This window comes from Pituophis catenifer, unplaced genomic scaffold (assembly GCF_029215685.1).
Source record: "Pituophis catenifer annectens isolate HBS135680 unplaced genomic scaffold, rPitCat1.0.hap2 SCAF_1, whole genome shotgun sequence".
NCBI lineage: Eukaryota > Metazoa > Chordata > Lepidosauria > Squamata > Colubridae > Pituophis > Pituophis catenifer.
The window spans coordinates 134,766,741-134,838,611 of NW_027256881.1; the positions used below are offsets into that span (position 1 = coordinate 134,766,741).

At 40.8% G+C, this 71,871-nt stretch overlaps 4 protein-coding genes across 4 annotated transcripts in view; 2 read left to right on the forward strand and 2 right to left on the reverse strand.

The window, feature by feature from the left end:
* The first annotated feature begins 629 nt into the window (after positions 1–629).
* KLF11 (KLF transcription factor 11) lies at positions 630–10,988 on the forward strand. The gene is made up of 4 exons (XM_070932981.1): positions 630–812; positions 4,560–4,820; positions 5,440–6,433; positions 7,744–10,988. Exons 1-4 carry the CDS (start codon positions 630–632, stop codon positions 8,034–8,036), a joined length of 1,731 nt encoding a protein of 576 aa, XP_070789082.1. The 3' UTR covers positions 8,037–10,988.
* Positions 10,989–13,256: 2,268 nt separating this feature from the next.
* On the reverse strand, positions 13,257–21,072 carry CYS1 (cystin 1). Its single transcript, XM_070955396.1, is given in 4 exon segments — positions 13,257–13,480; positions 15,228–15,274; positions 20,567–20,964; positions 20,967–21,072. Coding segments are annotated over 4 exon segments (648 nt in total). The 3' UTR covers positions 13,257–13,383.
* Positions 21,073–24,836: 3,764 nt separating this feature from the next.
* On the reverse strand, positions 24,837–40,165 carry MTO1 (mitochondrial tRNA translation optimization 1). The gene is made up of 12 exons (XM_070955409.1): positions 39,833–40,165; positions 38,142–38,341; positions 36,379–36,496; positions 34,069–34,358; positions 32,292–32,404; positions 30,874–31,064; positions 30,470–30,600; positions 28,387–28,591; positions 28,120–28,291; positions 27,103–27,221; positions 26,510–26,667; positions 24,837–25,986 (listed from the first exon to the last, which is right to left on the reverse strand). The coding sequence occupies exons 1-12, from the start codon at positions 40,053–40,055 to the stop codon at positions 25,807–25,809; spliced, it is 2,100 nt and encodes a 699-aa protein (XP_070811510.1). The 5' UTR covers positions 40,056–40,165; the 3' UTR covers positions 24,837–25,806.
* Positions 40,166–64,703: 24,538 nt separating this feature from the next.
* RRM2 (ribonucleotide reductase regulatory subunit M2) overlaps positions 64,704–71,871 on the forward strand; it is a 9,405-nt gene continuing 2,237 nt past the window's right edge. Inside the window, exons 1-6 of the mRNA XM_070955422.1 lie at positions 64,704–64,822; positions 65,547–65,624; positions 66,514–66,672; positions 67,014–67,130; positions 70,103–70,236; positions 71,803–71,871. The exon at positions 71,803–71,871 is cut by the window's right edge and continues 26 nt beyond it. Coding sequence (XP_070811523.1) covers positions 64,727–64,822; positions 65,547–65,624; positions 66,514–66,672; positions 67,014–67,130; positions 70,103–70,236; positions 71,803–71,871 — 653 coding nt within the window. The 5' untranslated portion in view covers positions 64,704–64,726. The remainder of the gene's footprint in view (positions 64,823–65,546; positions 65,625–66,513; positions 66,673–67,013; positions 67,131–70,102; positions 70,237–71,802) is intronic.

Below are 71,871 nucleotides of genomic sequence, written 5' to 3' on the forward strand. Positions count from 1 at the left end.
GTAACGGCCCCTTGTGGCTGCGACCCAGATGTGGCAAAAGCGGGGCGGGGCGGGGCGGGGAGAGAGAGAGAGAGAGAGAGAGAGAGAGAAACCCGGGAAGACAGCGCCTCGCGCGCCGCACGAGCTCAAAGAAGCATTACTCACGCTGGGCGGGGCTTCGAAGGGAGCCCGCGTTGCTGCTGGAGCGCGGCGGGAAAGGCGATGTCAACCCACCCCCAAGCCGCGTCTCTACGCGCGGACACGCCCCCTCCCTAGCGCTCCCCTCTCCTTCCCCCCCGCCCTCCCGGGCATTCCCTGGCTGGCCGCCGCTCGCTGACAGACGGCCGCCCCGCCCTTCCCCGCCGCTGCCGGCCCCGCCTTCCCTCTCTCTCTCTCTTTCTCTCTCTCCTCGCGCCGACCTTTCCCCTAGTTTCCAGAGGGTGGCTCGTCTTGGCCGCCGCCGCCGCCAAACGTGCCCACGAGGGTCCTTTCCTGCTATCAGCATAGCTGCACGAGGCTATCACGCCGCCCGAGGAAATCCATTGGCTGGCCAAGAGGCAGCTCGTGTCGCGATTGGCGGAGCCCTTCTTCCCGTCCCCTTTCGTTCTTTTCCTCCTCCCTCCTCCGCCCCTTCCCAGCTGCTTCGCTGGATGGAGTGTTTTGGTGTGCTTCCCTCTGTTTTGGCTGCTCGCCTCCCCTGGAAGGAGGGGCGGGAGGGAGGGAGGTGGTTCTGGCCGATTGCTTCGGCTGGCTTTGTCATACAGCCGCTGCTTGCGGGAGCCCTCGCCATGCACACATCTCCTCGCAGCGAGGAGATGGGAGATGCCCCTTCGGTGAGTACCACTTGTTGCTGCACGGGGCGGGACGGGGACGCGGCAGGCAGAGCAGGATCTCCCTTGCTCAATACCTTCCAGGGCTGAAGAGGCTCGGCGTGTGACGTGCCCTCTCTCTCTCCCCCCACCCCCACCCCCCTTGGGATTCTGATCTGAGCGGCGTGGCTTTCCAAAGGAGCGGCGAGGTATACCCGGAGGAGCAGAGGCCAAGGTGCTGATGATGCATCTCGGGTGGGAGCTGGGAGCAAACGGGCTCCCCACGCTTTCTTTGCAAAATGCAATTCGGGGGCGATCGAGACCCCGAGGTGAGTGAGGGGCTGGAGAGACACCTAAGCGCGCTCTCCTTCAGCCCCGGAGCTCAGGCAGCCTTGCCCTCTTCCTCCACCCGCGGATGGGACCTCTAACCTGATCCTGGGGGCGACCCTTCTGATTCCACCCTTTCCTGGCGCTCGCTCTCTAGGAATTCGAGGGGGGGGGGTTCCTTCAACTTATCTGGACCGAGTGACGTGTATGAACTGGGGAGGTAGGTTGGGGTGGGGGGGCGGGCGGGCGGGATGCCGAACGCCGCTTCCTTCAAGTAAACCCCGCTTGGAAGACTATCGATTTAAGCGAATGTTGGGGGGGGAGATATGCGGCGGATGCTTCTCTTTCTCGCGGCCGATTCCTTAGGCATGCTTGCTTTAGAAGTAAGTCTGAGAGTGGATCGAGGGCTGCAGTTTTTATTGGCCCTGGGGTGGGGTGGGGTGGGGGGTTTTGAGGCTTCGCTCTGGGCATAGACCTGGCTAGATGGCTGATCTGGGCAGAATAAAGTGCTTCAGCATGAGTAATCTAAGCCGACTGTGATCCACAGTTGCTTGCTAATGGCATGACTTCATGCCCTGGAGATTACAGTAAGTGCTCTTCTTTCAGCTGGTAGGTTGGGAGGGGCATCCTTATCTTCCTTCCTTTTCTCTTTCCCTCCCTCTCTCCCCCTTCCTCTTTCTCTCTCTCTCCCCCTATTCCTCTCTCCCCCCTCTTTCCCTTTCTCTCCCCTCCCTCTCTCTTTTTCTCACTCTCTCTCATCTTCCTCTCTTCCCCTTCCTCTTTCTCTCTCTCCCCCCTCTCTCTCCCCCTATTCCTCTCTCCCCCCTCTTTCCCTTTCTCTCCCCTCCCTCTCTCTTTCTCTCACTCTCTCTCACCTTCCTCTCTCCCCTTCCTCTTTTTCTCTCTCTCCCTTCCCTCTCCCCCTTTCCCTCTCTCTCTCCCTTCCTCTCTCCCTCTCTTTCTCTCCCCTCCCTCCGTTTTTCTTTCTCTCACTCTCTCCCATTCCTCTTTCCCCCTTCCTCTTCCTCTCTCTCCCCCTTCCCCCCTCTCTCTCCCCCATTCCTCTTTCCTCCCTCTTTCCCTTTCTCTCCCCTCCCTCTTTCTCTTTCTTCCTCTCACTCTCTCTCCCGTTCCTCTCTTCCTCTTTCTCTCTCTCCCCTTTCTCTTTCTCTCCCCCTTCCTCTCTCCCTCCCCCCCTTTCCCTTTTTCTCCCCTCCCTCTCTTTTTTCTCTCACTCTTTCTCACTCACTCTCCCCCACCCTCCGTCCCTCTCCCCCCCTCTCTTTCCCTCACTCTTTCCCTCTCCCTCTCCCCCCCCCCCCATCGAGCTTTGTTGTGAATGCCTCCCAAGATAAAGTGTCTTGGCTCTTGTCAGGATTCTCTGCCCTGTCTGATTTGAGGGCAGAGCTACTGTGCCTTAAGAGGGCTTCCCAGGACTGGCTCAGTCAGGGACCACCACCCATTTTGCTCACATGGCTATTTTGATGCATGACGTCTCCCCACTCCTTCCTTTCCACCCCCACCCCCAAACCTTGAACTATATTTGATTACTCTGGATCCTATGGAGGTGGGAAGTAATCCTCCCACCTCCGTTAGGAGGAAGTGCTTCACCTCTTTCTGGCCTTGCAGTTTTGACTAATCTTCATGTCAGTCGCCCTCTTCATTCTCCTTTTTCCTTAAAGCAGAGTAAAGAAGTGGGCATATAAATAACATGGGAAAAGGGGAATAAATATAAAAAAATACATCATAACAGTTACGTAAGAATGCTTGCTTGCTGCTGAGTACAGTGAAGCAGAATTTCCGATATTTGTGCGGCTGTAATTTGCAGCGGCTTCTTGCATTGTGTGTCTTGTTTGCCACTGCAGTGTCTGGGTGAAAGGAGGTGATCTGAGGACGCACTAAGAGGCTGTTGCAGTTCCGCTCTTGCATTTCTGTATGGAAATGAGGCCCCAGCTTGCTTTTTCCTTTTTTTTTCTCTCTTCCTTCCTTTCTCTCTCTCAAGTTATGAATCTATTTTACAATTCAAAATGTTCAAGAGGATATAAAAAGCCTTCTTCTCAGTGTTTGTTTTCTCCAGTAGTATCATCTTGGGAAATATTTTGATAACTAAAAATAAGGTCCCCTTAATGTTTATTATTTATATTGCTTAATATTATGGTAACTTCTACTTCATGTTAAATCTGTTAATAGTTAGATGATGTATAGATTCATTTTGGATCATTGTCATGAATTTAACATTAAATAATAGCATCAAACTGTAATTGAGTATCAAGTTTACTTCTAATCTTCTTTCATTCCCAAATTTTAACTTCATTTATAGACTTGGAGATTACAATTTAAGTTAATTGCAAATTCCATATAGATTTCACTGAGTAAAAGATATTTTTGGCTTCACATATTATGAATCAAGAATCTACTACTCTATTTGGTGCCCACATGTACCTATTTGTGTGAACTTAAGTACTGTGATTGGCAACTTTTTCACTGTATATATATCGAAGCCTATTTGGTTACACCTGGATTTACTTACATACAGCTGACTATTAAGAGATAGTCTGTATACTTCAGTATTTACTCAGGTGTCTGTATGATACCTGTAGATAGTTTAATGGGGCATTAAAAGATTATCTGTTCTAGGTATTCTTATGAGGCTTATTACCAACTGGATGATTAATTTTTTTAAAACTAAGATTCAGCCTAGGGGGTATCTTCAGTGCAGTTAATAACTATAGTCTTTTTAGCTACAAAGGTAGCATTTAGCTAATCACATTTGATCATAGCCTATTAAAGGAAAATGTTTCTATACAACCAGGTTGCCTAATATGTTTTGGACCAAGGGCTAGGTATTATATTCTTAAATTAAAAAAGGATAGGGATTCAGACAAAAAAGTGATTTAATTAAGTGCATTTAATATTATTGTTCCCTCTATTATAGAAATTTTCTCTTTTATTCAACATCACAGTGTGGCTACAGGTTTTGGTGGATTCTGAGGGATGTTTTGAAGGCTTTGGGGCCCTGGGACTAGAGGTTGTAGATATTTTAGTACAGATAAAAATCAAGTGCTAAAAAGCATACTGGTTTAGGCTTACTCTGTATTTTGTGATCCTGTGATAAAAATGACAGGGACTTAATGTGCAGGTTTTTAGACTAAAGGTTCTCTAGGAAATGAGTATTTAGAAATAGCAATAATAAAAATGCAGGAAAGCCGCTAAGGGTTGACACAAGCCTGTTTTATTTGTGAGAGATTGTTGCATTATACAGAGTTAATTAATTAGCCCTTGTAGCCTAATGGGTAGGAGGTCTTAAGAACCAGTATTGGCACCCAGATTTCCAAAGAGATTGGTCAGGATGTTGAATCATGGGTTGAATGTTTAAGCAAACAGTGAAAATGTATTCGCTTTTCTTCTGAATGATTAAAATATGGCGATTCATCTCATCTCAAGGTTGATATTGTGGACATCTACGAATCCATCCGTGAACGGAGGCGTCACGACAGTGAAAGATCTACTTGTAGCACCTTGGAACGGAATGACATAGAAGCAGTTGAGACCCTTGTTTGTATGAGCTCCTGGGGTCAAAGATCACAGAAAGGCGACCTATTAAAAATAAGACCTTTAACGCCTGTCTCAGATTCTGGGGATTTTGTAGTGCAGCATGAACCTACATCTGAGATGTCCAAGGATTATAACTTTTTATCCACACTGGTAAGGAAAAAGAAGAAAACTGTGTGAAAGAAATTGAATATGCATGAATTAGCTTTCCCCAATTAATCTCCTTAGTGCTTTATTGAACTTGAGGGGTGATGATTTCTTTTTAATAATGGGTATCAGATTTTTTTTTACATATTATATATACCATTTTTGCAAATGCAGTTGAAACAATCTGGTGCTAATTGTTTTGGTTTATTACATCCCATGTTTTTCTATGATTCCCTGTTAATTTAAGAGCTCCAATTTACAGCTATGACATGGGGAAATCTGAATCAAGTAGTAGTTGCATGGTTTTCTGAAGGAGATGGATGGGATTGTTCCACTGAACCCCAGCAAGACACAGGAGTTATCTGAGGAAATTGCTTTCTAAGCACCATAAGATTGTGATTTTGGAAGGACGAATGTTGGAACATATAATTATAGGACAGTGTAGAATGAAATGAAAATACAAAATTGGGGTAAACATCCTTTTATATTATAGTTTGAATAAAAGAAACAGTATCTTGAGGTCTGAGGGAGTATGAATTATAAACATAACTAGTTATGGCCATAACTATGGTTAATCATGTTGATCTGTGTGTGCTGATTTCCTTCTTTTTCCTTTTTAATGTAGTGCATGACCCCACCATACAGTCCTGATTTTGTTGAGCCTTCTACAGCATCACTGCCCTCCTCCCAAACTACTTACTCAAAACCTAGGGCAATCAAGGCAAACGTACCTGCCAGCGTAGTCACTCCCCCAGGTTGTACTCTTACTGCCACCCAGCCATCTGTTTTGAACATGGAGAAGCAATCCAGCCAGATGCCAGCAAGGACTGAGCAACCTGTTCCTCCGCTTTGCAGAGCCATGGCAACTAGTGTGATCCGTCACACAGGCAACAGTTCTGGTTACTCCCGCATTCCGGGTGTGCAAGTGAAACCAGAAGTTTCATCGGGCTACAGTGGGCCTGCAGACTGGCAGGAAGCCCAAGGCCAGCAACATTCCAGAGCTTCCCGGGATTGCAGTATTGCAGAGAACTTGACTTGTGACACTTTACTTGCACACAAATCTTCCTTGCACATCTCAGGTTGCTCTAGAACTGCCAATAAAGGATGTGAAATTCCAAGTCTTGCTTTGCAGCAGTCTCTTTACCCAAAGAATTGTGAGCATGATATGCAGCAAAAGACCAGCTCCCTTCTACCCTCCCCTCTCTCAAATCCACAGGTGATCTGTCAAATGATCCCCTTGGATGGACCAAGAGGTATGGTTCCTGCTCTATTAAAACCTTCTGCTCAGACTGCAGGAACCGTCAAATCCATCTTACCCCACACGGCTCCAGTTTCTCAGCCTGTCCTGATGGGACCTTCTATGCCTCAGGGGACTGTTATGTTGGTTCTTCCACAGGCAGCTGTTGCCCAGGCACCCCCGTGCCAACAAACTGTGATGTCTGTGGGGAACACCAAGTTATTGCCTCTGGCCCCTGCTCCAGTTTTTATTGCCTCTGGCCAAAGCAGTACGCCTTTGATAGACTTTTCTCGGAGGAGGAATTATGTTTGCAACTTTCCTGGCTGCAGGAAAACGTATTTCAAAAGCTCTCACCTCAAAGCCCATCTGCGTACTCATACTGGTATGTATAGAACTGAAGGAATGTGATGTACTTTATAATCTCACTGATGATGCTTGTCAAGCATCAAAAATGAACATTGAGATTATAGTGGTGTGGGACTCAGTAGAGCAAGGGTGTCAAACTGGCGGCCCGCGGGCCGGATGCATCAGTACAGGCCACGCCCACCCCAGCTGCCCAAATGGGAAAACTGTCATGAAATGTCATACCATCATGTGACATATCATGACAGTTTTCCCATTTGGGCAGCTGGGGTGGGCGTGGCCTGTACTGATGCATCCGGCCCGCGGGCCGCCAATTTGACACCCTTGCTCTAGTGAGGTAAGGTGTCTGTGATTTAGAGGCAAAGAAAAATGTTTAGGCATGCAAAAAAGTGCAGTTGAATCTTTACATGATATATAGAAGGAAAGGGAGGGGGTATTTACAGATTCCATTCCTTCACTTAACTACAGTAGGAGAAGTAAATGGAAAAAAAACACATTGACATTCCAAAAAATTGAAAACCTTTTCATGGTGGAATATTCTAAAATCGATTGACTTCAGAATGATCCATTTCAAGATTAAACCACTTTGAGAATGTTTGGAGTGGCCTTTGGAGTTGTGTAGAACATTTTGTAACAAAATGCTTAGCGTATCTCTAATCTTTACAATAAGAGCACAAAATAAACTCTTATTACTTACCATTGATACTAATGATACGTTAATATTACAAGTAGTCCTTGATGTACGACCACAGTTGAGCTCCAACATTTTTGTTGCTAAGCGAGACAGTTTTAAGTGAATTTTGCCCCACTTTATGACCTTCCTTGCCACAGGTGCAATGTATCACTGCAGTTATTAAGTCAGCATCATGGTTGTCAGAAGGTCACAAAAAGTGAGCACATGACTCTGGGACACTGCAACCATCATAAATACATACCAGTTGCCAAGCGTCTGAATTTTGATCACTTGACCATGGGGATGCTGCAATGGTCGTAAGTGTGAAAAACGGTCATAAATCACTTTTTTTCAGTGCTGTTACAAATCTCACTGGTCACTAAATGAATGGCTGTAAGTCAAGGACTACCTGTATACTAAGAGAATTGAACTTCTTATATCTTATCAGTATTTGTAAAATACACTCCTAGAAAAGGTTTTCTTTCCCCAGTAAGAGCTGCAGCAAAATTGTGATCGATTTTACAGTATGGGCAAAAGCGTCCAGTTACTTCTGTTTGTTCTTTTGTTTACTTGATAGAACATACTTAATAACTTCATTGGAGAATCCAACGAATTTATTTTTGAATTGTCTTTCCTTCTCCATTCCACTATTCCAGGAGAAAAACCTTTCACTTGTAGCTGGGAAGGTTGCGATAAAAAATTTGCCCGTTCTGATGAGCTTTCTCGGCACCGCAGAACCCACACAGGGGAGAAGAAGTTTGCCTGCCCAGTCTGCGACCGCCGTTTTATGCGTAGCGATCACCTGACAAAACATGCACGTCGTCACATGACCAAGAAGGTGCCCAGCTGGCAAACAGAAGTTGGCAAACTAAATCGGATTGCAGCTCTAGAGAAGCCAAGGAATGAGAATGCTCTGAGCATGCTCCTCCCAATGTTATCGCCAGGGTAGTGGGCCAGCTGGCCAAAACACACATTTTCTGATGAACTTTATTGTTCCCAAAATTACTGCTTTTACTGATTTTTAACTTAATTTCTACAAGTTATGCTTTCCTGTTGGGGAGGGTGGGAAAGTATTTTTCTCTTCCTCTTTTTCTACCTTCTTTCCCTGCTTCAGTGTTTGTCCTACTTAATGTTACATTATCTTTTTTCCCTTTTCATTCTTCCAAGATTTTGGGAGAATCACCAGCACTTCAGAAAAAGAAAATATATTTAAGGGTGAGGTGGGATAGAATATTAGCAAGGACTATTCTTTGAAAATTTATCTTTACTTGAGTAAGAATAATTAATAGAAAGTGAAGCAGGCTGACTTGGTTGTTTTCAGTTTTACACTAGTTTTCTGTCTACTTTGTACAAATGTAGCTGCTATAGCCTGATTCTGCATTTATCCTCTGAAGCAGTGGTATGGGAGATCGAAACTACCTCTCAGAAACTGTTCTCCTTGGTGTGAATACAATCCAAACTGATTATCAACTTGGGTCTGAACTTCGATTTCATACGTGAGGCAATCTGCTTTAGGATTGCCTGCCATATCAGTTACCATTTGGAGCACTCTATCTGGAGATTGATGCCTAGAGGTTGTATTTAAAGTTGGCTTATTCAGCTAGCTCAGGATTCACTTTGTTGTGACACCAACCATGTGCATCAAAGCTGAAAAGACCTGGCTTTCAGTGGCACTGAGTTAATTTCCCCCGTTCATTATTCTATACTGCCCAAGGTTTGCTGTTCCATGTATGTGTTAGCAAAACTTGTTGGCATGCGAACAGAACTGTGGCCATGGATATCAGCTGTTTAAATATGGGTTTAATATGTGAATCAACTCACAGCAAAAGCAGATACTTAATACAACATTTCAGGACACCTGCTACATCACAATGGATGTCTCGAATAGCATAAACACAATGATAGTGGCTATTAAAAGTTTGGACATACTATGAAGGAAACAGTGACTTGTGATAATACCTACTTTTTCATTATAATTGTTAATACTTTAATTATTGTAATTGAGAAGTAGCCTTTCTTTTAGTATGGCTAACTTAACAGAATTGTGGGCTGCATCTCATCAACAATATAATTCAGTCAGAAACTTGCATTTCCATAAAAGGAGTTAAGTGCATCCTTAAATCTACCTTTTTAAATTTAATAAGTACTAGCCACATAACTTAGTTTGGATTATGCCCTTGGTGTAGCCGTACATAAAAGCAGGAAGGCCAAAGTTAAAAATGTACTCCTGCTTGCACTAGTTTTTTTAATCATTTAAACCAGGAATTGGGAATGACGGCCCTTTTATGACTTGTGGACTCCCAGAATTCCTGAGCCAGCGGGTTGAAGTCCACAAATCATGGGCCATAGTTCCCCACCTCTGATCTAAACAAACAACTAAAACTTCTCACCACCTCACTGTTGATTGATCAGGAATTTTCACCTAAGCCTTTCAAGGAAGGTCAGCAGAGCAAATGAGGCTGTTTGATTTGCAGAATTCAGGCAGAAGGATTTCTTGATCAAATCCAATATTGGAACTTGTGCAATGGAACTTTCCCTTCTTCTCTACCCCCTGACACTCCCCAAAATCTATTCTGGAGAATCCAGGCCAAGGTCAGGATTCATGGGGTAATTTGTCTCACTGAAAGATGCTATTCTGAGTGTGGGAAAGACACTGGGAGGATTCAGCTGCATGTCTTGCACTAAAGTCTCTTGAGTTGCAGTACTTAATGCTTTTAAAATAAGGGGGAATGGGTGTCACTTGTAGGTTTATGTCAAAGACTTACCTGAAAGTGATAATCCTGTATTTTAAAGCTGCCTTAAAAATTCTTAACCTTGGAGCAAAAATGCTTTAATTTTTCTTTTCTTCTTGTGTTTTGTTCTACAGCACTGTATTAACTGAATGAGTAACTGAAGTAATAGATAATTGTTACTTGTCTTTTGGAGGGTCCTGTGGGAAGACTTATTTGTCATGAGATATCATCTATGATGACATGCCAAATACTGCATCTCAAGCTGAGAAAATTGTTTTTAATGAGTATATGAAAGCATGGTGTATATGTATGGAGTATATCTGACATATCATTAGTATCTTAAACTAAATAGATCTTTTACAATTGCAATATACATTGGTTATTTTTGTTAAGACAAGCTTGCAATATTTTTATTTATTCTGAAGCTATCTGAGATATTTCTGTGGATGATACGAATTTGCTGGAATGAGTGTTTGAAAACTACATTTGCTATATGTTCCAAAATAACACTTAAGTAATATTAATGTTTGGTCAGTTGTTTTATTAGCTTTATTTTGCAACAGCCTGAGACAATCGGGAGGTTATGATTTTCCTTTCACTTCATCCCAGGGAGCAATTCATGTTAAAAACAGCATGACATCTTCCATTATGGCAGAGGAGGAGAGGGTGAATCTAGGCAAAATTAACATGTTTTGAAAATCTGCTGGACCGTCATTTTAATGATGCCCATTCTAAGTATTTAACTATCTGAATTTGAAGGGATTAGTGTTCATGAAGCAAACCGTATGGATCAGGCATTTCTTTCTCTTAGAACATAGTAGCTCTTGGATAGATGACTTATCTTCAGTTGATGGGAACATTTCATTTTGGCTTGCACTCCCAAATCAAGTGTAAGTAGGCTTCCTTTGAAATGAGATTAAACCAGGTTGTCATGCATATGTAGTCCTCAGCCATATATGATAGTTTGCCTGGTGCTTGAAAGCTTTTGCATTATTGCAATTTGAACTAGTTACTGTAAATGCTAGAACAGAAAGCTGGCTGGCAATGATGGGTCAGTGACTGGGCTGCATTTGATTGGTCACTAGATCTAAGTAGAGGAATATTATAAAAAACTGCACCTCAATGTTTGTGTGTATATATATGTGTATGCGTGTGTTCGGGTGTGTGTGTGTGTGTGTATATGTATGTATGTATGTATGTATGTGTATATATATATATATATATATATATATATATATATATATATATATATATATATATACACACACACACACACATACACATATTATGGACATGCATGTGTGTGTATGTTTTTTTCTCTTACGCTCATACTGCTTGCCATATTTTGAGTTATTGAAGCAAAATGATAAACCTGCAGATCACATAGTTGTTTTCTCCCAATTTATTAATTTTTCATTAACAGAAGAAAAAGAATATCCTCATTAATTTTTATAGCTTGTAAGAATAGACATGTTAGTGGCATAAATTCAGTTCATATAATCAGACCGCAAGTTTGATTAATTTGAAACTACCCTTTTCCCTTTTCTACAATACAGAGTCTGCTTTTCCCTTTCTGGACAATTTTATGACCTAATTATTGACTATTTGACTAGGGATTATGGGAACTATCGTTCAATGTAGTAAAATTTTGTGCCTAATATTTTATATGAATAAACCTTATTTGTTACTTTCTGTTCAGCATTTATGGTGAAATCCTTGTTATTTGTGTGAATATACATACAAATACTCTTGTATTTCTTCAAGGGCTGTGTTGTAATTCCTCTTCTAGTAAAGTGGATATTTACATAAAGTTTTGGTTGTATTTTCTCTTCCCTTGTGTGGATAATCTTCTTAATGTGAAACAGTACCGTGAAGGAATAGGAGAGTTAATAGTATCCATTGCTAATGTTAACACTTGGCTAAAGTATAGCATTTAGGTTACAATTCAATGTCCCCTCGAACATAGGAATCTCCAGATATTTCCCCGAGTCAGAAATGGGTTATAAATATGATGGTTCCAGAGGACAGGCATTACTACAAAGAAGCTTCACTTCCAGTATTCTGAAAGATATTTTTTAATCAATGGAATCCACAGCACAACAACCCTAACAGATTGAACTTCCTGGAAAGATACCATTATATAAATAATTGTATAATAATAATACTATTGTATTAATAGACATTTTTTCTTATATTTGAACATGAAAGCTACATAGTACATTTTGCAAACCTGAAACAATATAACTACTCTCCACTGTTAAAGTCTTATTATATTATCCGAGTATTAACTCAGTCCATCAGCAATACATGAGCAGGAACCATTTAAAGTATATGCTAATATTTCCAACATTTATATTCTGATCTTGCTGAAGTGTTTCAGAATCCCGCCAGCATGAATGTTGACAGATTTTTTCTTTTCCCCCCAAAGGGTAGATATACCTTCATAAGACCGATGCGGAAACAAAAAGAAATCAAGAGAATAATGTTGTTAAAAATATAATTAAAAGTCTAAAAAGGGGAAACAGAATAATTTGTGTTTGATTCCAAGGAAACAAAGGTGCTTTGGAGCATGTGTGAGCAAGCACATTGCATGTCAGCAACTCCTCGAATGATGCAAGTACAATAGTCAATTTTGCATTGTACCTTTGGACAGAGAGGCGGTGAGCTTCTTCCAATCAAACAGATTAGATAGCTATTTGCTATTATTTTACACTAAGCAGAGAATTGAGCTAGAGATCTTAAATGGCCCTTCCAAATCATTGAGTCTGAGATGAGATTCAGAGAGAGATAACTAGGCAAAGTGACTACAGCACATCAGCCCCTCTGGTGCTCTTTGCATCTACTAAGATACACAAAGCACACTGCACCACTAACATCTTTAGGAACAGAACCTTTTTGTTAACTTCATGCTTCCATTTTGCATGCACACATCTGATAGGAATGTGATTTAGAAGGAACATTTTTGTCACATATCTGTAAGAGGTACTTCAGCCTATGCGATTCTCTGCAAGTGACCAGCGGAGTTGGTTGGCCACTAATCTAAAGTGATCACACAGGAGTAATCTCAGGCAAAATAATTATTGCCATCCTGAGATTTTCTCCATTCAGGCACTGTGGCATTAACCAGTATTGTAAAGATGGGCCACGTGACCCAAAACTTCGGGTGCAGGAGTAATTAAGGTCTTACAGATTTATTGGTAGTATTATTATTATTATTAATATTCCACAGTAAGACCCTATGCAGTAAGACCACCCAAAGTTTACTTTAGTTTCATTAAAATGTGGACAAATGATTGCTCTTTCACTACTTCACACCTCAAGCTTTAGGTGAAGATGAACATTTGTGTATTATTTTTTTCTTTTCCCATAAAGAACAGATTCTCATCTGGCTCCATAGAAAATGTTCAGATAAGACAGTTTCCTGTAATTGTATCACTCTGGTCAGGGTTCTGAGTTGTCTTTCTGCATGCCATGCAAGTAGACTTTTTCTCAGAAACACTAGTTTTATAACCTAGCCCCTAGGTAAATTTGTTTATGGTCATATTGGTATAGCTGTGAGTGGCTTCAGCGACAGTACTCTTGCTCTATTGTTGCCATCAGCTCCTCTTCAGAGCAGTCATAGGATATCTTGGCCTGTCTCTCTGGCTTCTTGAGAGGCAACCTGCAGATTTATGGGAGAAAGCAATAATCAGGACCAAAAATAATAAAACAAGTTAAAATGAGGCCTAATTTAGCTAGCAACATGTTATCTTCCCATTTCTCCTTTAATTAGCTTGTGTACCTAATTCTCACAATGTTTTTGAACAGGTTGACCTCATTTAATTTTAAACTAAATGGAACTCATTACATGGAAGAACAACAGGATTTGAAAGGGGCCATGAAAGGAGAAATGGGTGCCAGTTCTAGGGCAGTGATGGCAAATCTTTTGGGTTCAATTGTGTCAAAAATTCTGAAAATGCCTAACTTGACTTTGCTGACATGTTGCTGCTTGTATCGCTGAACAAAAGGAAAACAATTTTCTATATCCCCCCTGCCCCATCTAGGCCACTCTGAGTAGTAACATTCAATGGCAGGGCCACATTGGGTCTGAAGTAGAGGCCCAGGTCTTGACCTCAGTCCTAACGCCACCACTGCCACTCAAAAAGGCTGCATCATGCCATTCCCTAAGGCGCGTGAACCTTGGGCAACAGTGTGATTACCCCCATAGCCCAACATTCCCCAGGATCTGCTGCATGCTGCTTACCTTCAAGCAGTAGTCTCTTTCTACTGACAGGCCTGAGGCCTACCTGGGTTATATGTTCTTGAAGTGGCTTTGGAGAATTCTCTTCCATGCCCTTTGCAGCCTCCAAAAGTGCAAAAGCATATCTTATTCTTGCACTATTTCTGGAGAGTCTAGATCTAGATACTGTGTGAGAGTACATACCTTTGGTGCATCGCCTCCATTGGCTCAGAAAATTGTGAGAGAATGGGGCATGCTTTTAGGAATAGTTGTCGGGTGTTGGTGAATGCTGGAGTATCACCCGAAACATTGTGGCATGTCACATTTGACACTTAGGTCATAGGTTTGCCATCACTTGCCTAGGTCAAAATCTCTGACTTTTTCTAGCTAAGGAGTATCCTTGGAAAGTTGAGGGGCACATTGTAAAAATTGCTCAATTTAGTCTTTCCTATATAAGTATCCATTTTTTTTTAAAAAAAAAATAAAGCTTTGTTTTTATTCCGGAATCTATTACACATCCCTTCCCTAGTACCCAAAGCACTACAGCCAGCAATGATATGTACACCATGATGGGGACAGGGACCCAGTTGGTAAGAAGACCAAGACAAAAGCAGAATAATTACTCTGGAAGAATAAAAAGATTGAAATGTCATGGTACGTTGGAAAACCTTCTTTAAACTGATTATAATTAGAATCTCCATAAATGGAAGAAGAAATGTACCAATAATGTTCAGGAAACAATTTTAAAATGTTTCCTTCTTGAATGAAAAGAAAAAGAATGCTAAATGAAATCTAAACTCTAGCAATAAAGATTTATAATCAAATGGGTGGCCAATGCATGTGATCTTTGTCAACCATTCCGTATCTAAATTAAGAAAATAATGTTGTGATTAAATTCCCCTCCATCAGTTCCCCTCCATCAGTTTTCTTCCATAAGGATATGGATGGTCTGAGAGATATAATAAGAAAAGCAACAATTTAATCTTGTTAAGCTGCCATTGAAAGAAAAAAAAAACTTCTTGCTACAATATTTCCTACAGAAATGCTTGTAGAAAAATGTGAAGAAAATTATTACTGAACCATGTTGAACAACTGATGAAAGCACAGGAATGAAAGCTCTTCTTCATTTCTGCAAAGGAGCACACTGATGTTGTCTCCACTCCCGGTTATTTGATTCACGATAACTTACTGATTGGCAAAGTTATTGCTCCCTGGTGTAGATCTTGTTAAGAAACCCTGAAAAACACATGAACATAATAACACTTAGATAGCCTATGACAAAGAAATACAGATTTACCCCTTCTAGTAAATCGCATAATGATATAGATCTCTGAAAGCAAAAGTAATTTTTGACAAAGAAGATGAGTAACTCTGATATTCCTCTATGTAAGCATTCTGATTGTTGGGCTTAGAAAAGTTGATGACTATACTGTATACAATGGATATTATACATTTACCTTTTCTAGTTCTAAGACAAGATAATGAGCAGGGGATTCACACAGGCATAAACTAGAGGAATACTGTTGAGTTAAGGAACATGCATCATTACCTTACCAATAAAAATCCTAAAATCCTATGAAAATATTAGCATTAAAGTATGATGGGAGGATGGCAACATACACATATTCATGTGTGCACTCATGCTAAGAGTCTGAGAGAGGGATGCCATCTCTGTTCTCCTTACCAGTTTCCACAACAAGGTAAATACATGCTTGTGCAAGTGGGCAAGGGGCCTTTAAGGACAATGAAAAATACCTCATCTTTTAAACTATATTTGAGAGAGAGTACCACATCTTAAACTCAAATACTTTGACCACCTAATGAGAAGGAAGGACTCACTGGAGAAGAACCTAATGCTGGGAAAGACTGAGGGCAAAAGTAGAACTGGACGACAGAGAATGAGGTGGCTGGATGGAGTCACTGAAGCAGTAGGCATGAGGTTAAATGGACTCCAGAAGATGGCAGAGGACAGGAAGGCCTGGAGGAACGTTGTCCATGGGGTCGCGATGGATCGGACACGACTTCGCAACTAACAACAACAATCACATCTTAGGACTGGATTTTGGGCACCCTGAACTGAACTGTGTAACATCTTTTTAAGTCCAGTCAATCATTCAGTTTCCCCTCTTTCCTGTACGCCAGGAAGATCTCTACTATCTGTATTTGAAAATCTTGCAAGTACAGAACCTGTTATTAAACAAGTAACAATTCTAACACATGAATGGAAAAGCTGAATAACAAAATAAACTCCATGTGGTCTGTGTCACTGCTTTCTTAGAAAATGTCCTATTTTCTACTGGTATATAGAGCTACATTTCAACCCATATTGCCCTGTGCACAGTCTATTTGTTCACCTAGAGTTTAAAATGGCACCTTATTACGCAAGCAATCCCCTATTCTCATGTCCAGTACATAATAAAAAGTAGTCCTTGAATTATGACAACAATTGGGACAGGGAAATTCATTGTTAAGTGGCAATTTATTATCACACTTAATTTTATGACCTTTTTTGCTATGGCTGTTAAATAAGACATTATGTTATTGAGATTTGAGACCTTCTCTGCCGACTTCCCCACTGACTTTGCTTGTCAAAAACTGACTGGGAAAGTCACAAATTATGATCAACTGACTGCAGGATGCTGCAACCATCAAAAATGTGAGGTAGTTGCCGAATCACAATCATGTGATCATAAGGATGATTTGCAGGTCACTTTTTTCAGTACCGCTGTAAGTTCTCACTAGTGTTAAACAATCGTAAGTTAAGGACTACTTGTAAATCCCTTTGTGCCTTACATTAGAAATTTTTCTCCTCCCTCAATCAATGTGGTTCTACTCCTCCAAGGTGCATAAAATCTATAGCATATTGTCACTTACTATTATTACCATGGAGACAAGGTATGCATGTAACTAGAGCACAGCTCAGGAGTTTCAAACTACAGGCTCACCTCCTTCCCTCTGATCACTAACTGGTATCTACCACCACCCACCCATCCCTTGGGATTGAGTCACAGGATCTTTTCTTGGGGGGCTCATCTTTCTTGGTTTTCAGCCAGAAAAAACAAAAAACAAACAAAAACAAAACAAAAACAAAACAGAAGTCCGTAGAAGAGAGATGATCTGCTTCACAGAATAATCACTTTCCCTAGTGCTGTAATAAATGAGGCTAGCAGTGGCCAATTTTAGATACTTAGCAATCCAGAAGTCAAGTTGGCCTAAAGTTATCTTCAGCACATAACATAAATACCAGACTCTGGTTCACAGGCTATTTCTGCCATAGGATGTCCCTAAGCATGTTTAATTATATCTGTCTGACCTGGAATCTATTTTGGAGTCGGTCAGTTACTTTAAAAGCCAGGTCAAATTATATTTAATTCATTTACATTTTAAAAAATGGCTACACACACAGATTAATGATTGGGTGCCATCTCCTTATGTCTTCCTTTCATCCTCCTTTAGCCCATCAAGTGTTCAAATGGTGAGTAGAAGGAAGAACCAAGGAATCAGTACAGAGAAGCCAAGAGAAAGATTCATCCTTGGAATCTGACCTACTCTTTGAACAAAATTACACCCGATATGAGAATAGATATTAATATTTGTACCTCAGGGTTGACATGAGGGGTCCTTGGTGCTCTCTGAGCTTGTTTTCTTGCAGATGTTTCATTACCCAAACTAGGTAACGTTAGTGCCAGCAGACTAGGTATCCTGCTGGATGGTGATGTGCAAAAAGCTGGCTGGGTGAGTAGGTAGGAAGAACCAACTAACAGAGCTGTGAAAACTGGTCCATTTGCAAATACAAGGCAAGGAATTGGAACGATTGACAGAGGCATAGGATAGGCCCCTATGTAACAATACTCAGTTTTAGCCAACTTTGTATATAGGACTTTAAATACATACTGCACTGGGAATGTAGCCTCCTAGTAACACTGAGGCATTGCTTGCGTTTCCCCCATCCCAGAAATTTTAAGGAAACCATTCCTGGAGTACAGTATCAGGTTCATACAAGAAATTCAGATTTTTGTAATACAGTATGGGACCAAGTACTGATTAAGGAGGCAGCCACAAGAGGGCACTGCTTTATAAAGACTTTGCTAAAAGAAAACAAAGATTCATCCCACCAACAAAAATCTGGAACTAAATTAAGCATATTAGTTTGGTTTTCTAAATCCAAATGTCATTTTCACCATTTGGTTGATTAATAAAGGCCCCAAAGAAGTCCTTTGACACAGGAATATCTCCCCTAAAAAAGCATGGCATTTTTGCATTAATTACATCCCAAAGGCAAACACAGACTTATAAATAGTTAATAAGCTCTCAGTGATGAGTTAGAATTGTTTCTAACTGACTAGGTTCTTTTCTCCTTTTGCTTTCAGGACACCAAATGTTCCCAAATGACAAATATGAATAACTGTAGATATGCAGGATATTAAATTACTTCCATATTGTTGCTATGAGAACAACATAGATATAGTCATGTAGTTCCCAAGAGTCTAGCTTGGCTTGAATAAGTCTTTCTTTGTTACACGTAAAGAAGAAAGTCCCAGGAGTTAAACTGTTCTAATTAAATAATTAGCTTTTTGAACCAATTTCGATTTGGTCTAGGGAGCAAAAATGGCTTATGCATGCAAGATGAGTGACAGTAAATTAAGCTGTACAGGACTTAGGGTAGAATTCATGCTCTATTGCATGGTATCCTTGAAGTCTCTCAAAGCTTCAATATCCAATGGAAACTTCCATCAGCAAGAGATGATTTCCCTTCCTGCCTACAACCCATTCAGAAGCTCCTTCAGAAGGCAAGGAATTATGATTTTGCCAACATTATATTGTACCAACTTGTCAACTCAGAACCTACAACAACATATCAATGAGAACTATGCAATCTACTACAAAATCCCTATTCTGTGGATGGAAACTTTCACTCCTGAATGAAGCTTCTACTAATCTGAGTCAACGGGTGCCATGAACTCAATGCTGTTCTAGTGATGCTGCTTTCCTAAAGCAAAGCTGTATGAAGTTGGGAGCTGTAGCTCCAAGCAATATTTGGAATCCTGGCTTAATAGTACAGCCTCATCTGAGAGATGATCCAATCGAGAATCAAGCAAACTTGGAATTGGAATAAACAAGAAACTCAGAGCAATAGTTTGAGCCAGTCTGGAGCCAAATTGTGTCTCAGATGAGAAATGTTTTTTGCATCACACACAGACTTTCTAATTTGCAATTGTTTTATTTGCAGCCAGCCCATTTCATTAGTTTAATACACATTTTATCTACAATGATTTACATTCACGGATGTTTCCTCAAATTAAAAAAAAAGTTAATATAGTGGCCACAGATAATTGGCTTGCCACTTCCTGTGTTTCAAGCCTGTTTTAGAGCAAAAGGCTTGGGCATAATATAACAACCAGATTTTGTGTTTTATTTATATTTTTATTTTATTTGAGGAATTAAACATAGCACAGGTCATTCCTTTCATCTATGTTATGCTCACAGTAAATCTCAGTGGGAGGCTAAATTAGTCTTCCTCAATCTGTGTTAGCAAATTTCAATTTCCATCAGCTTCAAATGGTGTGGCTATATTCAAGAATACTGTAGCAGAGTTGAAGTTTGAAATATCTCAAAGAACTATCAGGTTTAGCTGCTGATCTCAAAAACTTAAGTGGGGTCAGATTTGGTTAGAAACTACTACAAAAGTGGCTAGCGGCTTGGAAAAATATCCTAGATATTTTTAAAAATAACCTAGGTAACAGCAAACCATTTTGGTATTGGTGCCAAGAAAACAATTTGGACAGGCCCATTAAGTGACTAGGAGTAGACTATCCCCTCAGGAATATTGTTTTAATTAAATATGGGGAAGCTAGCTAAGAGTTCAACGACACCAGTTGTGAGTTTGCTGGCTATATGGTACAGGTAGTCCTCAATTTACAACAGTTCATTTAGTGACCGTTCAAAGTTACAACTGAACTGAAAAAAAGTGACTTATGACCATTTTTCACAGTTACGACCTTTGCAACACCCCCATGATGTGATCAAAATTCTGACGCTTGGCTATTGGTTCATATTTATGATCCTTGCTGCGTCCCAAGGTCACGTGATCCCCGTTGGCGACCTTCTGACAAGCAAAGTCAACGGGTAAGCCAGAGTCACTTAATAACCGGGTTACTAACTAATCAATTGCAGTGGTTCACTTCACAACTGTGGCAAGAAAGGTCGTAAAACGGGGCAAAACACCCTCAACCAATATCTCCCTTAACAACAGAAATGTGGGGCTCAATTGTGGTCGTTAGTCAAGGATTACCTGTACAAATGATGGTCGACAGATGTTGCGCAACACTTTCCAGCAGCCTAGCCAGCCTAGCCAAGGCAAAAAGATGCTGGGTGTTGCAATTAGCCCAATATATAAAGACTCACATGCGTTCCTCCGCTTGGAAGTGCCGGGAAAAGAAAGCCACAACCTCTCGGTTGCGAAGAACCGAGGATCTTCACCTCCTGTTTTACCCCCGTCCCTTCCCGCCGCTCGGTCGGCACGTTTACCTCCGCCGCTTCCCGCTGCCCCCCGATCTCCTCGCCGCCGCCCTCTGCCGGGCGGGAGTAGCAGTCTCCGGAGCCGCGGCACAGAGGCCGGCGGGGCGCGGCGGTGGGCAGGAGTCGGGGACCGTCTTCCTCGCACTCCTCCAGCACCTGGTCCAGGAGTTCCGAGTCCGAGTCGGGCTGCTCGATCTCCAGCGAGGGGACGAGCGGAGGAGTCCGGCTCACAGTCCTGGCGTACGCCTCCTCCCCGTCGTCCGCCAGGCCCTGCCGAGAGGGGGCGCCGTGACTGGCCCTGCCCGATCCGGGACCCCGCCAGTGGCGCGGCGGGCTGAAGTTTCGCGCCTTGCCCTCCCTGCTGCTGCCGGTGCCCATAGCGCTTTGGCTTTCCGTGCGGTTGCAGCTGCTCGAAGCCGCTTTGCTGCTCCCGATTGCTTTCCAGATGGTTCTGATTCTAAAGGCCAACTGTTGCGGCTTCTTGGCGGGCGGTGGCCCAAGAGGGTGGGATCCATCCTTCCTCGTTCCTTTTTTTCTTGTTTCACCGCTTGTCCCAAGAACTTTCCTTGGGGCTTAAATCTGTTCGTTGCGGATTCCCCCAAGCCCACCCCAAGATCTCCAGCCGGTTATCCGCTCCCCACCGCAAAGTGCTAAAAGGGAGAGAAAACGTATTTTTAAGTTTATTTAATTTTCTTATTCCCTCTCGGTTTGTTTTTGTTTTTTTAAAAAAAATCTCAAGCATTTGGTTTTGGACAACTCTGCATGGGTGTAACCTCGGAATGAGGCTAGATTTCCAAAAGGGAAGGGAATGCCAAAACACTGTACTTCGGCCCTATACTTGGCCTTAATTTAGCTATAGATAGTAATAATAATAATAAAAAAGCAGTAACAAAAGGGGTATCTAAATGATTCAAAATAAATGGGCTTTTGCAATAAATATTGTGGGAAGTTTTAAAAATGAATCGATTCACAATTTGGTGACGGGATACTGAGTGTATATCTCAAGAGTTCCAAAAATGTTTTCTTTTAGTTAACAGCTCAGGAATCCAGGTAGTTTGTGTTTTTAAAAGTTGTTCATTAGCTTAACCACATTTGTCAAAGTGAATTGCACAATGATAGCTAGCCATTGTACGTGTCTCAATTTACAGTCAATAGAGCATTCTTTGGAATAAATGTGCCTGTGAATAATTCTCTCCCCTTGACTGCCTCTTGCTTTTTTTTATTTTAATGGCAGGGCTTAGATGTGGAGCAAAGAACAACAAAAAGAAAATACATTTTAAGCATGAGAAGATTGTTATTACAGGCAAAGAAAACCATAGATCTGGAGGGGGAGGTATGTTTGAGGAATATATAATTGCACGATCATTCCGGTTGCCAAAGATTAACGTTTGCTTCTGGGATTTCTATTTGTTTTACTGTTATTCACTTTTAATATAGTTGAGAATTTCCAGAACAGCTTTGTCAAATTGCAGGGTTTTTTTTCTGGGGAGAAAATAAAGAATAAAGGCTAGATTAGCATCGGAAAAGCACTGCTGTTGGAAAAAGAGCTGGAAAACAGAAGCACCAAGGGGATTTGGACAGATTTTTACCAGCTGTGAAATAACACTGTTTTTCTGGTTTTTAAGAACCTGGTTGGTTAAAAATAGATCTTTTTTCTCCGAAATGAGTTTGGCAACTGTACATTTTCCATTCTTTTCTTCGTACTTAGAAAATCTGAGAAGGGAGACTAGAGTGCATAGTCTTGGTCCCAATAAAATGGACTTTCTTTATATAGGTAGTCCTCGAGATACAACCATAATGGAGCCTTCCATGTCACAACAACCATTAGGTGAAGTGTCTCACCTAATGACTCCCCATCACTGCTTTTCCCATTAATTGTTAATGACACTTGTGGGTCATTAAAACGGAGTGTGGGATGCCTTACGGGTGGGAGAGGCCCTTGGAGGCCTTGAACAACCTAGGCACACCTGCCCTGGCCCTCCCAAAGTCTCCTCCACTCCTGAAGACACCCCGTGTTCTGCTTCCTGCCCATGGGGTCTCCACAGGCCTTTTCCCATTTCCAGTGGGTTCCCCTTAGGGCTAATTCCCACCCCATCAGGCCAAACACCCTCCTCACTTATTTTTGAAGTCCTCCAAGGCCTTCCAGAGTGCTGGAATGGATTGCCTCTTTGGATGGCCACATGGCATGAAGTGACTGGAAGTGGCGGCTGTATTTAGGTTGCCTCTGTGCGGCTGTGGGACAAACTGTTGTTTTGCTGCCTTAACAAGGTCTGCACAGTGACAAAGCTTTCTGCAGCATGCAGAAGCTTTTGCACCCCTGTGCACACCTCGTTAAGGCAGCAAAATTAAGCAGTTTGACTGGTGGCTGCCATTTTGTCCCATAAACAGGTGAGACAAAATGGCTACGTTCCAGTCACCACTGCATGGCCCAGTTAGGATAAAAGGGCAGTAACTAAATGTATTAAAATCTAGATATTCTTGGACAATGTATAGCTAGATGTGCCAGACATAACTGAATCAGTGTGCAGCTTTCAAGTTCATGTTGGGCAACCATCTGGAATGGTATAGGGTCTCCTCCAAGGTCCCTTCTAACCCTGTTAGTATAATTCATTGCAAAGGCTTGGGGTTGGGAAGAATCTATATACTACTACCGGTAGTTTACTAGATTTGATGGCTCTCCAAAAAGCTTACAGTAGCTAGAGCGATGAAGATTATGATGATGCTATGTCAATGATGCAGCAAGTGAGGTGGTGATAATACGTGCATCATGACATGTTGTGCAATTGATACAAAATATGTAATTGAGCTGTGGTGGCGCAGTGGTTAGAATGCAGTATTGCAGGCTAATTCTGCCGACTGCCAGCAGTTTGATTCTCACCATCTGTTGTGGTCCGCCAGCAGAACTGGCAGCAGATTTGGACACTGAGGAAGTTGGAGAGGAATGTGGGCCAGTCCTGGAGTCTGGGGAAGGCTCGGACGATGGCTCTGAGTTGGAGGCAGAGAGGAGGCCAAGGCCATCTGGTAGTTCTTTGCTGTCTCCGGAGTCTGACATTAGCGAGGCAGAAGAACAGCATGAGCCTGTTCCCAGAGCTGCCAGGAGACAGGAACAATTAAGAAAACAGGGTCGACTTGGGAGTAAGATTTGGAGATAATTGGCCCCTCCCATAAGACATAAAAGAGAAGTGAACGGGACGTGAGCTTTTGCAGGAAGCAATTAGTTCATCTGGTCGATTCAAGATGCGAAAATGCTGTTTGACTCTGTGCCAAGTTTGGCCTTGCCCTGTGTCTGGAAATTAGCTCTCTGGCAGCATTCCACGTGAGATAGGTGGGAGTTGATAACCTTCCCCTGAAAGACTGTCAAGCCTTGCGGACTGTAAATGAAAGTAATTTACAGTCGTATAAATAAAAGAGGTTTGCCGAGACTAAGTTTGTGCTGCTTAATTTCTAAGGAAGCTTAGGTCAACGAACACCGTCTGAAGGTTGACTCAGCCTACCATTCTTCTGAGGTCGATAAAATGAGGACTCAAGATTGTTGGGGGCAATATATACCTGACTTTGTAAACCGCTTAGAGAGCTATAAAGCACCATGAAGCGGTATATGTCTAAGTGCTATTGCTACTTGTGTCAGGTCATGAAGTAAAATGATGAAAGTATATAATTTGTGAAATTTGTATTATAATGTCATAACAAACCCAATGTTTTTTGATGGCATCTTATCTATCAGGTATGTATATTTTGTTATTAGTTCAGCAGAATCTGGAAAGCCACTGCTTTTTTCATTGCAACAGTACAAACTTATCATCTGGGAACTGTAGAACTGAGATTAATTACTTAGTTTGCAATTAGAAGAGAATGAACTACAATGCTGATTAAAATCTCCAAACATTATCAGTCAGATCAATGAAAATTGCATGTAAATATTTATTTCCATGTTTCCATTCATGCATTTCCCATCATTAATCATGTGCAAATGTGTTCTTGAGGCTATGAATCTTGGCCTTCTTGTTGATCTTAATACATTTTATTTTTGGGCTGGTAGAATAAACTTGTTTCACGGTGATTGCTCAAGCATCTCAGGGATTCAGAGGGTAATTCCCTTCGTACGATACATTCCTCTCTGAATAGCACACTACCCAGACATCAGAAGCAAAACACTCCAGCCTTTTTTTTTTTTTTTTGTGCTACAGAAAGGCTGCAAAATCTGCTTCATCTTTTTCATCAGTGCCAAGTTAAAGCAGCAACTTGTTCTCTCTGGAATGGATCCAGAATCTCAAAATTCAGGAATGAATGACTAACCTCTTTCTTATTAGAGTTCACATACTGTCTTGCAAATTATTAGCAAAGCCAAAATCAACAGACACTTTGGGTTGTCTTTAAATCAGAAAAAAAAAAAAGGGAAATTGACATGTTTTCTCTCCTTCAAAATAAATAGCAGTTATTCCCCTGGAGACTGTATTCCTCAACAGTCTTTAGTGGGGGTGCAAATGTTGGTGGTTATTCCAGTCAATTCACATATTGAATCCTTATTAGCAAATAGAGGTATTTAAGTATATTGCTGTTTAATGAAGTTAACAAACAAGAAAAAGAGAAAAACAGGCATGGCATGTGGAACAACTTTGTCTAAAGTGTAGAAAGCTATATGATTAAAAGTATCACATTTGCATCTTGTTAAAGCTTTTCCCTGTTGAAAATGGGAGTATTCCTTTTAGATCCAAGAGAAGAGTGGGAGGGAGGGAGAGAGAGAGAGAGCACTTCAGATATAGCTTAACACAATTGAAGGAGACTTGATGGATCAGAAATTCAATAAATAGGCAGCTAAATAAAACTACATCGGCACTGCTTCTTTGGAGTATCAGAGTACAGCAAAGCATTCTGAAGATTATATGAATGAATATTATTCACTATGACAGTTACACTTTTCTTAAATTATTTAGAAAGAATTGTATTTACGGTATCTAATTAGACTCATTGCCCTTGTTCTTTCTTGTGGCCGGGAACCACACAAAGCTGTGTGTTTACACTATTAAATGTAAACAAAACGTTACAGAAATAATCGCTCCAGCAGACATTTAAGACTGTTACGATCCTCCTTTGTCAAATTCGGTACGTCAAAATAACACAACATCCGCTGCTGAGGTTGTTACAGATATTTATGTATGTATTAAATGATATACATTAACTGAATTGGATTTACAGTTGTAAGCACCAGGAATACCTGTCATGGTTCAGTGGCTCTGGCTCAAAAAGCACTATTTGTAACCAGTAGCTTCAAAATTTCTTTGACCCAACAGCTCCTCAGCAGACAGTGACTCAGCAGTCCTAGGTAAATTATCTCTCTGCTCTGTTCGTCTATGATTGGCTTTCACAAATTTCAGTACATGACAAACAGCAGCTGGTGTAACTCCAGGGATGCGGCTGATGGCGCCAATCTAAAACCAGAGAAGGCAAAGAGCAGGTTTTATAATATAACTGTCACGAGGTTATTAGATGCACAAAGACAGAAAACTACAGAAACACCCAAAGAAAGGGGTCATGAGAATGGCAGAGTTTACAGAAATGGTTAAACCGATCTGCTTCATTCGAGAAGAAGTAATTACTACCTTTATAAAAAATTGGAAACCCTTTATGGTCTTTTTTGACGAGAATGGATAAAAATGAACTGGTGAAGTCTAGATTTACTGATTAAAAAGGGGGTGTTTATGGGAAGATGATAACGAAGATGAACAATTTGGTGGACATGGTAACTATTATTTCTGTAACTGTTACAAAATAGATTGGAAGTATTTCTTTAGCTATATTTCTCCTGTTTTATTTCAAATAAAGGCAGACAGGTTGTTGATTGAGGTCTACTTGTACATAACACCACATCTGAAAATTTCTAACTCTTCCAGGATACACATAGCACAGTTTACACAGTATTCATTAAGCTTTCTGCCTCCTCCAATACTTTACCGTTTGGGGGCGGTGGGCATGCAGTATCTCTCGCACTTCCTGGGATAGAGATACATCGATAGTGAGATAATCTAGGTCCTCAGGTAAATGGAGAGCCTCATCTTGACGTACTTCTTCTATTTCCAGCTTTTGATTGGCCACATGGAAACCATAAACAGCTTGTAGGAAAAACCATGAAAATGAAGCAAAAAATAGGGTACAGAAAAAAGTTCTCAACTGCATACTTTAGCAATTGCTTAGGATTTTTGATTTATTTCTTAATGTAAATGGAGAATAAATGGCTTATCATGAGCAATAATATCACAAGTAAAGTGATGTGAGTAAGCTTGGCTTTTTTCAAAGCCACACGTTAAGGTCTGGAAATAATTCCATTATATTCAATTTTGCTTTTTCCATAGTTCAGGTAATTAATTTCCTTCTGCATTGCAGAAGAAAAGGAACAACTGTTTTCTTTCTACAGCACCTATTTTTCACAGAAATTCAGTGTGTCCTCAGTTTGACAAGAATTTATGGCCTATGTCTTGAGCTAAATTGTTGCAAAAGAAATTCTATGACTATTATAGTTATGTACCACCCAATAAAATATTCTGTACCTTCTATTTTCAGCCTTTCTGCCAGTGGTTTCCATTCGGTGAATTTTTTCATGGTTTCCGGGAGAGCTCTAGCTAAAATATCCATACTGATCTCTGGATTCTTGAAAATTTCTAGAGCACTAAACAAAAAGAAACAAACCATCCTATTATTAAGGAGTGAAATAATCTCTAACTTTGTCACAATAAATGAAACAAGTATACCCAGGAACTCCTTTTTTTGTTTTGAAATTTTGATTACATTTGAATCACAAACTTTCAGCAGATTACTCCATTTTTCCTATAAAAAAGGATTTACTATAGTTCCTACTTCATCTAACTGAAGTTATCAGCACACAGGCCCTGATCCTACTATCCTACTAAGGACCAGGTTACTTAAGGAGTACCTTTTCCCATATGTACCTCCTTGGGTCAGGTTTTTTCAAGGGGGGGCCTCCTTGAAATCTTCCCACCAAAGAGGTAAAGTGGGTCTAGACCAGGAAAGATTGCTTCCTCTGTGGTGGCACGTCACTTATAAAATGCCCTCCCAGAGATACTCAAGTGGCACCCACATAAGCATCATTTTGATACCAGATGAAGAAGACCTATGTATTTTCTCAGGCTTATTAATTGGCTTTTAAGTCACATTTTTTTAAGAATTGGAGCGAACACCTTTACCTTACCTAGTTTGTGTATGCTTTTATTTTACATTTCATTTCATTTTATTGTTTGGCATTTTTATCCAATTTACATTTTTTAGTGAGTTTTATTATAAATGCCCAGAGAGCTTTGACTATGCATGGGGCAGCTTAAACTTTTAATGTTCAATTCCTCATGCATCTGGGCTCATTCAAAGCAGTGGTGAAGGAAATGTATTTATGTTTTCAAAGATAACCTGGACAGCTTTGTGCACTCAAAGAACTTCTTAAAATCCATACATGTACCAGATTGTTCCAGTAAAAGGTGAGAAATGGAATGCAAGAATGATGGTTACATGCCTCAGTAAGCAAAACTCTAGAATAACAAAGCAATAACCACAACCTGCGAGGGAAATGATGGCAAGGACTCATTCTGGTCTCTGGAAGGAGCTGCCGCCACATTTTATAGCCAAACCGAACAGACTTCAGTGCTTCCATTCCTTCTTCCAGCATTGCTTTCATCAAAGAGGCTTGTTCATACCGCTTTTGTGACACACAACCAGCTTCGTGGTATCCTTGAAATTTATACCAAAAAAAGAAAAAAGGAATGGCACCTGGAATGAGGACAGAATGAGGAGTGTATCAAAACAGATGTTGAAGGAATGACTACCTCGGAAGGTGAGCCTGCTATCGGCATTATCTGGTCGCAGGGACATCCGAAACTCTGCCCGGCTGGTAAACATCCGATACGGCTCTTTGGTGCCAAGAGTGGTAAGATCATCAATCAAAACTCCAATGTATCCCTCGGTGCGACTGATGATAAAAGGAGGCTTCTCTTGGATCCGCAAGCCTGCATTGATTCCAGCAACAATACCCTGCAAGTTGACCATGGGTTAATAGGAGTTATAAGGCATATATGACTGGATAGCAAATATTATTGGTCTGTTTGATGGATGCTGTTGCCCACTGTTTTGGACTTGAGCTACTTTAACTGTAGAGCAGTAGGGGGCAACCAATGATTCATATATGGCTCTCCAATGTCCTATTTGGGCCCCCAAATCATCTGGTCATCCCATAGAAGTTTGGCAGCTATAACTGAACTGTGACAAAAATTTTCTTTAGTACTTCAAAAACAAAGGGTGAGACATGGGTGTGAGAGGCCTACAGGAGGCAAATCATTTCTGTTCTTATCTTTAATGCTCTGTCTCTGTAAATCAATAGTCTAAAAATGTTTACATCTGTCTAGTCACATCTACATATTAGTGGTGGGGAGAGTCAGCAGGTCAGGAGACTGAATTGAAACTCGTAATTCTTTATGAATTGCCTACCTCTGCCCTAGAGAGAATCAACCTGAAAGGCCTAGGGGGGAAAAAAAAACATGAGCCAAGAATTCCAGCAGAAGAAAAACTGAAAATCTTAAAAGAATGCAAACAACAAATAGTTTAGAGTAAGAAGAATAAGACCTAAAGGGGAACCTCAGAGAAGAAAGCTGGTGCAATGACCAACAGCTATGTAGATGATGCCAACAGACAGCAGAAGCTCAGGTTCACTTTGTTACCAATTAAGATACTTTCTAAATGCAAGTGTCTGAAATATTAGCAAATGAAGCTGGTCAAGTGGGGAGAGGGATGTGTTTATAGGGCTAGCCATTAATGTCTGATTAAGTATCGTATTTTTCGGAGTATAAGGCACACTTTTTTCCCTCCTAAAAGAGGCTGAAAATTTGGGTGCATCTTATACCCCAAATGTAACCCTGTGCACGGTGCCCAAAATGGCTGCCCAGAACAGCTGCTGCCTTCTCTTACCTCTTCCATGCTTGGCCTGCTTTAGTTACTGGAGCTCCCTTCGAAGATCAGATGTGCTTTTGAAACTGTTTTTCAGCCCCAACACAAGCAAAGCGATCTTCCGTGCTTTGTCTGCTTTTCTAATTGCTGCTCCTCTGATGATCAGCTGTGCTTTAGAAGCTGTTTTTTTAGCTCCAACCAGCCCCAACCTCAAAACCAGTGAGCGAACTAATGTGCTGAACCTGACCAGGCTAAGGACTAGCCAGATGAATACCTGGTAGGCAGAATTCCCCCCCCTCCGCATTTTCCTCCCCAAAAACTAAGGTGCATCTTATACTCCGGTGTGTCTTATATGCCAAAAAATACAGTAACTTTTGATTTGAAACACCCTTAATGCATCAAATTGTGTGCAAACAAAATAATTATTTACACATGTCCAGTGACATCCCTGTTCTCTTGTATAATTTTTCCTTTAGATAGAGTTTAGAACCAAGCATCCTTTTATTCAGAAAAATATGGTTCGTGCCTCTACCTTTTCAATGTCTAAGCCAGATTCATTTTTTTCGCTGTCATTATTAATACTAATACAGCTTTCCAAAACAATAAAACAAAGATCCCTGGCTTCATCTCTTTACCCCTTCGAGGCACTTTGCTATTCAACCCAAATATTCATTTGTTAAGCATGTATCCTCTTGAATATTAAGATAAGTGACTGGACCTACGGCAGCCAGAACCCCAGATTTCCTCTAGGACAAGAGTAAATTCCCTCATTGCACGCATTCTAAAGGTGTGTGAAAAGGGCATTGTTGTGTGTTCCAAGAAAGCCCTGACAAGAATGAGGAACTGTCATTTAATCTGAATGAACTAGTAAAAGTGTCTTGTGGCTAAATGTCACTGATGAAATTAGTATTGCAGATGCCCGCTCTGAATCTTGGTCCACTTCCTGCATGCTTTTCTCAAGTCACCCACCTGGGCTGCAGCTTCCTCATAGCCTGTTGTACCATTAATCTGTCCCGCAAAGAACAGCCGCTGTACCAGACGAGATTCCAGGGAGGCGCTCAGCTGACGTGGATCCAGATAGTCATACTGAACTCCATAGCCTGGTATGGATAAAATGGATAAAATGGTTTCACAAACGATGTTTGTCAAATGCACATGGAAAACGTAACTCTACAAATCTGGTTGTTAAGTATTTCTACGGGTGCTGAACAACGTGCTGATGTACAGATCTGATTAGTGAACCATTTCTCTGAAAGGAGGAAAAGATGCCTCCACACTGAACAGATAAAATCCCTCTATGAGTGGGAGGATATAGGAAATAACATGATTTTCCAAATCTGCTTACTGAAAAACTTGACCTTCCAACTTCTCACCTGGCTGTATCATCTTAGCATGTTCCAAGCCTCTGATAAGACTGAGGATTTTTTCCTGGATTTCAGAAGGCAGGGTCAGGGACATTCCCTGTGGGTATATGACATTGGAATCCAGACCTTCAGGCTCCAGCCAGACCTGATGCTGGCGATTCGGAAAACGTAGAACTTTAGACTCAAGGGAAGGGCAGTATCTAGATACAGGACAGATAGCTAAATCAGAATGTCGACACCATCAGGAAACTAATCTATTCATTTGTATGCCCCCAATTCCCAATGACTAGGCAGCTCGTAAGTCAAAACAAAAATACAATATGAAACAAGCAAAAAAAGAATAATAGATGACAGAAGCCAGATGAGAACAGAAAAAAGAAACAACTCCATGCAACCCACTGGGCCTTCACTCACACACCTGAAAGGCCTGGGAGGGACTAGTAAGATTCCCTTGTGCCTCATCTTTGTGGTGAATTCCTCAACTTCTAATACAGGGATCAATAACACTTAAAGCCTTGTGAGTAGAACACCAAGTCAGTTCAAAAACTGCCATAAAAAATGTAATGTTTGATTGTAACTTTAGGAAAAAACAGATTAAATTAAAGAGGATTTAATGATACCTTTTAATATTATTAGAATATTAAAACTATGATTAAAGTTATATTAAGTTATAGTTGTGGGATCATCTAGTTTTTAGAATGCGGCTCCTGGCATCCTGCTCAAAAACCTTCAACAAGAGGAAATGAAACTGTAGAAATCATGACTCAGTATAATCCGGTTGCATTTGTGCCTCTTTTTTCTTGACAGTTATTTTTCGTTTTGGCTGCACAGATTAACATTTAGATTTTAAGCTCCTCAGTATTTATGTTTATCTTCTTATTTTATTTTAGGGCTTTAGTATACTTTGTCAAGTATCACAGAGATTAATGGTAGTAATATGGCATCTATGGTTATCACTAGAGGGCATCCAATATACAGTCTTGTGAAAAAAATGTATACCCTCTTTGAGTTCTATGGTTTTCGGTATCAGGACATAATAAATATCATCTGGTCTTCAGCAGTTCTTAAATTAAGATAAATGCAACCTCAGATGAACAACAAGACATGACACATTACATCAATTCACCGTGGCTTATAATATAGTAAAAATGTTTAAATAACAACAGAAAACAGCAGTAACTCTCAGACTGAACAGCCAACAACCAATACATATTAATTTCTTGAAAGAAATTGAAAGCAAGCACCATCTTTATTCCCAAAGGGCTATCACATCATATGCTGACTACCGCTCATTTTTAAAAATAAAATATTTAAAAACTTCTTTTGGTTTCTACAATGCTATACAAAATCATATGACAGTACTTGCCATCTGGAAAAGTGGCTGAGCCTAGCACTTCACACATTAAAAAATGTAATAAGAGACTCACCGGGGTCCTTTTACTGTTTCTTTGATGTGATTGCTCAGGTGAAGATGCTCATGGATGATCTGCTCTACCTCAGGGTTGGTGTGGGTCAAGTAACAGGGCAACTGATCTTCTGGCTGTAAAATAATGGTCAGGATTTGGTGAATGCATTAAATAATTTTTATACATGCCAAATATAAACTCGTTGGATTCCGCCCACTGGGAAAAAAAATAATCAAAAGCTAATTAGAATTCCTAGAGGAATCAAATGTCATTCAGAAAACTGAGCACCTTGTTCTTTCCAATGGTGATTCATTTTTAAAATTATTCTTTGCTCAATAAACAATCAGTTAAATACAATCATCACAAACTGGGATCTATTGCAGGGGTCCCCAACCTCTGTGCTGTGGCTCACTAGTGGGCCGTGAGCTGCTTGCAACTGGGCCGTGGAAACGGCAGGTAGGTAAGCACGTGTGCACATCCCCACTTGCTCAAGCAGTGGGCAAGTTTGTGTATGCGTGCTCTATTTGCGTAAGTGGCATGTTCGCACAAATGGAGCTGCATGCACATGTGTGCTTGTTGGCCGCTCTCGCGAACCATCCCCTCTTCCCTCCCCCCCCCCCCCCCGCAGGCTGATCCGCAAAGCTGGAAAGGTTGGGGAACTCTGATCTACTGGATAAAGATTCTCCCTCTCCTGCATGCAAGGAAGTAAGGGAGAAATCTTATATCAACCGAGGAAGCCTTTATGCAGCACTGTATACTTTTACAAATACTTTTTTTAATGCTATTAGCATTAAACATTAATCCTAAATGCTATAGTGTTAAATAGTACATAAAAGTATATACAATGTTCAAGAAGGGAATGAGGATGAAGAGCTGGAGTGTAAGAATCATATGGCAGCTCTATATTAGAAAACTATCCAGTAGATGACAAGGAAAGATATCCTTTAAATACTGTAAAACAGAATTACACAATCTAAGATTGTGGGATGCAAAGTCCCCAAACATTCTTCCTAAACTAAACATTCTTCACTAAACATATTTGATTGTAAATATATTTTAATTAACTTAATTAATTTATGCTATCTCTACCCACCACTTTTTAGAAGATGACTTGAGAATACCATTCAAAGACTTAGTGAAACCTGGCCCCTGAAAAGTTAGGACAACAGGCAGCTCTAACGTCAATGAAGCTTTAGAGAAATTGCTTCTGTAAATCTTAGAAATTCCTAACATAGCAATAGAGAAAAATACCATCTTCAGATCCCTCTATTCCACATATAGAAACAGAAAGGAAAGGAAGTGTAACCCATACGCCCTGTTTAGAGATATTCTCTGAGAACTGTCACTGACTACTGCATTAGATGGGCTTTGGCCCTGATTTAGGAGGGGATTTTCTTTTATGAAATCCGCTAGCCCAGTGATTGTGAACCTTTTCGGCACCAAGTGCTCAAACCGGAATGTGCACACATGCAATGGAGCGCTAAAAACCTGATGACGAGCTGGCCGGTGCTTACATACGCACCACCAGCTGGTCTTCAGGTTTCTGGCACTCCAGTGCATGCAAAGACCAACTGGCCAGCACGAATGTGTGCACCGGAAACCAGAAGAGCAGCTGGTGATGGCGCAGTTGCCCACAGAGGGCTCTGCGTGCCACCTTCCGCACGCATGCCATAGGTTCGCCATCACCGCCCTAGCCATTCAGACTCCTTCCATATGAAAATAGCCATGTCTTTTCATGTGCTAGAAAAGACAAGGACTATATGGATACACGTGCACTTCCCTGCATTTTCTGGCCCACCTTAATCCACACAGCTTCACTGAGGAAACTGAATGGCACAGGAGGGTTATCTGCCTCCTGTTTCTGAAGATGAGTGAAATCAATGGAGTCTCTCAGCAACCGTGGAGGAGTTCCGGTCTTGAGTCTTCCCATGGTAAATCCAATCTTCTCCAGCGTCTGAGCCAGGCCAACGGAGGGTTGGTCTCCCATTCGCCCCGCAGGATGCATTTCCAATCCGATTAGAACCATCCCTCTCAGAAATGTCCCTGTAGTCAGAATGACACTCCCAGAATGGATTTTTGTTCCATCTTCTGAGGATGGAAAAGAAAATGAAACAGACCATGTATCATACTAATTTCTGCCCTGATAGTAGAAAATTGTAAGCATCTACTGTTTTCCAGGCAAGCAGATTTAGATCAATACAGATAGCTACAGAAAAGAAAATATCACATTAAAATTGTTTAAAATCCTAAAGCAGCTTCAATCTGGTATCTTCCAGGCATAGCTGAGAATTTTGGGAGTTACAGTTCTAAGATATCTGAAGGGTATTAATTCAGGGATTGCCACTCCAAACCATACAATGTTAATGTTTAAACTTTGTATTTTACACTTATATGATCTCATCTACAACAAACATTTATGCATAAATTCTGCTCTATTTGAAAATAAAACATATGCATTTAGTCTGATGGATATCAAAGAGTCACATATTGAACTAAATCATGAAGAACAAATTAAAACAATTTACTATCCTGAGCCAAAAACCCTTGTACAAATTTTTCAAGGTCAACCTAGAAAGAGGTTGACATATTTTTCTCTCTCTCTGTGTCGCTCTCTCCCTCTCTCTGTAACAAGAACAGGTATTCCTCGCCTAACAACTCCATTTAGCAAAGTGCTGAAAAAGTCACTTTATGACAGATCATTCATTGCACTTGAACTGTCACTGGTCTCTTCAGTCACATGATCAACATTCAGGGGCTCTGTATCTGATGGGTATGTGTGATCTTTGAGTGTCTTGCAGTCACATGGTCATTTGCACATTTCACTGCTAGGTTCTGATAAGCAGAACCAATAAAGTACCTAGCAGTAAAATCGTAAGGTTGCATGGTCACATGACTTAACAACTGCAGCTGATTCACTTAGACCATGGGTATTAAGTCCATTGCAGTTGTATGATTTCTTATTATTGACCCTGCCACTTAATGGCAGAGTTGCCAGTCCCAAATGTGGGCGTTAAGCGAGGACTGTTTGCAAATCAAAAAATGATTTGATTCAAGGCTGAAATAGAAAAACATGTCTTGTTAGAACGGAATTTTATTTTTGGTGTACTATAATTATTTTTGTCTCTGCATAATTTAAGGATATTTCTGTCAATTTGAACCAATCTCCAGGGAACCTGTCTTAATATGTACAAAAAACAACAACAAGAACAGCTGAAGAAGAGTTGAAAAAGCTTCTTCAATGAGGAACAAAATGTTTTCAAAGACAAACCAGATAGGCCAGTTGCCTCTTGAAAAAACACCTTTGGGACAACAACAAAAACAGCTTATCCTTATTGGTAAAAGTTCAATGGCATCATATGACTTGCCAGAATCCCTATATTTACTTTCATATGTTTTGTGGGATTCTTTTTCCTTTGTTCCATTCATTGATCACCTGCATACTACTATTTAAAATACAGGAGAGTTTTCTAATCTCTTCATTGTCTTTAACTTTATACCATTCAACACTAATTCATTTCCGGGCAGGAAAACGGCCACACCCCTTAGTCTCACAGTTCAATGCTATACAGCCAGAAGGTGGCACTATAGCTATTGTTTTTCACTTTAGCCTAGAAACTGCCCAGAAGTTAAACCAGATGAGGTCCTCCCTTGCAGATTAAGTGGTGACAGAAATAACTATCAAACTGCTACTCTGAGAAGCAGAAATCGGAGCCAAGGTGTGGAGAACCAGAGGGCCATTGGGCCAAAAGTTTTAAGGTATCTTAAAGTTTTCTTACTCTCATTACATTGACTGAGAAATAAGCAAAACTGCTTTCTACGGTTAATTGAGCTAATTTCTAAACCAAATTCCACCCGCTACTATGTTCTGATGCAAATGAAAGGAGACAGATTTTATTATAGATTACTTTATAAAGCGGCAGCTGAAAAAGTAACCTGGGTGGGGGTGGGGGGGGGGAGAAGTCCTAGTCATGAGTACCTTATGCACCAATTATTGCTGGCAGCAACTAGGCTTCTCTAGTCCCTGAAAATAGATTTCCACAGCAATGATTCTCAGTGCAGATGGATGGAATCCTTGATTCAGGAAGCAGCACTTTCTTCCAATACTAACCCAGAATGACTCCACTGACGGAGGGTTTGCCAGGATGATTTGGCTCTGGTACAGTCAGCAGCAGATCTTCCACTGATGCTTCACAAGTGGTCAGGAGTGGGGTTTGCAGGATTTCTTTCTACTGGGGAATGAAAAAGAATTGAACATCCTCGCTTGATCAAGATCTCTTGTGGAATGAAAAGCAAACAAAAACCTTACAAGTACTAGCACGGAACCTTCTCAAGGGTATCACTTTACATGCAAGCCATTGGGTAAAAATTCAGATTCCAAATCTACTTTGCTACTAATAAATAAATCTTTTTTTTTTTTTTTTTGTTAAGGATACCTCAATTGCACTGAGGAATTTTCCACGCGGCTTTATTAAAATGTAAGCCAATGGATAACCAATATGCATTAGATTTTGTTAGTTGGTTTATTGCAATTTCCTAAAGATTTACAATTTCACTATTTACAGTTAACCAGCAACATTTAAGAAAGCTGGGCAAACCATCCAAAAGGATATTTCATGAAACAAAAAAAGCTTCCTTCCGCACTTGCAGCTGCTATGCTTTGGTGGAAATTGTGGCAGAGCTGTTTTTTGTGCATGTACATGCGCACTCAGAAGATTAAGAAGCAAATTCCCAGCAGCCACATCAAATGTTTGGGAGATACATGAGCACTGGCATCTTAAAGCAATAGGTTTAGACAGATGCTATGTCCACTTTGCAAAGTGCTCTGCTAAAGGATTTGTACAGTGGAGTACTGATAAATTATAAAGAAAATTTAGACTCTACAAGTGAAGCCTTTAGCAAAAGATCCCCCTTTCTATTTTTTTTCTCCTTGAGAATCAATCAGCATTCCCTATTAAGCACAATCAGCCCGGGTTTTTTTTTTTTAAGGAGATCTTTTCAAGCTTTTAACTTTCCCAAGTATTGGGAGATCTATTTTGGTTATGCTGTTCTGGTTTCATAAAGATTAACACCCGAGGTCTATATAATATGATGTTATTTTTCCTTCTAGGTCTTCTCATGTGTGGTTAATGAGGAAAAACAGAATAAACCACACCTATGAATTAAAGGTAGTCTTCTAAACCAATGGATCAATTCTGTTGATAGGACAAAGATCACTGCTTACAAATTGCTTGTGCCCTACAAATTTCTCTAGAGAAATTGGAACCATATGGAATAGTGGAGGAGAAAGTTCTTAGAGCTGCAAAAGGAGGGGGGGGGATTGGTAAAAATCTTTCCAGATTGAGGTATAAGTTTTATAAGGTACAAATTTCAAAAATATGAAGAGCCGTTTTCCCTATGCATTACAACAGTGTTTCCCAAACTTGGGAACTTTAAGAAGTGTGGACTTCAACTCCCAGAATTCCCCATCCAGCATGGCTGGCTGTAGGATTTTGGGAGTTGAAGTCCATACATCTTGAAGTTCCCAAGTTTGGGAAACACTGCATTACAACATGGATTTCTCACATTAAAGCCTTTGCATCTGAAGCCTTATGTATTCCTTCAGTATTTTGTACGAGGCAATAGGTACATTTTAAAAATTAATAAATGAGAATGGACATTTTCAAAGATCTCTCAGAACTAATACTATAAGACACTGTTTTTTAATACTTGGAATCCACAATGAACTCATGTATCTTTTATTTATACATTTAGCAGTATCTTTTTTCATTTGACATCTAGTAAATCCAATTGGATATTAATTAGACTTTCTTCTGGGAAATAAAATGGCAGACTAAGATAACCTATTTTTCTACTTTGCTTTTCCCATCTCACCTGCATGTTCTCTTTGTAGAGCTTTCGGTCAATCTGTGCCCTGTAACCCCAGACTGCTGGTCCTTTTCTTTTGTTTAACACTTTGTAATGCACTCCAGACTGATCACAGATTCGACCACAGAGCCCATCCAGTGCATCCACTTCTCTTATGAGATGTCCTTTCCCAATTCCACCAAAGGAAGGGTTGCATGACATTTGTCCTGCACCAAATACAAGGTTCAATTTTTATATAGAGGTATATATAAAGACACACACACACAAATGGATATAAAGGCTGACAGACAAGAAAAACAGTTCCTATGGGTTGGGAAAGCAACTTCCTTGCAATTTAGTATTAGGACATGAGTAACAATATATTTATTAACAAAGTATGGCTAGAATACAGCAAAAAGGTTAACAATTCCATACACCTTCAGTTGTGTTATGGAAACCACGTTGTAACATTTATTACAACATTCTACATTATTGGGCAATTGGAAGAATGGCAGAATAGTCTACATTTAAAATGTAAGAAAAAATATTTAGCAAACACTGTTGGAAAGAAGTTTGAAAGTAAAACATAGTCACACAGCATGCTTCACATGCTTAAATTGTTAACTGGACCATCGTTTACACAATTAATCCAATTACCATACTTGGCTATGCCCAATACAACAAATCCAACTAGCTATAATGGATGGGATAACAGAGATAAACACCCTAGAGTCCCAAAGGTGCTTTTTCAATGTCTTTTTTGTTTTTCTTTTGGAGACGCTTTGTTTTGTTGGAAGAAACATCCTTCTAGGTTCTGCTCCAAGTGGGGAAAACAGACACTGGAAACATGGAGACTGCTTGGAAAGATGGTTTAATGGTGGACAGGATCACATGGCTTGAATTCCTGAACAGAAAAGGGGCAGATACAGTAAATCCTTGGGTTTTTATGCTCTCTCTGGCTCTGCATTTCTTGGGGCCCCAAAAGAGTATCCTGATTGGTTGTCAGACTCCCAGGGGGTGGGGACCTTGCTGGCTGATGGTCACATGTGCTTCCCAGGTCACATGTGGTGAGTTTCTGCTGCTATTGTGTAGAGGGCTAATCCTATCTTTGGCAATTCCTACTATGGCTCTGCCTGAAGGAGGCAGATCTTTGTTATGTAGAATAGACTGGCCCAGGCCTTAATGGCCCATTGACAAAGGGTGGGGGGCAGGAAGGTGGGAGCTGCTTCAAAACATGCTTATCCCAGGGAAATATAATATTCTGCCTTTTTCATATTTCCTAAAATATTTCACTCTTCCAGGAAAGGGGTGGGTACTAACTTCCTACAGTTTCTCATCGAAGAAGCTTTTTCAGCTCTTCTTCAGCTTTTTTTTTTTTTTAACAAAAAAAGTCTGTCTTAAGCATCAAGACAGCTTCCCTGGAAGTTTGGTTTAAATTGATCGCAATATCCTTAAATTATGCAGAGACAAAATAATTATAATACTTATAATTATAGTTTCTTCTTGGATGAGAAGCGAAACGCTTTCAAAAGAAAAACCAGGAAATCCAGTTGCCTCTTGAAAAAGCACCTTTGGGACAATCATGACCTGGTCCTGGATGACTGAGAATCTCCACAGACACTTTCTCTTTTTGCTAGTCTAATGTGGTTGACTAGCTTATGTTCAAATGCATTCAGGCCATGTTCACACGCTCATGCTGCTTAAAGGGGAGGCTTTACCTATGGAGTCTATTTTGTGCGTGATGAGCAAAGTCTGGGCTCCCACTCGGGCAGCCGCAGCAGCGGCCTCCACGCCAGCATGGCCCCCACCGATGACAATGACGTCATATCTTGAAGTGCCCGACTCTTCTGCCGAGGTCCCGCTGCTCCGCGCACGTTGCAACCGCGACCCGATGACCGCCGGGACCGCGAGGCGGTGCAAGCCGCGACCGAAGGGCAACATCCGAGAGGAGGAGAAAGGTGAATAAATCACCGAGGCGTCGGATAAATCGTGGCAGAAACGGGGTTAAACTGAGAGCCCGGGAATGCCAGCACCATTTCACTCACTGGACGCCTCCATCTTGCCTCTGACGACAGAGGCATTTAAGGATTCTACGTCTTACGGCTTGGGAAGGTTTGCGCGTGCGCACTGGCAAGTGGGCGTGGCAACCGGGGGCCGACCGACTGAAGGGCCATGGAAACGAAAGGAAAACTCTCGTTGGTGAAAAGTCAAAGATTCTGAGCAAGCGGGCAGGATGAGATGTTTGGGCCGGGCTTGCCTTCCTCCCTTAAGGATTATAATTTTCGTTGGGGAATCATGCTGGATCTGGTCCTTATTTTGAACGATCCAAGTGGTATTATTTGCATTTGGCACTTTTTGTCAGTTTAGCCTTAGGCTATCCTGGGGTTATTCGGGCTCTATTAGGCTAGAAAGACAGTGCATTTTCCTGAAAGTTGATGGGAGCTCCATTTGAAAACCACGTATTAGAATCCAGTACGTAGAATTTGATATCGGAATATGGCTCAAGTATAAACAAGTGGATTTGAGATCCATTCAGGAGGCTATATTAATAATCAGTCACATTGCTGGGCACTCACTACTGTACAAGAGCCTAACTATCTGCTGTGATGGCACAAAGCCTCAATACCATAGTAGCAGGCATGGAAGTAGAGCCCCGGTCTATGACAGTTTTCTTATGCCTAAGGCTAATCATTCACTTTTCCTTGTGAATAAACATGGATGCAAGTGCACTCTGTCTTATTTTTGAATAAACATCCATGAGGGCAATACTGTACATATTTTCTCCAAGAATGAATTTAACAGTGTATTTCCTATGGAAATTGTGAACAATGCTAGCCCTGAATATTGAGGTCTTTAAAATGCTACATTGGCAGGTGTCAATATCTAGATGACCTTGCCAATGCTGATAACTAAGTAGGGAGATTTGGATGGGAAACTCTGTGAGTTCAAGGGTATTGGCTAGAATGGGAAGGGAGAAAGACAATAGCAAGCGTCTCTAACACTGATGAGAAGGATGCAAACATCAGGTGTCAAGCTTGATTTGAAGGCATCTTGACCCTTTTAAAAACATTTCCTGTGCAACCCACATCTGTAAACCTGCCAAGTTGAACAGTTCTACAAAATGTAAATTTCCAAGAGTTGCTTTTGAATGCAGCTGCATACCAATGGATTTAATAAATACATGCCATAAAATTCAATATCTCCAATTCTGGATCTTCCAGCTCCTATTCACTAGCTCAAATATACATCCTCCAAAATGTACTGGTCTGCCAAAATACTGAGACAACTCTGTGGTTGTCATGGAGCCTCTAAAATGCATTCTGTGTCAATGCTGATGTCCTGCAATTTTCCAATTAGGATCCCTAATGTTTTCTACACCTATTGCATACACCTATTGAGGGGTATGAACTACCAGCTAAACAAGCCAGCTAATAAACATTACTCTAGAATGGGTGTCAAGCTCAATTTCATTGAGGACCGCATCAGGGTTGTGTTTGACCTCGGAGGGCCAGGGAATGGGGCGGGATGGGGCCAGAGGTGGTTGTGGTTGCGACCATGGTGGGAGTTTGACACAGGCTCAAGATGCATTTTTCCCCTTTGTGGGAATGCGGTGGCCATAGTACATGTATAGACCAGTCTAACTGGTTGGACACTGTATGGAGCTTGGCACCGAAATAATCTGACTATGAAAAGCGGGTTCAGCTGGATACTCTCTGAAGGGCCCTATTTTGTTCTCTCTTTATTCTTAACATAGACTGTATTAGCAAAGCCAGAGATACCCTTCCTGCTACATTCCTGAGGGTTGAGGTAATCTCTGATAGCGGGGAGACGAAGAGATGGGCCTCTCGCCTGGTAGTAACTGGTACCAAATAGCCAGAGTTGAGTTTCGCTTTTGCATCTTAAGTATTGCTTTCCTAGAAATCACGTGATTTACTGTAATAGGTAAGAATGTGAAACTTATGGATGTTTTTCTATCTCTTGTATGTAATATGAGATGTGTAGCCATAATAACGCCTTCTGATGATGCTGTATTTTGATAACTAATAAAAGAGGGTGACGGAGTCAGCTCTGGGCGCCATCATCCCGAGAAGCACCTGCGTTTGTGTATTCTCTAATTCGGCCATTCATGATGAGCCCGCCAAGTTGATTCCAACATATGGTGACCCCGACGTGATTCATGGATCGAGCACGTCTCTTGGCACCCTCATACTCATTCGGCTGGAAGAGCCTCTGCAAACCAGGGCCGGTCGTCGGCGAACGAAGCACCCTCCATAATCGTGAGTATGGGGGCAGAATTCTCTAAGCCTCAGGTTACGCACCTCCACGAACTTAGAGAATTGGCCAAGTCCTCAATCATTGTTTTAAAAAGATAACGGGAAAGTCCTGCCCGTGAAAAGAATTTGATTTACCTTCTAAAATACAATTGGCAATATTATCCGGCTTAACCGGAAAAGGGCTCTTTAAAAGTGAATATGTGGAGACAGATGGGAACATGCCTCCACGAACCTCCCCAGCCCTTAAAAAATTTTTGCACTCTGGAGATTAGTTATAGAGTGTTTAATGATACATTAAAAAAAATAATAATAATAATAATAAAAAGCCTTCAGGACACTGTTAATAGTTCCTTTTCAGACTTTGTTGAGAGATTGCTCTCACGTTAAATCACCCACGCAGACGCACGGCATGAAATTAAACATCAGCTCATTCTGAAGGAGTCAGTTACACCCCCACTAAGCAGAATTTAAAGAAACAGTTAGACAAAAAAAAGGGGGATGGATAGAATAAATTGCTGAAATGCTTTCTGTGTGTCTACCGGCTGCAACTTTGCACGTTTATTTGGCAGATATGATTAAAGTGTGTCAGGATATAGGAACATCGTATAAAACTAATTTGTTAGCACTGCTGTTATCATCAGGCAGCAAAACCTCAAGGAAAAGTGTAAAAATCCAAAAAGTGGGGGCATGTCTGTAACATCTAGCCCTCAAAACCCTGGTTATCATCGTATAGATGACATTTTAATTGGAGCACAAAAAATACAACCTAATTGGCTTTTTGAAAATACAAAATGATTTATGTGTAAATGAATTGCACATTGCCCCAGAGAAAATACAGCTCCTTATCTGTATGTGCAATCTCTTTCTGCTCCGGCTTTTAAAGTTACCCAAAGTTAAATTTGCAACAATTACTGGGTACTATTAATTGGGACTGCTCATATTTCTCTTTACCTATGCATTTACTTAGTCCATTATTTGAGTTATTGACTAAAAGAAAAAGCCAGGAGATTTAATTCTGTTTTAGAACAGCAAAAGGTACATTGCTTTATTTGTCTCATTACCATCTAAAAATGTTTTACCCTTTATTTAAGCTATTGCTGAAATTATAACCATGGGGCGTACGCCAGACTGTCGAAGAAATGGAACTGATCTAATAAATATTATTCTTTCTATCTCAAAATCTGACTTTCACTTTTATCTTCAGAATAATTCATCTCTTCAGTGTGCTCTAACTGATTTTGTAGGCTGTATTTCATATCATTTGCCTAAAGATCCTAGGTTTACTTGCTTAATGATTTTCTCCAGAGGAGCCATTGCTTACAAGGATACTCATGACGACATCTGGAAAGAATCTTACACTAATTGTCTGCGACTATCTTAGCTTTCACACTTTTTCTCAACAAGCTTTTAATTTGATCTCTGACTCTCAGTATGTTTCTCAGGCTGAAAAAATAAATAAATAAATTGTTTATTGTTCTTCCCACCCGGGGTTTAGCAGGAAATAAAATTAGAGCCTGTCTAAATGGGAAGACTCAGATAATTTGAACTAATCAACTTGAAGTGATTTCTGTTTAAAAATATTTTGTTGATGTGCATCTATAATGATAGTGTGTGGAATTGATATGCTTGGCTGGCCAGCAAAAATTGACTGGGTTTGAACTTGAAACTGTGGAAAACCGGGTAATGGTTATGGGCCCATATCACTTTTTGTGATTATGACTGTTGCCTGAATTTTTTCACTGTTTTGGGAATAAACTAGTTCATTGAAATAATTTGAATGACTGATTCGCATGAAGGATGTATTATACAAAAGGTCTGATTGCAGTACAGATGTGAATGGGTGTGTATTGGATTGCATGAAATGTAATTTTGTGTATAAGCACCTTTTTTTCTTTTCTCTCCCTGCCCTCCGAGGAGAAGGGAGGCTTGGTCTGTTTTTTTAAAAAAAATTTTTTTTTCCTTTCCCTCACCCCCTCCTTTTTTTTCCCTGGGAGATGAGAGGCACGAAAGAGGGGGGGGGCTACTTTGTACTTTTAACCATTTTTTTTTCTCTCAGAGAGCCAGCCAGAGAAAGGCGGGAGTGAAAGGGTGATATCTGATACCTGCCTTTGCAGAGCACTGAACGGCTCAGAATGCAATTTTGATTTTTTTCCTTCTGAACATTTTTGACGTTTTAAATACTTTCATACCCAATTCTATTTCAGAGTATTGACTCAAAATACTCCTTAATGTTTTTATGTCTACGTGCATTTTGCATACTTAACAGATGGCATGTTTGTTCTTTGTTTGTCTGTTGTTTGTTTGTTTATTTGTTTGTTTCTTTGTCAGCAGCATAAACTGCTGCCATTTTTAGGAATTATCACAGAGATGAGTTAGAAATTACAATATGTAGACAGAGAGATAAAATACATAGGACATTTAATTAATGAAAGAAAATAACACCTGAAGAGTTGAGGAAATTTTTAGGATTGACTGGATATTGTAGGCTGTGAATAGATAATTGTGCTATTTTGAATAAAGACTGGTATGCAAAGAACCCAGTGCTACAGGGAATGTAAGAGAGAGTTAGTGAAGGAAAGCAGAAAGTTGACTTTTGGAAGTATGCTTGTTTACAAGGAGATTTAGAAGGACGATCAGATATTGGTGCAGAGAAGGAATTGAATTGTTTAAGAGAAAGTTGGCTTGTGCAGACTTGGGCTGGCTTGGAAGTCAGAATGGCAGTGAGAGAAGGACTTGAATGTTTAGTGTTATAAGGAGATTTGTTTATTGGAAGGTTATAGATGTTGTGGGTAGCGGAGACAGAGATTGGAAGAGGGAAATGACAAAGCTGCAACTGCGCTCATGGTTATATCTTCCATCACACCATGGGACAGTCATGCCTATTTTCATCAAAATAAAAAAGCATTGGCGAAACAATTTGGTCTCACGGCAGCTGAAGCGACTGCCATCATACAACAATGTCCTACCTGTAGTCAACAAGCTCATTCTATCCCTATGGGTGTAACCCTAGAGGACTAAAAGCTTGTGAAATTTGGCAAATGGATGTGACTCAATACCTTTCCTTTGCCCCATGGAAATATTTGCATGTTTCCTTGGATACTTATTCAGGATTTATTATTGGCATTCCCAAAAAGGGGGGAAGCAACCAAACATGTAATAAATCATTGTATTCGGACTTCTGCATCGATGGGACGCCCAATTGAACTTAAAACTGACAATGGACCTGTGTACACCAGTACTGCCTTTGCAAACTTTTGTAACAAGTGGTCCATCACACACAAATTTGGCTTATAAAATTGAAAGAGGAAAAATGCCTCGGCCTCCCAGCCATGCAAAACAAACTCAATCTTTGTTTATATACTTTGAACTTCCTTAACCTGACTGGACAGCCTCCCACATCGGCTGCGACCCGTCATTTTTCTGCTTATCCATTAGCTACCCTAAAACCGAAGGTCTATTTCCACCAACTACCTGATCCTGCATAGAGAGGACCGCTGACCTTATTACCTGGGGCCGTGGATACGCTGCTGTACAGCATAACGATCGCATCATTTGGATCCCCGGAAGACACGTAAGACCATTTCATTTACAACAAAAAGAAGGAGAAACCCCTGGTGCTGAGATTTAAGAGAAAAAACATCTTGCTGAGTCCTCCCGGCAAAAGACTCTTAACGCAAGGTGGTGACCATCAGCTTTGAAGAACTACACCGGAAGTTGGTCCCCTGCGCACAGCGAATATTCATCAGGAGGAAACTACCTTCACATTGTACATATACATTTTAACACTTTCTTACACATACTAATGTTAGTAGAATTGTTTTTCTAATTTTGCTAGTAATTTTGTTTCACACGTATAAGTGACTATGATTTGTTTATGGCCTTGGACATTGTTAGCTTTGGGACTCTCAAGTGACCATGTAAGAACGCTCCTGCCACAAACGCATTGTCTATGCACAAGGTCCTTACTTTCTACCTAAGTCTACTCCAACACCTAAGGTTCCCATATTGACATTTCCAGCTGAGGGGGGAGTGAATAAGAACAATGGGCCTCTGTAACAATTACATAGAGGAGACTATATATCATGGATTCTGGAATTAAGTCACGATCTTGCATCTATTGCCCCTACATCTCATGATCCTTCATGTCAGCAGCCTCTACATTCAATCATGATGGGACAGTAAAAGACATTCAAATAGCTGCTAATCGGACAAACTCCACTACTCCTATTTCCTAAACCACACCCATCACTGACACTGGGTGGCTTATTAAAAACTCAGATATCCAGAGGCATCTTGCCTAATCTCGGGTGGCAATGAACTATTGGGATCTTCATTTATTAAATAACTGGACAGTATATATGTTCAACAATTGTGCCCTTATACATTCACATTGTTGTACCTATGTATCTGATTATCAGTATAACATCACTCACACCATAGAACATATGGAAAACTAGATCAAAAAACAATCCCTTATCATCCAATGGATCTGGCGCCATTGACATCTGGGCTGTTTTTTGGTCATGGCTCCCGGATGGTTCTTGGTTGAAATCAATTATGCCAACTATTGTATTTATAATTGTACTGCTTGTTTTGCTTTGTTGCTGTATCCTATGTCTCCCCTCCCTTCTGCAAATGTGCAAAGGTTTTATTCCCTCCAATAGGAAGGACGTCCTGAAAAGTGAAACCAAAGCCCTTCTGGAACTGGAGGAACAAATCAGGTGTGGTCAGAGAAGGTGCTCGGGACTTGCAAGATAGGGCTTCCAAGATAACTCAGAGGTTACAAACTCCTGACATGTGGTTTTCTTGGGTGTCTGGATTCGGATGGATTTACAATTTGTGTGAGTGATTTGTGGAAATGTACAACTCAGAAACATGATGGCCTATCTCGCTTGACATCTCCCGGCCACTTTTCCACTAACTTTGTTCACCTTAATAAAAGGATGGGTGACCTAAAAACATTTGCAGAAACCAGATGGCTGAAGAACATATTATCTACTGTACTCATGATTATTGCTTTGCTTATTTCTGTATGTTGTAGTATTCAATATATTCCTGCTTTGTTTGCTATGATGATAGGTATGTTTCCCAGGCATAAAGAGAACACCATAATAACAACACAGCTGAACCCTGTTGCAAAAAACAAAAACAGAGGAAATGTGGGAATGCGGTGGCCATAGTACATGTATAGACCAGTCTAACTGGTTGGACACTGTATGGAGCTTGGCACCGAAATAATCTGACTATGAAAAGCGGGTTCAGCTGGATACTCTCTGAAGGGCCCTATTTTGTTCTCTCTTTATTCTTAACATAGACTGTATTAGCAAAGCCAGAGATACCCTTCCTGCTACATTCCTGAGGGTTGAGGTAATCTCTGATAGCGGGGAGACGAAGAGATGGGCCTCTCGCCTGGTAGTAACTGGTACCAAATAGCCAGAGTTGAGTTTCGCTTTTGCATCTTAAGTATTGCTTTCCTAGAAATCACGTGATTTACTGTAATAGGTAAGAATGTGAAACTTATGGATGTTTTTCTATCTCTTGTATGTAATATGAGATGTGTAGCCATAATAACGCCTTCTGATGACGCTGTATTTTGATAACTAATAAAAGAGGGTGACGGAGTCAGCTCTGGGCGCCATCATCCCGAGAAGCACCTGCGTTTGTGTATTCTCTAATTCGGCCATTCATGATGAGCCCACCAAGTTGATTCCAACACCCCTTTGCATTCAGAACAGCTATTCCAGACAAAGGGAGATTTACTTTCTGGCACAAATGGTCTCAATTCCATAATTTAGAGATTAAAGACATGTAGAGTCCCCAGCTGCTATGGGGCTTGATTCTTTTGTATAGGAGCAGAGCATAAATGAAGTGACAATTTCTCCAGATGTCTCTAAATACTGTCTGTATAACAGTCTATCAATCTTTGTTACTATCTCTGACACAGTCCTAGAGGAGGACTTAATATTAGTAATAATTTACAAAATTCATATACCACCCAATTCTCAATGACCCTGCCAACCAAAATGGGGTGCAGGGGGGCCATGCGCACCACCTGCTGCCTGTTTTCTGCCTCCATGGCCTCCTGCAACAGTCTGATGGCCGAAAACGGGCCACAGGAGGGGCTTGCATGACCCCTCATGGCCCATTTTGGCCAGCAGAGGCACTGTGGGCCGTTCCTTTGATATTTCCAGCCCAGCCCTGCGGGCCAGATGCGGCCCATGGGCCTTGAGTTTGACACCCCTGGTCTGGAATGTTGCATGAACCCACCCTGCTTCAATTGTTGGAATGCAGATGAAGAATGAAGTCACATCATAAGAAACCATAGTTTCATCCAGATCCAATTTTAGTTTTCAAACTATGCTGACAAAGTCCTGTGAATTGTTAATGTGAACGGTGGTGTTGCCATCCAGAAGAGCTAATAAGGTGGTTGAATATTTTGCAATATTGTAGGTGACAAGAATTGACAATTGACTTGAGTGGAGTTCCCTCTGTGGGTTTTGTGGAGTCCATATATGCATTGAGTGGCTTCCCTGGGGTAAACGACATTGTCCTTCAGTATTTGTTGCAGGAAATTGATGATCTTTTTCTTATAACTGCTGATAGGATCTCTCTTCAGAGTCTCATATGTAGCCGTGTCCTTCAGAAAAGTGTTCATCTTGACATTGCAGTCATCTGTGTTCAGGATAACTGTGCATCTTCCCTTATCAGCTGCCAAGATGGTGACTGTTGTAGTGGTCTCTTCCTAGGGTTTTCACTGCTTTCCTTTCTTGAATTGTGAGGTTGGAGGGCGGTGTTTTGGCATTGGCGAGGGTTGTCAGATACCTTCATAATTGTTCCGCCCTGGTTCTGCCAATTTATTGTTCCTGATGGCTGACTCTGTGGCTGTGAGGAGTTCTACATTTGGTAGCTGTTCTGATGTTACTGCAAAATTCAGTCTTTTGGATAAAACATTCTTTTCTGTTTGCGTAAATTCTCTGTCAGATGGACCTCTCACCTGTCGGTCAGTTCTCTGAGATATGTCATTCTCTCATCTGGATTGATTCTTCTGTTTTGTGTCCTTGTCTAAACTGTAGGATGGAACATTTGCCTTTCTGTCTGTCTTTGCCCTTGTTATGTTGTGCTAGAGTGGTGCCTTCTTCCTAAATTCTGTGACCTTCGCCAATACTTCTGTTGAAAGAAGTGATTTCAGCTCTTGAAGTTTGTGTTCCACTGTCTTTCAAAACCTCAATTGTAAAATTAATCTGTCTTATTCTTTTATTGAGAAGTTGGAGCTGTGCTTTCTGTATGAAGTTTTCGGTCCCATATCCTTTCACTGTTGAACACAGGTGCAGGCTGATGGGATTGAGGCTGTATGTCTGCATCTCAAATTGAAGCGCAAATGGTTCCTGTAGTCTGGAAATCCGTTCATATCCTGCACCATTTGAAGGGCGTTCATCCCAACGTGTATGGCTAAATGTCTGTGGAGATTCTCAGTCATCCAGGTCTCAATAGTCCAGGTGTCATAGTTGTCTCAAAGCTGCTTTTTTTTCTTCAAAAGAGGCAACTGGATTGTTTTTTCTTGAGGAGGAAGAAGAAAACATTTCGCTTCTTATCCAGGAAGCTTCATCAGTTGTGATGGTGGGGGGGAGGAATGGAAGGACAGGTTCTGACAGTTGAGACAGGATGGTGGGGGGATGGAAGGAGAAATACTGACAGTTGAGATTGGAGGGAGGGGGGATGGAAAGATAGGTTCTGACAGGATGGTCAGGTTCTGACAGGGGAGGATGGAAGGATTATATTTTTTGCGGTCACTGGCTGTTAATACTCTGTCTGAGAGCTGTTGAAGAGAATTGGGGGTTTATTTGCTTTATCTGTTTATATCGAAAGAGGACTTGTATTGTCCCTTTTTATGCCCACTTGCAGTTGGGCATGACAGACTTCTCTGACGTCTTTTGAGGGACAGCATCCAGACTGATCTCCATTGGGCCACTGGCAGTGGTCCATGGGGGCTGCTTGACTTCAGGGATATCATGCGGTTACGTATCATGACCCATGCCACAGTTCTTTGCTGATCCACAACATTGAAAGAGGACATGTATTGTTCCTTTTTGAGACTCCTATTTATTCCCTGGCAGGGGTTTATAAATGAGAGGAATTATGTAGTGGGCTTTTTTCCTGAAGGAAACCCTTTTTATAGGAGAGCAGTTTCAAATTAGTAGTATTTATCAACCATATGCCCTTGGTTGACAAACATTCAAATAGAAAACAATACCCTAATCCAGTTGATAATTAGCAGATTTAATATTTAGAGTATATGCTATTCAAGGTCAACAGCAAAAACAAGAAAAAAAGCAAAATCAAAGAAAAAAAGCAAGGCTCAGGCTTACTGTAATTAGTTCAAAAAAGAGTGGAAAGGGAAAAGGAAAGCAAAAATTCCTAAAATATGGGGCTTTCAAGTGAGATAAACTATTTATTTACTTACCCACTTACTTATCAAGTTTATATAGCTTCCTCACTGGAGAAGACCCTAATGCTGGGAAAGATTGAGGGCAAAAGAAGAAGGGGATGACAGAGAATGAGTTGAAGGAAATAAAAATGTCCCTCTGCCTCAATAATGGAGCCATCTAGATAGGTCTATGGCTCTGAAGGAACGCAGTGTCAGGCCCAAACCCAGAAATGATACAGAGAAATCCTACTGAGTTCAATCTTTTATTTGCTACATTTAATGGATAGAATCCTGCCAAACTCGAGCTGTAATTTTCTAACTACGAGATATACCCTGGGAGTCTGGTGTGCGACTACCCTACTCTGAACCTCTTCCTTGCTCCCCCATCCATCTCGGGGCTGTGAAGTCTCTTGATCCAGGTCTCTTTCTGGGAAAACTCTGTGCTGCCCAAACTCTGCCCCATTGCTCCTTCAGCTGCACATGCTGGACTCAGTCCAGGTCACCTAATACGCTCTTAAGGGCTTTTTGATTTATTTACTTGTCAACTTGCATGTGAAACTCTAGGATTACTTTAGGATTCAAAGAAGTAGCATGACTGGTAATATGACATAAATAATCAAAATGAAATAAAACATGAATCAAAGGAATCTAGGAACAAGCAAAAATTGCTTCAGAATAATTTTTAGAAAAACATTTGAATTTGAATATTTCAAAAATATCTGTACATCTTCTTCCAGGCTCTTTCTTGGTGAATTGTGTTAATATCTTCAATTTAAATATATCTACAGGACAACCTTCCTGAAAGGTGGGGAAACATGACTCTGCAGGTTAGAGCCCTCAAATCCCTCTTTCTAATTAATTTGTAACATCACTTACCTCTTTTAAATGTTGTATAAGGTGCTCATGTTTTCAATATTTCATTTGTACAGCATCTAGAGTCCATCTGTGTGGGAGATAGGCAATTCTTAAATATGATCAATAAATAAACACATAGTGTGTATTCTATTTTCATACTAAACTGCATTGGCTGTTAGTCCTGGTTAAGTGCCATAGAATGAAGTACCCAACAGACAATAATTAGTGAATATATTTTTTTTATAAAGGTTTTTTTATTTTTTAACAAACATACACAAAGAAACACACAACACATTTTTTCTGAACAGAGTATTGGCCGAGTCCCAAATTTGTACAGTTTTTAGTTACCTCCCAACACAATTTATGTATTTCATTTTTGCCATAATCTTCTTTCTCTCTAATTTTTTTCTTTTCCTTGTTTTTTCTGATATATGGCCAATATTACCATTCGCCCTAATCTCTAATCTTAGTCAATTTTTCTTTTTTTCCTCCTCCAATTGCTCTCCATGTTAAAACCCTTTGATTTAAATTCAATCATTTTTCTAATACTTAACCCGACTCTAAATCATCCTATTCAAATATTTTCCCAATACTCCTTTTTCACAACATAATATAATTTCAAGTGTTTTCCTTAAATTCCATTGTTCCAATCACAGATATTAATATTCATAATCTATTTCCTTCCCTCTTTTCCATTTTCCTTTATCAATTTATTCAAATATTACAATCAAATATCTTACTACAATTCACAAGTCTATAACATTAAAATCATTCATTTCTATTTCTCAATTCCTATTGTTTTTTAAAAATAAACCCACTTTTCCATTGCTTTTTCAAATATATATATTGTCTACAACTCTTCATAATAAACATAATCATAATTTTAAAAGTTAATTTTCATTATTGCCAATAGTATCTTAATCTTTTCTTGTTATACTATAAACAAAATTAATCTTCACAATACAATTTCAAAAGCTTTAGCTGAATTCCATAATTATAATTAAAAACATTCCAAGTATTACAGTTTCATGTACCTTCAATTCATTTATAATTCTAAATAATTTCCCCTTACTTTATATATAATTTAAACAAAGTTAATTTTCAACTTTTCCCTCTCCTCTTATTTAGTAATCCATTGATCCTTTTTCACAATACACTATAATTTCAGATGCTTTAACTAAATTCCATTATTACAATTAAAAACATTCCAAGTATTACCATCTCATATATTGAACTTACTAAAATTCATTTATATAGATCTTACTTCAATTCATTTATAGTTCTAAATATATCAGCTACTCCTATCTTCCTTTATCCCATTTTCTTATTTTCTCTTCCCCCCCTAATTTTAAAGTCCTTTACTCTCCTAGCTTGCCCTGTATTTCCATCTGCTCTCCTGCTTCCCCTTTTCATCTTTCTTATTTCCCCACTGTTAATCCCAGTGTAATCTTTTGAGTTTTTTCTATTTTTTCTCTTCCCCCCCCTTCTCTCCTTGTCTCTTTCCACCCTCTCTATTTTTGTCATTGTTAATCCCAATGTTAATCTTTAAAGTTCACCTTTATTCCTAAATTTATCCCTTTTCTCCCAGTTCTCCTCTTTTTTCATTGTTACTCCCCACATAATCATTTGATTTTTCATAATCAATATCTTTGTCTTTATCTTCAGTGTCACTTTCTTGCCTCTCATTCATAGTTTCTTTATCCATTTGGGTATGTTCTAACACAGCGGTTCTCAACCTGGGGGTCGCGACCCCTTTGGGGGTCGAACGGCCATTTCACAGGGGTCGCCAAAGCCCTCTTCCCCCCCCCACGCCTTCACTCACCCTCACTCTCTGCTCTGTTGGATCGCCGGCCGTTCGTTTACCCCGCCCACTCCCAATCTATTGCTGCCTCCGACGGCTAGAGGAAAAAAAACTGTTTAAATTCTTGCCGCGGGGCTTCAAAGGGCCGCCCTAGAGCCAGTGGTACAGCCAAACCGTTTGTTAAATTGCTGGTTTGCCCCGCCCCTCCGCACCACTATTTATTGCCAATAAATAGTGGTGGGCAAGGGGCGGGGGAGCCAGCAATTTAACAAAGAGTTCGGTGTTTTTTTTGTAATTTTATTGGCCCACGGAGCTTCAGCAGAGGCTAATTAGCCCTTGCTTAGATCGGCTCCCGACTCCCAGCTGATTTGCTCTCAGTTGTTTTGCTCAGAGCTCTGCTGCTTGCTTGGAAAGAGTGCAGTTTTTTTTCCCCCTAGCTATACTGAAAAACGAAAGAGAAAATAAAGCAGGCTGTTGGCTTTGCACGTTGGAAAATTAGGCAGGCAGATTTCTTTTTCCTCACCAAAAAAGGTAGGTGCAAACAACGGGAAATTTAAGGGAAAAGAGGAGATTTTAAAACACAAAAGAAAAAAAGCTCTATTTAACTAGGGAACTGTAATAATTGAGATACTATTACTTGTATATTGTGTTGAAAGCAGAAATGGTTAAGTTGTGGTTTGGAGGAATATATGGGGGAAATTATTTGGTTTATTATTATTGGTAAATATAATTAATTGATTTGTAAGAAATTGGATTGCATGGAAATAATTTGAATATTCATGTTCATATTGATTAATATACAAAAAAGGTAGTTATATAACTAATTGATTTATATTAAAATGTTGAATTCATATTAAACAACTGTAATATTACATAATTAACCAATGTGAGGATGGATATAAAAATAGATGACAATGGGAAGGGGTATAATATAGAATAGAAGGGAAAAATTGAATTTGATTAAGATTAGAGATGAGGATGAAGGGTAATATTCTATATTTTACAAAGGAAATATAGAAATTGTAAATTTAATTGAAATGACTAAACACTGTTTAAATTTATGAACCGGCCAAATACTCTGTTCAAAGAAAATACATTGTATGTTTGTATGTGTGTTTCTAATTATTGTTATTTATTCATATTTGTTCTCTTTTATTCTTTAAAGTTTAACAATTCATTCTTTATCTTAATATCTTTATATTTGTTTGGGGTTGCCTTTCTTCCCTTTCATCTTTTTTATTGTACAGCAATCTTTCTCCTCAAACCTACCACCTCTCTCTTTTCTTTCCTTCTTACTTTCTCTTCCTCACCCTCTTCTTCTCCTCCCTACTTCCTCTTCCTTTCTCCTTCTCCTCCTCTCTTCCTCCCTCTCTAACCCTCACTCCTACTCTAATTTCCCTTCCCTTCCTTCATCCCTCTCTATTGCTGTATCCTTTTATGCATATGGATTACTCAGAGGGCTGAAAACGTTATTTCTGACTGGTCCTCACACTTTTGACCAGTCTTCGAACTTATGACTGTCCTCACATTTTACATTTTTGCCCTATCTTGTCACCATGGTGAAGAGAAGCAGTTGTGAAATGAGTGACATGGTTGTTAAGAATGCTGCACGGGCATAAATGTGAGGATGGTCATAAGTGTGAGGACCAGTCAAAAGTGCGAGGACCTGTCAGAAATGACTTTTTTCAGCCCTCTGAGTAGTCCCTATACACATAGCCATGGCCACCCGGTCACATGACCAGCTAGCCACACCCACCCAGTTACATGACCTCCAAGCCACACCCACAAAATAAGCCACGCCCACAGAACCGGTAGTAAAAAAATTTAGAACCCACCCCTGGTTGGGGGTCACCACAACATGAGGAACTGTATTAAAGGGTCGTGGCATTAGGAAGGTTGAGAATCTAACGCAATTTGTTCATCAGGTTTGGGTTTTCCATGCATTATTATAATTATTTCATTTAATTCAGCTTTGAATGATATACACATCTTTTTAATCATTTCAATTAGTTCCTGCACCATTTTGTTATTTCCATGTTGCCGTTATTCCAATTTTAAGTTATTATAATCCACATTCTTTGGTTGTCGAGGTCACACAGCTTGCAAGCAAATAAAACCTCCTCAAAAGTTCCCACCGCTCTTATCACTTTAGAAAGTTTTCTTTTCAAAATAAAAATTAAGCGTTGTAGTATTTTTTTCCGCCTGTAGGTGTCTCTCTCCAATCCACAATTCCAATCAACAGAAAGTATCCATTTTATTTATTAAATCCACATTACCAATATTTGCCAATTTCAATCTTTTTCTTTTTAATTTTATATTCCCCAAAGTCTAATTTAAAATCCAGTTCCAAACCCAATTTTTTAAAAAAAAACTTCTGTTACAGGGCTTTAATTTTATATTTCTTTATTCTTCCTTCAATGGTCAAAAAAGAATTTTAAAGTTTTTTCCAATCCTCTCCATATCTATTATGGGTTTTTTCTTCTAATATTTTAATTATCTCCACACATTGTAATCCAAAAGTCAAATTCTGTTTCGGTCTTGTTCTTCCTACATTCACATTCCCCCACACCCATTAGCTGCTGTTTCTTCACTGGGGCACCTTTTAACAATTTAAAAATATTTCTTTTTTTTACCTGTGAGCTGGCAAACACTCACTCGGCATCAATACTCCGTCCAAATCACCTCTCCTGCTCAGAACGTGGTCTGATTGCCCCAGCTTTATGGCCGCCGCAATGGCTGCCGCCCCCACTGTCGAGTCAAAGAGTTTTCTCCAACCTCCGAGGAACTTGCCAATTTCTCTTGGTCATCCGAGGTGCCTCTCCTTCTTCTCCGCCCTACAGGACAGGTCAGGTCCGAAGACCCCTCGACAGAGGTTTGTTAGCCCGGGATTTCACAAGGCTCATCAGAGCCCGCTATTCCCCGACTGTCTCGCTGTGACACTTCCGGTTGAATAAATAATTAGTAAATATTGTTGTTACGCTATTCCCTGTCCCTTTTTTGTAGCACTGGAGAAGGTTCTGTGTCACGAATATACTGATGATAATCAATTGTATTTCCCTGGGAGGTGCCAGGCAGGTGTAAAATCCTGACCTAATATATGGGGACTGTTAGGTTCTAAATGAAGAAGCTGACATTGGATCCAATGTTGTTTCTCTCTTCCCCCCCCAAAAAAAACCCCCTCTCAATTTAATGAGCGGACCTGGCGGGTATTACGGAGACCTGGTTGGGCCCGGAGGGAGGGGTCCCTCTGGTAGAAATGTGCCCACCAGGCTTCCGCGCATTCCATCAGCCGAGGTCACAAGGGAGGGGCGGGGGAGTAGCGGTTATTATTAGAGAAGGCCTTAGGCCCAGGGAGACCACTGTACCTCAGACAGCTGGTTGTGAGTCCCTCCTTGTGAAGTGGGGCCATGGGGTTCAGATGGGCTTGCTGATCACGTACCTGGCTCCCTGCCGCGTGGCAGCAACCCTGCCTGAGCTACTCAACGTTATTGCTGCGGTGGCGGTTGATACCCCCAGACTTATGGTCATGGGGGATTTCAACCTGCCGTCCGTGGGCGAGACGTCTGAGGTGGCTCGGGAGTTCATGGCTTCCATGACGGCCATGGATCTGACCCAACTAATTCATGGCCCTACGCACACTGGGGGAAACACACTGGACTTGCTTTTTGTCTCTGGACAGTGGTTGAGTGATCTTGAGATAGGGGATGTAGTCATCGAGCCCTTGTCATGGTCGGATCACTCTCTCCTTCGCCTTGACCTTCGTACCGCGGCACCCCGCTGCAGGGAGGCGGAACCGATAAGATGGTACCGCCCCAGGCGCCTGATGGAACCCGATAGGTTCCAGACGGAGCTTGGGCCAATTCCTGAGGTTCTGGCTCACGCCTCGACTGGAGACCTAGTGGCCGCCTGGGATAGGGCGGCCGCTGGGGCCCTGGATCGAGTCATGCCTTTGCGGCCTCTGACCCGGCACGGATCTCGCCTTGCTCCTTGGTTTACCGAGGAGCTGAGGGAGATGAAGCGCCGGAAAAGACGCCTAGAGAGTAGTTGGAGAGCTAGTCTTTCTGAATCGGACCGGACACAGGTTAGATCCCATATTAGGACTTACCTAGTGGCGATAAAAGCAGCAAAATGTACGCATTTTGCTGCTCTTATTGCGTCATCAGATAATCGCCCGGCCGCCCTGTTTAGGGTGACCCGCTCCCTGCTCCACCAGGAAGCGCGGGAGGACCCCTTGGAGGGAAGAGCCGAGGACTTTGTTCAGTATCTGTATGACAAAATCACTCAGATTCGGGAAGGTCTGGACTCTGACTGGGTAGATCCAGCGGGAGTGACGGAGGCAGGTCTTGAGACTGTTATCTGGGATGAGTTTGATCCTGTGACCCCAGATGACGTGGAAAGGATTCTGGGTAGATTGAACGCGACCACATGTTTGTTGGAACCGTGTCCCTCCTGGTTAGTGCTGGCTTCCCGGGAGGTGACGCGAGGCTGGCTCCAGGGGATTATAAATGCTTCATTGGGTGAGGGTGTCTTCCCCGCCGCCCTTAAGGAGGCGGTGGTGAGGCCCCTCCTCAAGAAGCCTTCCCTGGACCCGGCAATATTGGCTAATTATCGTCCAGTCTCCAACCTTCGTTTTGTGGCGAAGGTTGTTGAGAGTGTGGTTGCGGGACAGCTTCCCCAGTACCTGGATGAAGCGTCGTATCTGGATCCGTTCCAGTCGGGTTTCAGGCCTGGATACAGCACGGAAACGGCATTGGTCGCGTTGGTTGATGATCTCTGGAGGGCTTGGGACAGGGGCTGCTCCTCTGTCCTGGTCCTGTTAGATCTCTCAGCGGCTTTTGATACCATCGACCATGGTATCATGCTGCACCGGTTGGAAGAGTTGGGGGTGGGAGGCACCGTACTAAGGTGGTTCTCCTCCTTTCTCTCCGACCGGTCGCAGTCTGTGTTGACAGGGGGGCAGAGGTCGACCCCGAGGCCCCTCATATGTGGGGTGCCGCAGGGATCGGTCCTCTCGCCCCTTTTGTTCAACATTTATGTAAAGCCGCTGGGCGAGATCATCCGTGGTTTTGGGGTGGAGTACCATCAGTACGCTGACGACACCCAGCTGTACATCTCCACCCCGGATCACCCCAACGATGCCCTTGAAGTGATGTCCCAGTGCCTGGAGGCCGTACGGATCTGGATGGGGAGGAACAGGCTCAGGCTCAACCCATCCAAGACCGAGTGGCTGTGGTTTCCGACGTCCCGATATAGTCAGCTAATGCCATCGCTGACTATTGGGGGCGAATCATTGGCCCCCACGGATAGGGCTCGCAACTTGGGTGTCCTCCTGGATTCACGGCTGTCGTTAGAAGAGCATGTGACGGCCGTGTCCGGGAGGATTTTTCATCAGGTTCGCCTGATCCGCCAGTTGCGTCCCTATCTAGATCGGGACTCCCTACACACAGTCACTCATGCCCTCGTTACTTCTCGTCTGGATTACTGCAACGCTCTCTACATGGGGCTCCCCTTGAGGTGCATTCGGAGGCTCCAACTGGCGCAGAGTGCGGCCGTGCGAGTGGTGATGGGAGCGACATGGAGTTCCCATGTGACACCTCTCCTGCGCGAACTGCACTGGCTCCCGGTGGTCTTCCGAGTGCGCTTCAAGGTTTTGGTTATCACCTTTAAAGCGCTCCATGGCTTAGGACCTGGTTATTTACGGGACCGCCTGCTACCACCAATAGCCTCCCACCGGCCAGTACGCTCCCATAGAGAGGGGCTCCTCCGGGTGCCGTCGGCCAAACAATGTCGGCTGTCGGCCCCTAGGGGGAGAGCCTTCTCTGTGGGGGCACCTACGATTTGGAACGAACTCCCCCCGGAGATACGTAGGATCCCGGATCTGCGCACCTTCCGCCGCGCGCTTAAGACTTTTCTATTTTATCAAGCTGGCCTGGCCTAAATCTTCCCCCTTTTTAAATGTGGAAATTTTAAATTTTTAAATTTTAAATTCGTCTTTTTATAGGGGTATGGGTAAGGCATTTTAAATTGGGGAGCCATTTTAGATTTAATTCTGTTTTAAACGTATTTTAATAGTTTATATTGTATGTTTTTAACTTTGGCTGTGCACCGCCCCGAGTCCAAAAATCTAATAAATAAATAAATAAATAAATAAATAAATAAATAAATAAATAAATAAATGTCACTACAAACAGTAGAACCAAAACAGTACATGTAGCAATATCTTCTATGATAATCAGCCCAGAAACATATCAGAAGAAAGATGAATAGAAGCTTCAGCTGTACCTGCAGCTGGCTAGAGGCAAAAGTCATAGGATTGTTACTTAACAATGGTTAGTGAGGACCTTCATGTATGGTTAAAGCAACATGAGGATGAACTAGTTGATTTATACCAACTGCAACACAGACATGCTCTATGCATAAATGAACAAATAAATAAATATTTTTTATTAATAAATAAATAAATAAATAAAGCAAATTCAGTTTTAGTTCCTATATCAGCCTGATTTAACTTTACAGAAAATACTCTATTATGCACTGCTAGCTGCAGAGGCAGAGCTGGTAAACATTAATCTTTTTCACTAATGTATATCCAAGTGGTTTTTGTTGACGTGTGCTAATTATTTCCAAGCAATATTTCCAGAAATTTATATTTAGAATTCAAATACAATTTTAATCATTTGTTCCAGATCAGTTTTGATATATTAAAGTTTCTTAGAAGAATTATATAGATTATATGCAAGATTAATATTGTTTTTAAAAATCTATCTAGGCTAGAGGATTAAATTTTTATTCCTTACCAGTTTTTACAAAAAAAGGGAAGGACAGCAAAATTATTATTCCCAGCAGCTTCATTTCTAATCAGCCTGTTTAATGTTGCTGCTAACAATCTAAAATCACCATTCTTTATCCTAACTACAACTATTAATATTTTTTGGGAGAATAAATGTATAAATTCCATTGAAAATTAGAATATAAAATGTTACAGTATTAAGATTAATAATAGATTAGTGTAGTTACCTTGCTTTTCAAAATGAGGCATTATAGTCCAAGCCTTTTGCCAGAACTACTGCAAAGTGCTTTAGAACAAATGGTCAGAATGCAGCCAAAGCGCATTGCAACTGGCTATGACTCCAGCCAGAAATAAAGCTCTCTCCATCATTATCTGTCTCTGACAAAATTCTATGAAGAAGCCTTATCAGTTGGGTATGTGTATCTTAGAGAAGGATTAAGGGAAGACAGGACAGCTTTTTGGATCTTGTAGTTTTTTCTTTAATAGCACGAGTCTTGAGACAATATCATACTATGATTTACTTAGTAAATTCGCCTCCTCCAGTTAGTTTGCCTTCAGGTGTTCAAAATGTCTTCTTTTGCCAGATCTGTCTCTGGAAATAGAGAGAGAGGCAAAGAAAAGAGAGAGAGTACATGGATGAAATGATGGCAAGGCATCATCAAGTGGAGCTGGCAGGAAAAAAATGCCAGGATAACAGATGTAAGTAATTCATTTTTCCTACAATCCTGTTTTAAGCTCCTCTTTTTGTCTGCTTATTTCTATTCTATGATTGATGTAGGCTTCTTATAATTTCTGTATCTTAGGGAAAATCAAAGACTTGCCAGCAAAATGGCAAGCATTGTGAAACATACCAATGAAATGAAGATCATGCTCCAAAAAACTGAAGAAAGTATTACTTTAACTTTATACATTTTAATTATTTTCATTTTAAAAATGAAAATGATAGATTTCGTGTTAAGTTTAATTTTACGAGTACTAGTTATTCTGATATTTTTTTGGGCTAGTTCTTGCCGAGTTGACCAATGATGCCACGGAGAGGCTGAGGCAATGCCAGCTGGATGAAATGGAGGTGGAAATAGAAGACATTTTCTCCCAGTATATTTATTCAAAAACGTTTAACCAAAATAGACAAAGATGAGATGCCATTTCTATTGGACCAATGTGAAATAATCATATTGAGAGGCTGTTATTTCATGGGATACTTACATAGGAATCTGCCCCCCCAAAAGAAATTAAGAAAAAAAATATCTGATTTTTTTTCCAAGCTTTTGTTTTACTGAGACTTCAAATTTTTGGGAAAAAAATCTATAATCAAGAAGCCCAAAAAATTCAATCAAGAAGCCAAAAAGGGGAGAAAAAGACCAAAAACAGCTCCCCACCAGTAATCAGCTCTCAGATGAGCATAGATTAACAGCAAGATTAATATCACACCAACAGTTAAGAAGTAAACAATACCCCAATTAAGGAACTGCCACACAAGCTAACAGTAAACAGCCTAACTAAAGAAGATTGCACAAACTGACTACAAACAATGGCATGACAAAGTAGCAACACGGGTGCATTGCAAGATCTGCAAGAAATACCATTTGCCTGCAAGTATAAACTGGTGCGACCATAAAATAAAGACATAAAAAATGAAGAACTAAAGTGTTCTGGGACTATAGAATTCAAACAGGCAGGCACCTGCCACAGAACAAGCCAACTGTCGATAAGAAAGTCAAAAAAGTCTAGATGGTAAACAGGACAAAAATCACTTCTTAGTTTAGAAATCTGGTTGGCTCTTGCACTACATTCCTATCAAAGTTTATTCAAAATTCTCACTGAACTTAATGATAGTCAATTCCAAATATGTAGGCATATACTGTGCTAGACTTTGGCATCAGGATTAGAATAAAGGCATGTTCATTCCAGGTTCTACAATCATTTCTAAACTAGCAATTTAGTTTAGAAATTAGTTTCTAAACTTCTCTGGTTATCTAGCCATCACTGTGACAATTGATCTCCTCAAAGGACAGGCTGTTAGAAGGACGGGGTGGTGTTACAAATAAATACCTTCCCAACCGCATAATTCTAAGGGATAATGGCCTAAGAAAGGAAGTTTTACAAAGTAACTGCTCTGCTTCTTTTCCAATACAATTGCCAAAGAGAAAGTTTTTGGCTTTTGAAAAACAAAAAGACAGAGAGGCAATTAAACATTTCTACTTACACATTATGTAACTTTAGTTGAAGAGAGTGAACCATTGCAATCATGAAAAATTGCATGTTTAACAGTCTTTTGCTGCCACCTTTTGTGATTTTATGTCACTGCACATACCATTTCCCCATCCTAATCTTTATTTGTATCCTGCCTTTGTTATTTTTACAAATAAACCCAAGGCAGTGAAACATATCCAACACATCTTCCTCCTCCTATTTTTCCCACAACAACCTTTTTAGGTGGGTTGGACTGAGAGTGAGTGACTGGCCCCAAATCACCCAATTGACTTTCATAGCTAAGGTGGAACTTGAACTCACGGTCTCCCGCTCTCTAGCCTGGTGACTTAACAAGACCAAACTGGTTTTAATCAATAGCTTCAGCAAACATAATTGCAGTGACAAAGAAAAGAGATTGTATATGTCATGTAGAAGGTAATATTACAATACAGTGCACTTTTTCTGGACCCTATGGCAAACCCTTCTCCATGTCTATCAAAGATGCCTCATCCAAGACTGCATAAATCCCAAGGAATCCCTGGTTTTCAAAGGAATTCTTGGAGAAGAAATGAGCACCTCTGAAGAAGAATGAAAGGCAAATAGGGTTGAACACATGTAAGTGCCTATGATAAGAATTACCTCTTGGTGACAAAAAATGGTAAAACATATTTATTTTCCCACCCCTACTGCATTCACAGATTGCCAAATGGTAGCCATGTTTCAGGTGACACAGTCCATCTTGGGTTGGAAAAGGCCAGAGAAGTATCAGTAGGGCCATGGTGAGGACTATTCAAGGCATAAGTTGAATAAAGTTGTTCCAATTCATCCAGGCTGGATTCCAACTGTGCAAGTTCTATGAAGTTGACAGATGCAGGTCTGGCTAGATTATTTGGAAGGAGATTGAATCTCTTGATTCAAAGGAAGTGGACAGAGTCCTCAGGGCTCTAAGGGCAACCACCTATATATTAGAACAATGTCCTTCCTGGTTGCTCGTGGCTTGCTAAAAGACATATGGTTGGGTCCAAGCAGTAAGAATTGATATCCGATGGAGGGTCTGATAGGAGATACTAATATACCTTTTACTCAAGAAGCCATTGCTTGGATCCAACAGTACTGGGTAATTGTCATCCTCTCCAACCTTTCCTTTATGGCAATGATTATACTTGTGGATGTTCTCTGGCAAAACTTAGGATAGGGTGATGCATTAATCCTGACCAGTGGTGAAATCCAAATTTTTCTACTACCAGTTCTATGGACGTGGCTTGGTGGGTATGGCAGGGGAAGGATACTGCAAAATCTCCGTTCCCACTCCACTCCAGGGCAAGGATACAGCAAAATCTCCATTCCTTCCCCACTCCTGGGGGAAGGATATTGCAAAATCTCCATTTCCACCCCTCTGGGGCCAGCCAGAGGTGGTATTTGCCAGTTCTCCGAACTGCTCAAAATTTCCACTACCGGTTCTCCAGAACCTGCTGGATTTCACCCTTGATCCTGACTCTTCATAATCTCACAGCCTCAATCATAGCATCCATCTGGACTGGCAAAATGGGCTGGGAGTGGGAATTAAGGTATTGTAATGGTTTATCAAAAATAGCTTTACTCAATCTAAATCTAGCAGCAAACCTATCGCTACTTATCTAACACTAATGACAATAGGTTTAATTGCAGTGCTTGGAAAAAACTACATTTGAAAAGTATACTTTAGTACTCCCTTTCTTTCACTGTATAAATTCTTAGTGCATATAGAGGGGGAATTGTCACGTCATTCTCTTTTTTCCCAATTATAAACATTGTGAGAAGGTTGAGGACATTCTTGACACGGTTTTGAAGAATTCGCCTCTATAACCAATAAAATCGTATTAAAACATTGCCATTCATTTATGGAGATTCTCAATCCGGGTCGTAGTTGTCCCAAAGTGTTTTTTTTTTAAATCAAGAAAATCCAGTTGCAGTTTTTTTTTTTTTAAAAAGCATATTTGAGTTATTATTACTCCTTCCCGCATTCAGCAATCTCGCGTTGCTTCGCGTGCTAATCCAATACACACTCAGAAGAAGCGACAGGCCTTTGCTTCAGATTCCCGCGTTTGGGGTACAATGGGGTGCGTCGCTCAGCCAATTGCAAACCGCAGAGAGGGCTTCCAATCGCTTTGCGATTGGGCGATCCAGTGTTCTGGCGCCAAGTTCGAAACTCATATAAAGCGGCGAGCGGGCTCCCTCTCGCTTTTCTCCGGTTAGCTGTTTCCCTGCCTCTCTCTCACTCTCTCAAGCCGAACGATGATCTCTACTCGCAACCCTCTCTCCCTTCGGAATGAGCAGCAGCCCCAGTTCTCGCCCAAGAAGAAGGTGCCTTTGAACGACAAGGAGAACACGGTGAGGCTAAAAGGGGACAGGAATGGTTAATCTCCTGGAGAGTGAACCTTTTAGGGCAGGGAAGCAAAAGAACCCCTTTGTATTGGGGGAGGGGGAGAATCCGGAGGTCCAGAGGTGGGGAAAAGGAGTTAGAAAAGTTGTCTTAGTTTTCTTGAGAAACTTTACTCACACAGCTCTAGCGGGAGACGATGCAGATTATATTTGCAACACAAATTGAGGAATATGGGGGGTTGGGGGGAAGAAGAAGGCAGCTTTTCTGAGCCCATAATTTGGGAGATTAGTGCGGCTCCCCGGAGACGCCTTTTGTTAGGCAGCCGCAGCATTTTGCTCGATTCGCTTCCAATTATTTGTGGGAGCGATTTCTCGGGATAAATATTCACCAGGGATTCAAAATTCCTGCGCCGGATCGTTCATGCGATGCCTTTTAAATGTATCGAACTGCAATTCCCGCCGTCTTTACTTTACAGTTTTTTTTAAAACTGGAGTGACGGGAACTGAAATGCCCCCCCCCACCCCCTAAAATGGGAAGGGCGCCGAGTTACCGCTGACCTCGAGCGAGCCTTCCCGAAGGCCTGGCCTTTTTCTCAGCCGGGGAAGAGTCGTGGAAGTCCGCACCGGAAAAAAGCGCTCCCTCGTAAGGGCGTCCGGACCCCTTTCTGGCTTTACCCGCCTTTGAAATCCACCCTGACCTCGTTTCCCGTCTCTTTTTTTTTCGCCTTCGTAGCCCCCCTCGTTCAACGCCACCCGGGTCCTGGCGGCCAAGACGGCGCGGAAGATATTTCGGGAGCCGGGTGACGAAGCGGTGAGTCTTCGTGGTGAGAGGCGAGCGGTTCGTCTCGCCGATTTGGGGCGGGGGGTGGGGGGGATCGAAGGGAGAGGGGGACCGGGAGGCTGTGTGGGGATGGAAGGCAGTCCTTTGTGTGGAAAGGGTGGAAACCTTAACCTTCCACTCGTTCCCGCCGCATAGGAAGGAGTGAGGGCGGGACTCAGTTGTCTTCTCTGCAGCTTTGGCGCCAAATGCCCCATTACGCAAAGAGGCAGGCTATGAGAGGGAAACGGGAGAGTGGATCGTTGGCCTTTCAGCGGGCCCTAGTTGGGTTTTTTTTTTTCTTTAAGGGATTAAAGTTTATTTTCTTAGATTTAGCAACACATTTGTCGGTTAGTTGAATCAGCTGAGCAAACAATAGTTTAAAGGAGAAGGCTCACTTTATTGCCATTGCAGCTTTTCTTGGGGCCTCATGTCCTGCCCTATTCTAATTTCTGACCTGACCACTCTAACTTGCCTGGTGTAGATTTAATATATATATATACACACACACACACAGTTGGGTTTTTTGTTTTTTTTTACTTTTTAAAGGAATTTTCTTGAGTTTATCAGCTTTGTTCTTATTTTTCTCTTTAGTTCATATTCTCTGCCCTTAATCATTCTTGTGCTTTGATCCTTTTGCATTCTAACTTCTCTGGACCATTCAATTCCTATCTGTATACAAAACCTATCTGTCTCCTTTATGATTCTTTTTTAGGATGTAAAGTAGAATCTAAGAAGTTGGGCTTTTGTTATTCTCTCAAAAAAAATCAAGATTCGGTGTGGTTTTATTACTGAATTTGTCTTAATCTAGAACTATTGAAAATATGTTTTTTCTCATAGAAATGCTTCTAACATGGTAATATATTGCACTTGTACTTTTCAGGAGGTGCCTAAAGGAACGAAGCCGCTTCCATCAAACAATGTGCAAGATGAGCCTCTCTTAAGGGACAATCCTCACCGTTTTGTCATTTTTCCTATTCAATACCATGACATCTGGCAAATGTACAAGAAAGCAGAGGCGTCCTTCTGGACAGCTGAAGAGGTGAAGGCCTTTTATTCTCTTTCCTTTGAGGCTCTGGAGTGGAGATAGGAGCAACACTAACAAGATAGGTTTAGAGTAACTGTCAAGAGAGCCAGTCTGATCAGATTGCTGGATTAGGACTAAAAAAGATACGTGTAAACCTGAACTCAGTCATGGAAGCTCACTAGAATGTCTTTTAATTAATTACTATCTCTGCCCAATCAATCTTTGATTTATCTCAGAGGAGATAAAATGGAAGGAAGAATGCTACTTAAATTATTATCCTATCTTTTGAAAAGAAAAAAATGTTTTAAAGTAATTGCTTGTATTGTGACTTCTCACTGGCTGTTTGGTGTATTTAGGTGGATCTTTCTAAAGATCTTCAGCATTGGGAGTCCTTAAAACCAGAAGAGAAGTATTTCATTTCACACGTCTTAGCATTCTTTGCTGCAAGTGATGGTATTGTCAATGAAAACTTGGTAAGCGTGTTCAAATTTTATATCCAATATGCCAAAATAATTATCCCAATTTTCCATATGTATATTAATTGCCAGTAATCTATAGCATCTACAGCAAAGAGTCTTGAGTGATCCTGTCTACCTTACTTTAAAATAGCAATTCAGATATACTATCAAAAGAAGCAAGCAGTAAAGTTCTAGCCTTTTTTTATTCTTCCTACACCAGAAGTATAAAATGGGTTATGGTGCCCATTTCCTCATAAGGCTTTTCTGTAGCTTTTCTAGCTGATTAAAAACATGATAAACAAAAGGAAAAAAAATCCTGATTTATGATTAAGGAATCTTTTCCTAAATACTTAGTACCACAGTTGAAATATGAAACTAGAGGAAAAGCTATGGAAACTTATAAACCTGTGGGAATAACAGCTCCATTTTAATGGACTATAATTTTAAATTTCCTGATTTTTTTTCCCAATATCAAAGTGACTTTCAATAGTATGCAAATAATATATGAAATAAAATAGAACTTTACTGTCACTTTAAATGTACACTAATCAGCATACATTAAATTAACATTTCATTGCATTCAGCTCTCAAAGGATAACTATTATGCATATATCTACATATATGACACAGCATCACGGTCTAGTTCGAATGTATACATATACATGACAAAAAAAAAATCTTGTGAGTTTACAAGACAGATGGCGTAAGGAACAAAGCTGTTACAGAACCTAGTGGTTCTGCTATAAATACTTTAGAACCTCCTCCCAGAGGGGAGCAACAAAAACAGACCATGAAGTAGGTGTTGGGGTCTCGTGACAATGCTTCGAGTTCTCTAAGCACACAGTGCTCATAAGCAGTATCCTGAATAACAGGAAGTGAGCTTCCTATAATCTCTGCCATCCTTACTGCTCTGTATGGATTTTCTATCTGAGGCATTGCTACCACCAAGCCAAATATTGATGCAGTTTGTTAAAATGCTGTCAATTATGTCTCTGTAAAAAGTGGCCAGGACAGAAGGAGAAAGATGTGCTTTCCTTATCTGACACAGGAAATGCAAATGCTGGTTTGCACACTTCACTAAAGATATGAAGAGACTAGGTCAGATTGTTAGTTATCTGTACCCCCAAATATTTAATACTGTTGACTACCTCCCCAGCTGCAGCTTTGATGCAAAGTGGAATGGGATTATGCTCTTTCTAAAATCAACAGTGATCTTTGTTTTGTCAACATTCAAAACTAGGTTTTTATTGCACCAGTCTACCAAAGCCTTCACCCCCACTTGCACATTGTCTCCCAGCCCTTCTGTGTTCACACCATTCTGGCTATTCAGGTACCTCTTATGGACTCTTATTACCTTCCCTACCCAGCAGCAGCAGCAGCAGCTACTTACCTGCCTGCTGAGTTGGGATTTGCAACTTCCTGCCAACTTCCATGCTAACTTCAGTTATAGAAAACTGCCTTACCTAATGACCATGGGATTTGGTTAACTGTGCAATTGGGACTCCAGGGATTGCCATCAATAAGCAATGTGGTTGTGCTTTTGGCCTTGTTTAGCAATGAAAACCTAATTTCTATTGTAAGTTGAGGACTACCTGTGCTCCCTAGTTTTAAAAATTGGTACCAGAATTGCTGTCACTAAGTAACACTGATGCCATGTGACTTGCTTAGCAATGGCAATTCTGGAACTCCTGTTATTAACGGAGACTCCATTGCTTGTTAAATGATCCTGCCATGTGGCTTCCTGCTGACTCCCCCATTGACATTGCTTGTCAAGCTGGGCAAAAAAAAGTTGCAAAGGCAACTGTAGGATGCTACAGTGGCTGGAACTCCAAGAACTCATTCAGTGCCATTAGAATAAGTTTGGATGGTTGCTGATCCTTAAAGGATGTAGTATAGATTATGTATAAATTGATAAAATGATGGGATAATATCTATAAATAAGCTAACATAGGCACAATGCTGCATAAATATCTCTAGATGCAGTGCTTTTTAGAAGGGCTGGTTATGTATTCAGATTGTAAATTGTAGAAAATTGAGTTGATGAATATGGTATATGTAGAGAAAATGGAAGAAGGTAGTTTGAGTATGAGCTTTTCTTTTAGAGGAGCAAAATCTAAGTATGAAAGAGATACTTTTGGGTGCTCTGCTTGAACTAAAGTAGAACTGTTTTGATGCCTGCATGGACCACAATGCTATAGTGTTCCATGCAGAAGTGGTTGGGAAGGAATCTCTCATTGCCAGAGGCTTTGAGCAGAGGAAAGGGCAAGGGTAATGTTCGTGGCCTTTTCATTTAGCGGACTGCAATGGTGTATCCCACCAGCCCTATCATTCCTAATCTTCTTTAAGACTGCCTTTTCTATTAGAGAGTAGGCTATGGCCAGTAAAATTTGAGCCTGGGATGATAGCAGTGGAGTGAAGAAATGATTGTGTTTGTTCTATCTAACTCCTCACCATGCAGAATTTCCAGCCTGTGTTTTATTCTGAGTTTGAAACAAACATTGTCATGTACTTACCTAATTTTAGCAGAATAGGTTTTATCAAGAAATACTTGGCATATGTTGTGTAGGCTAGACTGGGAAATTGCAAAACAATCTGGAAGAAAGCAACAAATTTCCTTCATAATGCCAAAAAAATACATGAATCAGCCTGATTCAAAAACGTTTTCCTTTTTTTCAAGGTGCAAATTTGAATTCGGTTTATCTAGTAATCTGACAATTTAGATGTAATAAAATGGGTAATTAAAATGGAAGGGATGAAATTAAGATTGATATCTTAGCCTATTAAGCAAGTAAATGTGAACATGTGTTTGAGTATTTGTTTAAGTTTTCAAAAACTAAATTTAATAATAGTCTTTTGGCAGAACTTGGCATATTTTTGGAAGATAAAGGACATTTGTATTTGTATCACATATGCAAGAAATTAGTCAGAAATAACCTCATCAAATGAGATATATGCATTATAACATATTGTAAATATCTATCCTCTAGGTGGAGCGATTCAGCCAAGAAATACAAGTCACAGAAGCACGCTGTTTCTATGGCTTCCAGATTGCCATGGAGAATATTCATTCAGAAATGTATAGTTTACTTATTGATACTTACATTAAGGATTCTAAAGAACGGTTAGTATTGTTTCTAGATACATACTTGAGCATGCTGTATTAAATATTTATTGAATGTGGAAGCACTTTAAATATGAAAAGCATAGCTGTATTCCTTAGTTTTATAGAAATTCTGCAAATAAGGGTTTTTTTGTCTTAACAATACAAGAAAAGATATTTATTCTGTTTTGTAAAACAGAAACAGATTCCTACAGTGCCTAAGAACTGCAGAGATCTGAAGGGGTGGGGAAGTATTTTGGAGTGTACATGAGAGTGTACATCTTCCTGTTGTCAGCTCAAATCATTTTTTTTTTTTTTGGTGCCACAAGGGCTAGAAAAAAAGGCAGTTTCTTTAAAGAGTTGCTGATAGATGTAATATAAGTATCTTTGTATACTCCTGTACACATTCTCCCTTTCATATCTTGATTGCTGCAGTGCAAATATAAGTGTGTTGTTAATACTGAGGTCTTCTGAACAGCTAGCCTTTCTGTTGCTTAGTCCTTTCCAACTCAGTTTGAAACTTATCCAAGACATTGTTTTGAACTGAATTTGGAATTGTTTCCAAATCTGCTTGGATATCCACATGCTCTGAGGTTATGTTTTCAGAACCTAGAGTACACAAAAGAAATTGACAGCTGCTTCTATGTAGTTCTGGACATTAGTGGATATTTGTCTATTGCAGGGCAAAATATTTCAAACAATGGGGTAATAAGCTGTTAACGGGTGTCATCCTCAATTTCCCAGTTGTCATAACAGTAGACCTGTCTTCCCCCCTAGACCTGTAGTGGCATACGTGCGCTTCTACTTTTGGGCACTTTTCTCTGCCATAATCCGCATGTTCTTACATTTGGAGCTGGGAGATAGAATGAGGCATTTATTGAGAAAGAAGATCATGTCTTGAAGCACCAGTTACTTTCTATATCCAAAGGTGCTGGATTGAAATTGCATTTCACCATTCTTTCATAAAGCAATGCCACTGACACTATAATAAGTGCTGTCACAAATCTCAGTTTAATCAACCAGTGGGATGTGGTAGGGAGGTTGTCATTTGTTTTTGTTCAAACGATACACTGCCCCACCATCTGAAAAATCCTATATGTAAACTGCAAAGCGGTTTGAATTTGTTTATGTAGTTTTAGGGTGTTTTCCTAAACTCTTCAGTGCTAATCCCTACTATGTCTGAGTCCCAGATTGCATATTCTCCTTCAAGTGTACAAATGGAGATCTGGTCTGAGAAGAGAAGTCTGACTTTTGGATTCCTCCTCGGTGTGGAATCTCCTGCAATTGACTCTTTACAAGAGCAGTTATGAGAAGAGAGAGGTTGCAGCTCTCAAAATATGGAAATCAGGATCAACTCTACCACCTTTAGAATGCCCAGTGAGACCAATTGCAGGGAATTTACCTTCAAAAGGATTCGCAAGCCAAGGAAAAGAATCAGGCCAATTTTTGTTTATTTTTTTCTTTTTCTAACATGCATTAGGCAGGATTTTTTTTAGAGACAGGGATGCATTCAGGGGGGATTATTTAGCAGGGACTATAAGCATGATAACTTCAGAAGCATATCAATCTGCACTCTTGTTCTTTTAGGGAATTTCTGTTCAATGCTATTGAAACCCTGCCATGCGTGAAAAAGAAAGCTGATTGGGCCATGCAATG

Coding starts and splice junctions, on each gene's coding strand:
- KLF11 (XM_070932981.1), top strand. CDS start 630: ATGGAGTGTTTTGGTGTGCTTCCCTCTGTTTTGGCTGCTCGCCTCCCC. Junction 4,821..5,439: donor ATAACTTTTTATCCACACTG/GTAAGGAAAAAG, acceptor TTTTTAATGTAG/TGCATGACCCCACCATACAG. Junction 6,434..7,743: donor CCATCTGCGTACTCATACTG/GTATGTATAGAA, acceptor CCACTATTCCAG/GAGAAAAACCTTTCACTTGT.
- MTO1 (XM_070955409.1), bottom strand. CDS start 40,055: ATGTTGCCCTTCGGTCGCGGCTTGCACCGCCTCGCGGTCCCGGCGGTC. Junction 28,592..30,469: donor ATGAGGAAGCTGCAGCCCAG/GTGGGTGACTTG, acceptor GTCAACTTGCAG/GGTATTGTTGCTGGAATCAA. Junction 27,222..28,119: donor TGCCATCATTTCCCTCGCAG/GTTGTGGTTATT, acceptor CTTTTTGTTTAG/TGCTCTAGAAATTTTCAAGA.